This window comes from Scomber scombrus, chromosome 23 (assembly GCF_963691925.1).
Source record: "Scomber scombrus chromosome 23, fScoSco1.1, whole genome shotgun sequence".
Lineage (NCBI taxonomy): Eukaryota > Metazoa > Chordata > Actinopteri > Scombriformes > Scombridae > Scomber > Scomber scombrus.
In genome coordinates, this window is record NC_084992.1 from 18,247,989 (window position 1) to 18,317,507 (window position 69,519).

Sequence of the window (69,519 nt, forward strand, 5' to 3'; positions counted from 1 at the left end):
CAGGGATGAGGTAGCATATAGCAGATGTTAGGAGTGCAAAATAGAGATAGTGATGTTGCAGTGTGGCATCTCTCTCTCTCTTTCTTTCTCTCTCTCTGTCTCTCTCTCTGTGGTGATACAGTACACTCCTGCTAAGTCTCCTTTCCAAATAAACCTTCACATTTCCTCTTCAGCATGCTTCCTCCTCTCTTTTTTCAATTCCTTGCGACATCTGTGGTCACTTGACTGTCAGAGCACATTCTCTCCTCCTCCCTCTGTATGTGTCTGGGGTAAAGAGGGCAGCGATACCGGCCTGCCTACCTTCCTGTCTCCAAACCTGTTGACCCGCAGCTTGTTTGCAATGCTGTGGGTTTAACCATGGTGCACTAGCAAGGATGTGGCTACCCCTGACCTTGAGGTACTGTCGATACCATAACTCACTCAATTTCTCCATGTTCCCAATCAACGGCGAAAATGTTACATGCAGTGTTTACTTGTGTGTGAAAGATGTGTGTGATAGACATACAAGAGTGAAATGAATAACACGGGGGAACAAAAAAAATGATTTTTTTTTCATAGCACATTAATCTCCAAAGTTATGTTGTTGTGAGATTTGTGTATGAAATCCCTGGACTATGAAAAGGATTGCAGAGGGGTATTAAGGCCAAAAAAAAAAGAAGCGTACACAGGTAGAATTCCCATGGATGCACTAGTGAAATACAGGGAAGTCAACCAGTTCACCAGAGGGATGAGCTACACCGCTTAGAGCGACATGGATTCCAACTGTCAGTCAATCTGATTGGCCAGAAAGCAGGATGTATTTAATCCCAGCTGTTGCTGACTCCAGTTCTGTTGATTCCATCAAATCTGTTTCGTGCTTTTCTATTCAGGGCTCGACTCTGCAACACAGAGGCATGAAATCCCATTGTAGCCTTGCACCTCTATTATGAATGAAATTATCTGTTGGAGAAAAAAAAAACACTCAACAGTTGGTGGTTGGTTTTACACTTTCCAGGTTTTCTATTCTAAGAGGGGATGCGTGTCTACAGTATATCCAACCCTCTACCCCCTGCTCTGTCAAACTTGAGAGGGGAGCTAACAGTTCGATGGATGTTTCTCTCTGTCTCTTTGTCTTTCTTTGGCTTTTATCTCTTTAAAGAAAAGAAGAGTAAATGTTCATTGATCTCGGCTGGTGGTCAGCCTGGTTGTGGTTGGGAGGGGTGTTGATGCAAAGGTTGCTGCTGCTGCTGCTAGTGTTGGCTGAACACTTGGGAAGGGTTTTTTTTCAATCAAAATGTGTCAGTGTTCAACCTTGATCTAACCTTAATGAGCCCACCAGAGACACAACAGTGAGATGCTCGCCGCAGGTTGACGGATGACATGGGGGGGCTTCAAGACAAACAGACGGGAAGGAAGAAGACATGTTTGGAGAGAATGTGTGAGGGTAAGACAGGAGAGCCAGAAACAATAAGAAGGGACAAAAAACAGCAGCAAAAAATACTGCAATATAAAGAAAAAGAGGTAGACTGAGGCAGAGAGAAAGAGAGGTGAAGGATGGAGCTGAGACGAGTAATAGCTCTAACCCCTGTGTCTCCATCCTGCACCCCAAGAGATTCAACAGGCTCTGAAAAAAGGAGAGAGATTGGCCGACTGTGGAGGGACTGTGGGAGTCCTGCGAGAGAGAATTGCAACAAAACAGACACACTGACAGGCCGAGTGGGGAAGAAGACGGAGCTACTTGTCTTGGAAAACAATTCTCAAGAATATACTACAATCTTTTATCGTTACTTTTTCAATAACTCAAAGAAAATTGTGGGATCACCTCCACCTTCACTATTGGATTGTATATCACTAAATGAAGCAATGGACCTGCAACATATTCAAGGTCTTTCCATTCCCATCTGCAAAAAAACTAAAGTAAATAAGACACGCTCAGGCTTAGCTTTGCTCATTTTGAATATAATAAAATATTTGGTCAAAACGATTTAATGTCTGGCTTCTGAACAGCAGCAGAGAACATTGTTTATTGGGCTTTATCATAAATAGGGGAAAAAATGCACCCCCCAGCAATTTGGACATTGCAGCAGTCGATGTGTTGATGCCAGTTGTTTCTTGATTAATTTTGCAGCTTTAATATACACGGACACACACGCATTCACACACACACAGGCGGAAAAAAACAAAAACAAAACACAGGTTTCATGTTTTAAAACGCTGATCTTTGCGGGGCTTATCCTTCCAAAAAGATGCTGCCATGGCAACGACACACACTCCTCTCCCCAAAAAAAAAAAAAAAAAACACAGCCAGGCTCCCTTTGAACCAAATGAATGAGTCGGCCGCAAATGGATGGAGGGGGAGAAACAAATGAATACATGAATGAGGAATAAAGGCGATAAAGAAGCCGTGCTGAGTGTATACAGTCTTACAAAAGCATCCTGTCTTAGCAGAAGGAGGGGAAGTAGCCCTGAAAGTCTATTTAATTTCATTTGGGTAGAGAACGGCGTCCTGCACGTGACTGCAAACGCATGTAGGAGACTTGGGGATTACATGTGGAGACTCAAGAGAGAGGAGATGCATTATACCCATTGTGTACAGCATTAATTGGAGACATATTCCATTTAATGAGCTTTATTTACCACAAGAGAAGCTGTGAAGCATGTTTTTTTATGAGTAGTAGTGTCAGTAACCTTCAAAAGTCTATCCAGTGCTGGTGTAGTGTGGCAATGGACCAAGATAAGGTCACAGCAACACACACTTAAACTCACACTGACCAGTATTTCCATTGAGACACATTCTTTCACTGAATTATGTATCTGTCTTACATAGTGCACCCAAACAGATTTTTTCCATAATCTGTCAGTTATAAAGTCAATTCTACAACTGTACAGAAAACCTAGCCGAAGTTAGCTGAACTATAAGAGAGAAATTTATGCCATTGGGGACATATAAAAATCTGCAGGCAAGCCCTGAAAATACATTTATGCGTCTTCTAAACTGTCTGAAAGGAATACAGTAGTTCCCTTTTAACAGACGGGAGATACAAACAACAGCGCCTCCCTGAGGACTCCCTGTGTTCAGCCAGCCGTGGCTTTACTAATGCATTCCGACTTCGCTAAACAAACATTTAATTTCACCAGCGTTCATCAGATGATCCTCCGCTTCTCCAGTCAACCTGTCACTTGCCATAATCCTGAAGATTTTTTTTTTACTCACACACACACACACACACACACACATAGATGACATCTCTCTCCTAAAATTAGCAGCAACTGCTGTCGTTTTCCACACATCCTAACCCGCTCGGGGGACGTGCTGTCACTGATTTATCAACAGTAAAAAGATAAAGAGGGACGACATTAGCAGACTTCTAAGACTTCTAAGGATTTTGTAGAGGAGGATAGTTGTGATTTGTGATTGTGACGGCCATTCCAACCTGTACCCCGTCAAAATAAAAGCCTGCATCTGTTGACTGCTTAGTGACCCACGCTAGAAGCCATCAATCTATCAGGCGCCACGCTTTGAATGTCCCATCTGCCTCCAGCTTTGCAGCTCCTTGCCCAGGATGGATGGATGGATGGATGGATGGCATTGAGCAATGTTTTCTGGAGCCTTGCATGCACACACACACACACACAGATACAAAAACATTTACAAATCTACATTCAAGATGTTAACAAACATGAAGTGATGCACACACACATCCTTGTCAAAGCCACCTGTCTTTTGTATTTTTGTAATCAGAAGCTGACCCCGAATGAACAGTGAGAATAGGCTGTGTGGCATTGCTGCAGAAACACACACACAGTACAGTACCCCCCCCCCCCCCCCCCCCCCCCTCTCTCTCTCTTTCATTTTTTTCTCTCCCCTTCAGCGTGCACATATTTCTGCAATCACTCCTCACACCGCATTAGCAGGGGAGGGTGGTGGGTGTAAAGGTGGCACTTTATCCTCCTTTTAACATCTCCACAGGTCTTCAAAATTTCCAGCCGGCCGCCATCTAGATAAATAACAACTCCTCTGGGACAACATCTATTTAGCACAAGGATAGTCGCACAATTTTTTTTTCTCTCTTCCCCCCCCCCCCCCCCCCCCCCCCCCCCCTCGTCTCCATTAAAATGCTTTCTCCCCACAGGGTAGATGTCCCTATCTAGCTATATAGAGCAGGCTAGCTGCCTAAACCTGAGATGAGCCTTTCCCTTCTAGTCGTCGCTAGATAAGAACAGAGGTCTTCTTGTCCCTGCTGAATTCTATCATCTAGCAGGCCCTGCTGATCCGAATGCCCCACAACACCAGCCACAGCATATAAATGCGCCCCATTCTTCGTGCTGTGTGTGTGTGCATCTATTTGTGTGTGTGTGGAGAAGAGCGTTTAAGGGGAATATGTTCTCATGGCCATGGCGTTTCCTGGATCTTCCAGAGTATAAAGACCCACTGAAAAAGAAGCTCATATTAAGTTGAAGGATGATTTTGCTGCTGAAGGAGGACGTTTGTGTGTAGATGTGTGCGTGCATCATTTCAGTCGTCGGCCTGCAACACAAACTAGTTTACAAGCAGAAATTCCCCTCCGCTCATTCCCATGCTCTTGTATTCCACGCAACACACAATGAAAGATATGCGCAGTGACGGCCATATGTGCCACGAGCAGACTGGCATTGATTGGATCTCACCAAAGCACTTTGATTAACAAGAATCTACAAATTCGGCATGTTACGAAGACAAGACAGAGAGAGACGAGCTCAGCCCTGACTGAATAGCAGCCTCTGTTTTCTCTCATTCCAGCAGAGGAGCTGTGAGTCCAGGTTCTCATTAACGGTACAGAGGAACGCATCTCCACTGTTAGGAAAGAGCACTTCACCTGCATGAGGCACGAAGCATTCACAACAGTTTTGACACGACCACACAGCAAATACACACACATGCAACATACACAGATATGCTGCAAAATCCAGAAACTGTGCAAGATGAATATTCAACACATGTTATGGGCAACTGGAAACGCTTTCATCAGCATGCTGTTGACAACATACATATATATGATTTTTTTCTGCATTTTAGAGACTACATGCAGGCAACAGATAATTGAAAACATGACATATTTAAACAGAAAAGTCACACATTTAGTCACATTTTGCTGGTTTTAATCCCCTTTCACTCATTATAGGTGTCAAGAAATCCTTTGAACCCACACATACAATTAAACATGGAAATGTTATGCAAATTAGGATTAAAGTATGTTATATGCTAATAATTTGAGTCTATTTTGACATGTCTAAGTAGGATTTGGTATGTGAGAATCATCTCAGTAGAAATTAACAGTGACCATGTAAATCTCAGCCTACCTGTTAATTTGTGATCCACGGGTGCTGGTGGGCTGCCAGATTCCCACTGATGTTTTTTTTTTCTTTTCGTCCTCCTCCTCCTCCTCCTCCTCCTTGTCCTCTTCCCAAAACCTTCCTGGAGCAGTGGTAAATGTCAAGCAAGCAAAAAGTGCCCTTTTTTCTCTCTAAAAACAGAACATGAGCTGAATTTTTTTTTTAAAGATCTTTTTTTAGAAAAGGTAACACCTTTTAAAAAAAAATCCCCCCCCCTCCTGACACCTCTACCTCGTTCAATCCAACCGGGCCGGCAGGTGGGACTTCATGACTGGAGACAATCACATCGGAGGCTGAATCCCACAAATAAAGCTGCTCTACTGCATTATACACCGCATACAGCAGGATAGAGTATGATTCCCCATCCGAGCAGCCACAATCGGTTCGACTCGGCTCGGCTCAGTCTTCTCCAGCACGCCAATAAATTAATTTATTTCTTCTGCTGACAGTTCGGTTTGCCTCGGGAACAGTGTCCGTTTTTATCGAGGCCCCGAAACGACTAAATAACCCCCAAATAACCCGGACGTTTCTGCGGGAACTCGGCGGATTTGACAGCCGAGAAGTGTCACCTGTGTTGACCAATGGTCGCAATTATTCAGTTTTAAAGCGTTTTTCTTGGTGGTCGTCGGTAATTCCTCAATAAATCCTCTGAAGGAGAGCTCCGACACCGCCGAGCAGCGGGTGAAGTCACGGTGCAAGCCTCGGTTCGTCTCGTTAACGGCGGCAAAACACTGCGCGGTCCTCCGGTAGTCTTGTGGAGGATGCTGCTGCTGCTGCCGATGCTGCTGTGTGGATGCCGTGACTGCCTCGGCGTGCGCGTCCACGCAGGCACGCACGCTCGTCCTCGCCGTGTGACGCGCGCCGCAGTGTCCTCCCCAGCAAGCTGGTCGCCCCGGCAACGCTTTCCTCTGACCTCAATATGCTCGCTTTTCTTTTACTAAATGTATAGCGTTGACAGCATTCTCATGTTCACCCAGCGGTTAAAATATGCTTTAATGATTGTAAAGTTTCCCTCTGTGCTCTCAGAGAGATGGGAGACATTCGTGCTGAGGAGTTTCTTTTTTTTCGGCATCCCTCTTTCCTCTCCTCTCCTCCGCTCGCATCCAGCCGGGCAGATCTGCATCAGCATGACGTAAGAAGACGTTAAAGCGACACTAGCACATTTTTTCTTTTTTCTTTTTCTTTTTATTGGATTTCACAATCAAAAATGTAGGCTACACGATTGAAATAGGCTATAGTTGGTATAGCCTTTGCTGAAATAAGCAATGAAGTGCAAACACAGATAAAGTTCAAGCATTGATAAAGCACAAAGTTCAGTTATCTAAAGTGCTGTCAGATCATAAGTCTCCCCTCATCCCTCCCTCCACCATTAACCCAAACAATTTAAGAATCCCTCCATACATCCTTACTTCACTCTATCATGGTTTACCCAAATGCAACACATCTCTGCCTCACTAATCTCCATAGCAGACTAACCATGTTAATCATCAAGGGGGGGAAATATCACAGCAGTATTTTGAATGCCTATATGAGGTATTAAAGGAATGTCATCATAGGTGATACCACAGAAGATAAAAATGATATAATATACAATAAGATTAGGATATACACTCACTAATCAGCACTACAACTCCCTTTTGGAATATAACACTGATTTTTTTGGGGGGGTGAGTTGCTGACATCACCAGCTTGCACATTTATTTATTTTATGTTTTACTTTAAGGGATAATAAAAATCTAACATCCAGCATGGCTCAGTCCCTGATCTCATGAATGCAGATGGTAATGGCTGTGTGGTGGCAGCACCTGGTCCTCTGGAAGCAGCACAGCCACATGTCTATCTTATTACCAGGGTCATAACACAGTGTAACATCTGCCTCGCTCACTGGCCCCACTGCAGAGCCATGTATCCACAGTTGGTGGGCCGACACCTGCCCAGAATACCCAGATGATAGGATAAAAGCCCCTCGGAAAAAGAAAGAAAAAAAAAAGAAAGACTTCGAAATTTGTTTCATCTTTCTCGGTCTTATGCCACTACGTGCAGTCACTTTAGCTGAAGTATAATGAGAGCCATCCACAGCCATATCCAAATGACGCCTATGTGCTGCCAGGCAGCATCCAGATCTCATTTTAGAGAAGATTTACTGCTTTAACATCCATGTGCCAGTGTTCATTCACTTTCTCGTATAAACCTCGGGCAGGGAAACAGTGGACTTCTCCACTCATGTGGAGAGCCAGGCTGTCGTCGATCAACCAAAACATCATGTCAGCCCGTTCTGATTTTTACTGTCAGATAACTCCAGCTACCCCAGGGACAAAGAGGAGGGGAGGGAAAGAGGAGGGGAGAGATCGCGATGGGGCTACGATCCTAGCTATCAAGACAAATTGTCTTTGGTGGTGGATGTACATTCCCCCAGTGCTGTCCCATCAGGCCAAGGTGAGGAAGTGATAGAAGTGTGTGTGTGTGTGTGTATGTGTGTGCGTGCGTGTGTCTGCATGTGCAGGGGGGGCGTAGATGTCCTACACTTGATAGACCTAAGCCAAGCATCAGAGGTAATGGCCCACCAGGGATACTTGACAGCTGAGCCCACTCTGAGATACACACACACACACACACACACACACACACACACGCACGCACATACACACACATACACACACACACACACACACACACACACACACTACAATGCCTGTTGTTTCACACAACTCCTTGTCGTGTGTCACTGATGGACCACATCGATACATGGTACCAAACAAATGCACAAGACAAGACACACATGGTCCCCTTTGCTCTCCTTTAACACAGACAAAGTCACACTATCTCTCCCTACACACACACACACACACACACACGCATACACACACATACACACATGCACTCTCAGCTGTGATGTATGTTGTGTTAGAGGTCAGTTTGCCACTATAGAGCCTCAATGGGAGCTGCTGGTCAGCTGTGAATTCCTCTGTAGTGTATATGCTCGTATTCCTTCGGCGTATAGGAGGTTGTTCAAGATTATCACAGTCATATACGCACAAGTGGCCAGTCAACAGGCCATTTGATGTGGCCCCCGGGGTCAACAGCCCCTACAGACACCTGCCTCAGGCTCTTTTTCTGTCTGTTCCTTTCTAAGGCTGTGAAAGGAAAAGTGCTGCAGCAGAATGCCTGCAGGGGAAAGTAATGTGTTGAGATGTACACACACACACACACACACACACACACACACACACACACACACACACACACACACACACACACACACAATGAAATGAGCACACTGTCACATATGTAAATACTAACATAGCAAGTACAAAATACATGTCCACACAGCTGCAAGCAACTATCGCGTATACATGCCTGTGGATTTAATATTCCATTAACAACAGGCTGCAACAACTGCTACATTCTGCCATATTACAATCAAATAATTTGTTTGCTCTGAGGTGTTTGCAATTATATGTCATTGCAATCTCATAAAGCCATTAACCTTTCTGTCTGAGGCACCCAGAGCATACAGAAAGCCCATTTTCTCTCTGCTTAATTTACCTTCCTGCAACCTGACCTATTGAGCATGCCCACAAATCCCCTTCTGTGTTTGCACAATGTGAGAGCCTGGTCTGTCACGGAGACTAAAATAGCCCATCAAAGAGAGACAATTATTTGTTCGTTTATGACTCATTCAAAGGACTGTGGTGTTGGAATGTGAGTCTTTTGGTGCAGTTTAAGGGGAAAAACAGCATGTATTGATCATGCACACACTCACCTGTGCACGAATAATAAGCATCATTACAGAAATTATTCCTAAGTGAGAAAAAAGGTCTGCACAAATGTCATTCCAAAGTCCAGCTCTAGTGGATGCCAGGATCTTTTAATTCACAAAGCTGTTTCAGGGGGGAAAAGAGACTGCCAGGAGAGGGGGGAAAACCGCATAGCACAGACACAATTTCAATGAAATGTGCCCATCGGCCTCCTGTTCCTGCAGCAATGATTTCCCCTTTAAATGTTCACACTCGTATGACACTGGAACCTCACAGTCTCCCCCCTCTTTCATTCTGTGTCCTTATCTTGTCCTCTGTGTTTTTGTCCCTCCACCTTTAAACCTCTTACACATCACACCCTGTCTGATTTCCTTACACTGATTTCCCCTGCTTCACTTCTAACTCTATCACTGGTAATCTTTCTTGACTTCCATGTAGCTTCAGATTTGTTCTCCCTTCTCTTTCTCTCATCTCTCTTTCTACCTCTCTGCCTGCCATGAGGCATCTGCCCTCCAGGTCAGTAGCTGGTGCTCCTCCAACCTTATGCCCTCCTCCTGTCCAACTCTTTACCTCCTGGCGTCTTGTTCCGTTTCTCACATACACATTTATCACTGTAATGTTGGATTTACGTGTGGGCACAAGGTTATTTATTATGTTTGTGGGGTGAATTCACAAGCAGTGTGCAGAGCATGTGCCGTATGAATCAGGCGTGGGACAGAATGATAGTTAAAGCATTATGTTGTTCAATGGAGCGCTGATGGCACGTAGCGGTAAACATGGCTCTCAGTTTGACACCGCAAGCTGTGACCCTTGCCATACGGTGACCTTGTGATTTGCTTCACACTGATGAAGAGAAAAGATAAAACAACCATTAACAACAACTGGGAAGCAGTCAGAATCAAATCTTTTAATTTAATGGCAAACAACAGAATGCTCTTTTTGCTATCAGCAGGGAAAGTATACCTCTGGCTCATTGTGAAGTTTCTCATTATGTGCGCCATTCATAGAATGTATAAAGGTGGTGATGTCACCTGTTCAATCAACACCCACATGGTCCACATTAAAGCTGAGTTTGATAACCAGCACACTTAATAGAGGGCTTTAATTTAGCTTCTGTGACCATGACTCATTGACTACATGACTTACATTTCTAGTGTGAAGTTGATGCTTTTTGAATGGGTTTCAATTAGAACCAGCATCTAGTGGCTGTTGATGGCATAGCACTTGAAGGTACTTCAATGTTGGCTTCCGCCTCTTGGTACCATTTCACTGATCACACAATATATGTAATATATGTATAGTGTCATTGATATCCTTCTGTTTCTGTTGCCAGACAACTGCACAAGTAGTCATTTGATTAAGGTTCTTAAATGCTACTTCTTAACCAAGGCTGGCATAAGTTATAGTACACTGAAAAGGGAGCTGGAGGCCATGAAAAAACCTGGTGATAAGCAGAGTTACCTTATTTGTGAAGGGTTTGAGAAATGATGTCCATTTTTTCAAAAGGCTCTCTCTTCTACATTCACTCAAATGGGAAAGGCTGGCATTTTCCAATGTATCCACTTTAAAGCTGCACCAATCAATACTTTTATATAAAAATGGGTCATAATGACTATATGTAATGTGAAATGTGTTGCTAGTATAGTCTTTCAGCTCATTCGTTTGGTAACAACTGTTCTGTTTTGGTTCAGTCTCACTGCTCTAGTCAACCCCACTCTGGCAAAAAAGCTAGATGAACCCAAAGTAGACTTCTTGCCCAGCATTGCACAGATAAAGTTAGCAATGACCTGGTAACATAGAGGAGCATATTTGGCAGATAAACAGACAGATATGTCCCCGCGGGAGTTGGTGGACTACAAATCAGAGCTAAACAGAGAGTGAATATTGGACCTAACATTCATCAGGTGGACTCAAAATCCTCACCCATGTTACAAAACAAGACGGGCACAAAAGATACATAAAGGTTGAAAATATAATGCAGTGTTTTTGATGATTTAAAGTGATGAATTGAAAAGGTGTGGATACAGTTGGAGGGATGTAATATTTAGTGGACTGACACCTCAAGTGCTAATGTATCAATTCAAGATCAAGTGAGAGCTAAAGGAAAACTAATCTGCAGTATGCTTTAAACTAATGTAGAAAAATTAAACGGCCAAAAAAGAAGCAGTGATTGATTGTTCAGACCAATAACATCTCCTCAGCACATCAGTGCTTGTAGACCACAACTACTCGCTCCCTCCCTCCTCCACCCCCTGCTCATCTCTCAGCAAATCTCTCCTGGTGGATTCCCAGCAGTTTCCATCGACCTCTCCGCCTTCTTCTCCTATTTTACATCTGCTCCCTTGTTGCAATAAGCCTTCTTTCACCCTGTTCCTCTCTTCCTTCTTCTTCATTCTCACCTCCAGCCGATGACCTGGTGATGCTTTCATTCCCTGCCCTCACCTGTCTTCCATTTCCCAGGCTCAAAGCTTCTCTGCCTCGGATGGTTAACTATGTTAGTCTACTCTCCTCTGCCTCCCCCCCTTCCCTGTTTTCCTATATCTCTGCTCCTCAGCAAGCCTCCAGTCCCTTGGGGTCGGGGACCATATCCCTCTTTCTCTGATCTGTAGCAGCAGGGTGCCTGCAAGATTAGCGCTAGAGTAGCTCCACTTGCATTGGTTCTCATCGTATGCCACCCCCTCTCTTTGTCTATATAACTCAGCATCACCCTGCCACACACACATACACATACATACCCCATTAGCTGGAATGGCATCTGCTTTTAATTGTACCCATCTGAGCACTGGCATGGTCTCCACATCCAAGAATTGGCCAGCGCTAATTGCAGCACCACATGTCCCATCAATGCAGGCTGCCACGCTGAGGTATGAAAGAGAGAAAGAGACCTGCACAGTGTGACTTTGCATTTTTTATGACTTCCTATGCCCTGAAAACTTTGAGTTTATGGCCTTGTGATCATATATGCACATGTAGTCATGATTAACATTAATAGGTCCGTATGCTGTGTCTGTTCTTGTGCCTTTGCTTGTGTGGCGTGTGTGGCGTGTGTGTGTGTGTGTGTGTGTGTGTGTGTGTGTGTGTGTGTGTGTGTGTGTGTGTGTGTGTGTGTGTGTGTGTGTGTGTGTGTGAGTGGGAGCCTGCTGAGAGAGAAGAGCTCAGGACTGATGTATAATTCATAGTAAGGAGATAGTAAATTCACATAAAGAGAAAATGTGCTTATTTGATATGAAGCATGGAGGAGACCCCCTCTTCCTTTAGTGGTGATGGACGATGGCAAATGTCAGGCTTGCACACACACACACACACACACACACACACACACACACACACACACACACACACACACACACACACACACACACACACACACACACACATCCCATCTTGCAATTGATGTTGGACTAAAGCTTATCTTTCCATTTGTACACATTAACCTGCACTCTAACCTGACTCTCACTTTAACCCTTTATATTTAACAATAACAATTTTCCTCTTCAAGTATACAAACTAATTTGCTTTCTCATTAGCTTCTACTCTCATAAGACATTAGATCGTTGCAAAAACATCACACACTGACAAATAAAAGGATAAGCTTCCAAAATGACTTTTTGGATTAGTTCAGTTCATTACAACTTGGTTATGACGATGTTGTTCTCGCTATGAAGTTCTGAGAAAATGGGAACATTGCTAAATTGAAGCCAGCCATAAGAAATAAAAGTGGAAAGATCTGCAGGTTGTAAACAAGCCAATAGTTTTGCTGGATTATTGAAACTACTTCATTTGAAGGTGATACTGAAATTAAGCACAATGTTTGCTATAATTCCTTAATCTGCAGGAAATCTACAGTATGTATGGATATATACTGCAAGTACAGTCGTTGATGGACATTAACAATGGAAAATTTGGGTAATAATTTTAAGTTTGACATTTGTTTTTTCATCCAAATATATCTGGCTAACCTGGGATGTGTACAATCTGTTCATCTAATGGTGTTTCCTTCTTTTGATCAATGTCACTGTTTCCCATATATATAATATAGCAATGTGATTCTTTTCTCTAGTAAAGGGTACTGTGAGGCATTACAATTTGAAATTCCATTATTACAGTTATCTCATATATTTCATCATGTTTAGGGTTGGTTGGCTGTATTACCAGGAGTTGGAGGCAGCTTTGATATCTGCTTTGTCTACCTGCTTACAGCGGGGTGACTGATCTGTTAAGTCCTAGCTTGGTGTAGAGGTTAGAGGTCGAGGGAGGACTCTGCCAAAAAGGAGAAAGGGTCCAAATTTTTGTTATTTACATGTTAACCACTGGTAAATTGTAGGCTGGCTGCTGGTTAGACCTCAATATGTCATTTTCAAACATGTTGAATACAGAATGTGTCACTTAAAGGCACCTTTGATGGAGGTGAGCTGACAAACTCAAGTAATGAAATGAGTGAAAAAGTTTTTCAAAATTACCTTTGCTGTTGAATAATGAATAATTCTCAACAAGAATGAGTGATTGATTTCATTTTTCAAGTAACTTGCCACTGCTGATAGTATCATCATAACAATTAAACCCAAGTTATAATAAACCAGAATAATTTGAAAAGCAGACACATTGTATTATGCTCTGTCATTGTCTCACACACAAACACCAGTACAAACACTGGAGTGTGCGTGAGTTTCGGCTGTCCGACATGCTTAAGGGTCTGTGCGTGTGTAATTCTATGTCCACGTGCACACTCCATCATGAACAATAAACAGGATGAGACATAATTTTACAGTTTATTAGGCAAGGCTTATCCTTGTCTGACATTTTGCTGACAGTAATTTTTTTTGATATATTTAATTCATCCACTGTTCGCATTTCTTTTGCTGCCATTGCAGCTTGCTGCCTTATGAGCAAGACGCTTGTAAAAGGAGAGACAGCAGAAGGAGTGGAGCCAAATCAACATAATAAAAGCAGCTCCTCTGGGAGAGTGTATCCAAATGACAGACAACTCAAACAACTCTATCACCAGCAACATCATTGTTCCAGATGGATGACATTCACTTTAAAGCAATAGTTTGCTTACGATGTGCTGAACACTTGAATTTTTCAGCATTATTAGATGAGATGATTAGATGAGATCTTAATGGTCCCCATGGGGAGACTGGGCTTGTTGCAGTAGCAGAGAATTGGATCTAGATAAGGATTCAACAAATGGAAACTACTAAACATAATACTACATGTGCTTTGTACAAGAGAGCATAATGTCAATACTTAAGCGGATAATTAAAGATGAAGAGAAGTGAACTATTAGCTGCACTAATCACTAGTTTTATTAGAACAATAGCTAAATAACAGTGTAATGTTACAGGTTTTGCTCAGAGTTACAGACCCACCAACAGTTATCACTCACCTCTGTAGTTCTACAGCAGCTCTACAGGGATTTAACAATTTTTTTAGATCATTGTTTTGGTTTTCGAGCCCAGAACTCTCATTAACCCCATTACCAGCAGCAGTAGCAGCAGGAAGCTGGTTTAAGTGAAAAGTTTAGTGAACTTTACTTCACTCTTGGAAGCCGCCCCTCAGGAGACTTCTGTTGGCTCCGGAAACAATGTTAACAAACCATGAAGCAAACAGTAGTAGTTGGGTTTCTCTACTTTTTCTTGTTCTTTTCTCGAATGGTCGATTTCTTAAATGCATCCGTACATCGCCAAGCCAAAATCCAAGCCGAGCAAACGACAAATGAGAGAACCTTAGCAACCAAGGCTACTTAATGGAGCTCCATTTGTGGGCATACCCAACGAGCAGGTTGAAACCTGAGCTTTGGACCTCCAGAGACCATTTCTACTGTACATATGTTGACCTCAAGTTCTGGAAATTTGACAGTGTCTGGCTTAGATATCCTGCATCATAACGGCATATAAATAACAAAAAATCACAATAATGGCCAGAAACATAACTACAAATGAATGCTGATGTTGCTCACTGTTTGCTGAATATGTAAATAACCAACTCTGTGCTAATGTTTTCTCCATATCAATATTGTGTTTTTTACTTCTTCCACTGGTCACAAATAATGCAGTTTTAATGAATCTGTTTCATGTGGGATTAAAAATGGCTCGGATTGCTGGATAATCCACAAAATTAGAGTCACATATTCCAAAACCTGGACAAATGAAACCAAACCTATCTGCATGGCTACAGTAGATACTGCTGGGGCCAAGTAGCAAAATATTCCATTTGTAATTTGGTTTAACTCACCCTTTGAATTAGTTTAAGTGGCGAATGGGGTAGAAGGCTTCTACTTCCGAAAGGGGTCCAGGGAAGTTTGAGAACTATTGTGAATGTACCCATGTGAATGTATGTCGGCAGTTTTCAATTGTTTTGCCAAACATAGTGGTTCATAAAGTGCATATCAGTAAAATTGGATACAAATCTAAGAATTTAATTGATTTATCAACAATTTTAGCTTTACATTTTCCAAGCCTGCCTCTCCAGGTATTTATAGAAACTATTTTAATCAATTACCGTCAAAATGTACACTCCTGTGTCCTTAAATATGTCTGTCTTGGCAATTGTAGATACTGTATGTGTCTTTTTTTTCTTTCTTTTTTTTTTACAGCACTAAAAAAAATAGCCTTACTGTGAAAGCTGCATTCAGATTAAATCTATAGTTAAGGCAGATGGTGGGTGCACACATTTTAATGTAAGTGTTTTGAACATGTAGACAAATATACAAATATTGTGCCAGAGTGAAATATGTACAGCCATTAAAATGAACCATAGTGGATGGATGGGGGTATAGAAATGTAGTCTCCATTACAGTGGTTGAGCAGAGCAGCATTAAATAAGAGGCCTACTTGAAAAAGTAAAAATAAAATATCAAACATCTCCTCCACCAGCTGTGAAGCTGTCGCAATGATTTTCTTCTCTGTTCCTCTTTGCTCTCTTTTCCTCCAAACAGAAAATAGCTGATTGTAGAAGCCTTTACGCTGCCATCTAGATTCTTCTCTGTGATTTCTTCTTGCTTGTCCACAACAATGCCAGACAGAAAGGCTTGACCGCCAATAAATTGCACTCCTCCTTTCATATCAGATATCTCCAAATACCCTTTCCAAGCAACACTCCTCTGATGGATTTAGGGCTGGGATGGATCTACAGATCACCTCTAACCAACAAGTACCTAGTTCGAGTATTAAAAGTCTCATAATGTTGAACATACATAAACATCCATCCCTTCCTCCCTTTCTCCCAGCCTTAAATTGAGCTTCTGACGTCCACACATCCATCTCACTGCAGTGTTGTGGATATTCAGGTGTTTTAGAAAAACAAGCATTCAGTGGGGGACTCATTAGAGGTGTGAAAACAGGCCGACAGAGCTGGAAGACTAGGGAGGAATAACCAAGGTAAAGTGAATGAGATGGATGACCTGAGCTGCCGAAGCCCCGAGGATGATGCCACGATGTGACTGGTATACATGTTGTGTGACAGCTTTGATTAACATGCTCGCCGGCTAATCTACTGCCGCTCTGACTCTCACTTTCTGACTCTGACATGCAACTACACACCTGGTAGATGAAGTGATGGTGGAAAACACAGAGGACAGAGGGAGTCGATATGACATTTGCTCTAGGGAAGCCATGAACACAATTCCAGCAGCTCCACAGCTCACATGTAATACCCATTAAATTCTGTAGTGCAAAAATGTAAAAAATAAATAAATAAATAAAGTGTTGAGAGGCACACTAGCATAGCCTTGATTTGTGCTACGTCACATGCTAATGCCGAAATGCTATCGTACTCACAATGACAACATTAAAGGTGCTTGTGCAAATACATGTGGGTCTCTGATGCTCCTACTAACACACAAACTGTGAAATAAGACAGCCCAGACAGTTTTTTGTGTGTTTCCATTCCTTTTAGCACTGGCTAACTAGTTAGCGTTTTGCCGTTTAACACCAGCTAACACTAACAACAGGTTTGCAGATGTTTAGCAGATAATGTTCACTGTTAGTTTAGCATGTTAGCATTCTGACATTTCCTGGTAAGCACTGAACACAGTTAAGAGTTTTGGACACAAAACTACAGTGATCATACAGTGATGGACAATAATAAATAAAAAAACAAGGCAAACATTTAAAAGGCTTAAGTTTTCAACAATGTTACTCAACCACAGAGCAACAATGTAGGTTATATCAGGACTGTTTTCAGTTTCAACATTAATCTATATTATGCTAGTGAGTATTTACAGTTGTAGGATGGTGAAAGTGAGAATGACTCATAATAAACTACAATGTATTGGCTTGTTGATGCGATTTTAATAGTTTTTGGACAACAGTGGAGGTCTGTGTTGGATTTCCAAACAGTAAATAATATCATATTTATAATTATTTTGTCTGTTAGAGGAAAAGTTGGCCAAGTCTGGTTTTAAAAATGTAGATCCTGTGAATTACCTGCTGGGGGCTTTTGTGAAAAAATGTAAAAATGCTTTAATACATGAATCCATTGATGTCTGAGTTTGATTCCCTCATTTGAATATCACATTCCGTGCTTTGTTGTGATTTGTTCTATGACAGAATCTTCACCATTATGATGTTGTTGCGTTCGATGATGTCAGTCACTCCAGTGATGTCATTTCTACATTCTATATGCTCTTAACTGGCAGATTCTCATTTGGTATCTCATTTGGTATCTGATTGCTCAGCTGTCCAAACCAACATAGTTGCTCTGTGTTTAACAAACCTGTTTACTTGTTATTTTAGTGATTAATTAGTATTTTTGCTAGTATTATTGTATTTGTTGTTTTGTTTTTCCCTCTGTGGAAAATTTACATCTCTTAAAAATGGACATCATCTTCAAACGTATCCATGAAATGAGACCATCGTCTTTCTCAGAGAAAGAGCGAACTTGCTACCAAGCAGAAGTAAGTCACTGTCAAATGTGAAGGTGCACTGTTCAATTTAATGTTACATTTGAGTAAAATATGGAGTTTCTATGAGTTGATTGTATCTGAATCTGAATCTATCTTGCAGAAACTGATGCTGAGGCAGTTTATGCTCATGAAGCAGCAGGATCAAGTCGATTACTTATCTGTCAGGGACATGAAGACCTGGCTGCGCACAAGAAGAAACTTTATGGAGGAGTGAGTCAAAATGATAATTTAATTGACTTGTACAAAGATAGAAAACTCATATATTATATTACAGCTTTTTACAAATATGTACAACTTTTAGAAGATAAAAAGTTTTTATTTTTTACAGGTTTCAGGAAGTGATTGACAGAGATCAGATTAAACATCTCCTCATGGCTGAACTTGTGAGTAAAATATAGTGAATCTTCAGACTGTTCTGTGATATGTAAACCTGCATGTAACACTAGTCTACTTTCACCTTTATCATCTCACTATGTTGTTGACAGGGCTGGGCCACGGCGAGGAGATTTTGCCTTAATCTGATGGAGGAGGAGCTCCACCAGGAAATCACAGAAGAAGAGCGGCTGTCACAGCTATGGGGCAGGAAGGTCACACTGGAGGGCCTTCAAATGTTTGTGCAAGTCATCCACCCAAAGGCAGAGAAATTGGTGCAAACGTTCCTTCCATCCCTGCAGAGCAAGCTGCTAAGAATTTTTGGTGGCATCCAGCTTCCTCCAGACTCTGCAGGTGATGCAAAGTCAGCAGAGCTCTTGGAGCTTGAACACATCACTGCCCCAGTCATCCCAGAGGTGGTCAACATTACTGTAAAGTTCTTCCTGGAAGAACTAGAGATGGAAGAAAAAATTAAAGCTGCCAGCGCTGAGGTGGGGAGACTGCTAACTGGCACAGCAGCTCCCTTTCTCAGCCAGTATGGAGATATCTCCAGATATCTTCTGCTCGGGGTCTGCACCACAGCAGGGCGATACATGGTCCGAGCCATCTTCAAGGAGATGGAACTTCACTCAAAGACCTTTAAACAAATTGACAATGAAAGTGCTTTCTGTCTCAGAGAAGGCGTCATCTCAGCGATACAGGACATGGACCCTGAAGTTCAGACTCCAGCATCCAGCCAGAGCAGCTCAGAGTGGCTTAAAGAGGGACTTCTGGAGGAGAGAGGGGCTTCTCCTGAGGTTTCTGCTACTAATGTCTTTGTGGTTGTTGCTTCTGCTGAAAGCCTAAATGAGGCACTGCTGGAGGAGAGTGAGACTTCTCCAGAGGTTGCACTCAGAGAGAGCCTTCAAGAGGAACACCTGGAGGAGATGGTAGCTTCACCAGAGTTCAAAGTTCTGCAGGAGGAGGTGGAGGCTGAGAACGTCATTGTGAAGAAAAAGAAGAAGAAGGAGAGAATGCGTGCATTCTTCCGTGGCATTTGGAGGAAAATGTCATGCTGCTTCTGAAGCACAATTCACATCAATGTAAATAATTGTATATAATACTTAAAGCGATGGTTCGGCGTAATTTCGACCTAGCGTCATATGCACCATGAGGTCTATCTAACCACCCGCTCCGCGAGATCTCGCGCGAAATCCTGTGTGGTTTCACTGGAAGCAGTTTATGCTCATGAAGCAGCAGGATCAAGTCCCTGATTACTTATCTGTCAAAGACATGAAGACCTGGGTGCGCACAAGAAGAAACTTTATGGAGGAGTGAGTCAACATGATAATTTAATTGACTTGTACAAAGATAGAAAACTCATATATTATATTACAGCTTTTTACAAATATATAAAAGTTGTAGAAGATAACACAACCTTTTTTTTATTTTTACAGGTTTCAGGAAGTGATTGACAGAGATCAGATTAAACATCTCCTCATGGCTGAACTTGTGAGTAAAATATAGTGAATCTTCAGACTGTTCTGTGATATGTAAACCTGCATGTAACACTAGTCTACTTTCACCTTTATCATCTCACTATGTTGTTGACAGGGCTGGGCCACGGCGAGGAGATTTTGCCTTAATCTGATGGAGGAGGAGCTCCACCAGGAAATCACAGAAGAAGAGCGGCTGTCACAGCTATGGGGCAGGAAGGTCACACTGGAGGGCCTTCAAATGTTTGTGCAAGTCATCCACCCAAAGGCAGAGAAATTGGTGCAAACGTTCCTTCCATCCCTGCAGAGCAAGCTGCTAAGAATTTTTGGTGGCATCCAGCTTCCTCCAGACTCTGCAGGTGATGCAAAGTCAGCAGAGCTCTTGGAGCTTGAACACATCACTGCCCCAGTCATCCCAGAGGTGGTCAACATTACTGTAAAGTTCTTCCTGGAAGAACTAGAGATGGAAGAAAAAATTAAAGCTGCCAGCACTGAGGTGGGGAGACTGTTAACTGGCACAGCAGCTCCCTTTCTCAGCCAGTATGGAGATATCTCCAGATATCTTCTGCTCGGGGTCTGCACCACAGCAGGGCGATACATGGTCCGAGCCATCTTCAAGGAGATGGAACTTCACTCAAAGACCTTTAAACAAATTGACAATGAAAGTGCTTTCTGTCTCAGAGAAGGCGTCATCTCAGCGATACAGGACATGGACCCTGAAGTTCAGACTCCAGCATCCAGCCAGAGCAGCTCAGAGTGGCTTAAAGAGGGACTTCTGGAGGAGAGAGGGGCTTCTCCTGAGGTTTCTGCTACTAATGTCTTTGTGGTTGTTGCTTCTGCAGAAAGCCTAAATGAGGCACCTCTGGAGAAGAGGGAGACTTCTCCAGTGGTTGCACTCAGAGAGAGCCTTCAAAATGAACACCTGGAGGAGATGGTAGCTTCACCAGAGTTCAAAGTTCTGCAGGAGGAGGTGGAGGCTGAGAACGTCATTGTGAAGAAAAAGAAGAAGAAGGAGCGAATGCGTGCATTCTTCCGTGGCATTTGGAGGAAAATGTCATGCTGCTTCTGAAGCACAATTCACATCAATGTAAATAATTGTATATAATACTTAAAGCGATGGTTCGGCGTAATTTCGACCTAGCGTCATATGCACCATGAGGTCTATCTAACCACCCGCTCCACGAGATCTCGCGCGAAATCCTGTGTGGTCTCACTGGAAGCAGTTTATGCTCATGAAGCAGCAGGATCAAGTCCCTGATTACTTATCTGTCAGGGACATGAAGACCTGGCTGCGCACGAGAAGAAACTTTATGGAGGAGTGAGTCAAAATGATAATCCTGGTGTACTTACAAACTTTCCAATGCATCGATTTATATATAGGCCCATATCTAACCTCCCCTTTCTCTCTAAGATCCTTGAGAAAGCAGTTGCCAATCAGCTGTGTAACTTTCTAAATAATAACAGCTTATTTGAGGATTTTCAGTCTGGATTTAGAGCTCATCATAGTACAGAAACTGCACTGGTAAAAGTTACAAATGACCTCTTAACTTCATCAGACAATGGACTTCTCTCTGTCCTCGTCCTGTTAGATCTTAGGGCTGCCTTCGTTACTATTGATCATCAAATCCTGTTAAAAAGACTTATAGTTAGCCAGCTCCTAGTTTATGCTGCTATAGGCTTAGACTGCCGGGGACTCCTACCTCCATGATGCACTGAGCTCCTCTCTCCTCCTCTCTCTCTCTATCCATCCATCTATATCCAATAACATTCTGAGTTGTCTGTGCTTTCTCGTCTCACAGGTAATCTGGGCCTGTAGACGTCCGGATGACAGATTCCAGTCCCGGACCCTCTAGCTTCAATGTTTATTTTCTATGTGCTTCTCTCTCTCTCCTATTCTTGCTCCTTCTCTTCTCTACCCCAACCGGTCGAGGCAGATGGCCGCCCACTTTGAGCCTGGTTCTGCCTGAGGTTTCTTCCTGTTAAAAGGGAGTTTTTTCTTGCCATTGTCGCTAAGTGCTTGCTCATGTGGGAATGTTGGGTCTCTTTATAATTAAAACCTGAAGAGTACGGTTTAGAACCTGTGCTCTATGTGTAAAGTTCCTTGAGATAACTTTGTTGTGATTTGGCGCTATACAAATAAAGATTGATTTATTGATTGATTGATCGATTTATGAGTAAGGACCTTATTTGTACTACTGTAGAAGTTTGATAACAATCCAGGCATTATTAGTGGGGTAATTTACAAGATACTCTGGTGGGTACATTAGCACCTGTACTAAGCCATTCGGCTGATGGCTGTAATTCCACCAGTTTGCGACAAAATGAAAAAAAAAGCGGAACGGGTGGTTAGATAGACCTCATGGTGCATATGACGCTAGGTCGAAATTACACCGAACCATCGCTTTAAGTGCATGACATAAATGACACTCAAAAATTAAAAATGTTATTATTAATATATATACAACACTGGGTTTGGTGGGATACCAACCAATGAGAAAAATAAAGCCAGTGTCAACAAAACACAAAGGTTAATGGTTACATTCACAGTTTTCAAGTCGATCTGAATACATTAAACATTACTTCCTCCTTTCAATACTGAACATGAGATCACAAATATATAGTTTTGTTTTTGTTAAAGGCGCGGCCATTTCCTAAAACATCTGACACTGTAGTTTTTAACAAACTTCTACACAAACAGGAGTAAATGGTGCATCAATTGGGGACTATTTTCAGCTGTGGATTGATACACATTTGTGTTTTTGGACAACAACAGAGCTCTATGGCACGGATGAATAAGTGCAATTAAGCTTTGGATACACAGACAGTACTTAGTAGGATAAATAGTGTCATGTTTTCCCAGTGAAACTTCATTCTCCCTAAAAGCCAAGGATTATGTGATATACACGAGTGCTGGTATACAATGTGATTAAACATAACTTGATTTGACATGATATTAAATGAAAGCATTCGTTTTGAAATTGTATTATGCACCCGGTGCAGGGGCAGTAAATACATTTCTTTCCCACGATGAAACCGACTTTGCCTCACTGTAACCAAGTTTCTCCTGCTAGGATATTTTTTCGGCCTAATTGCTGCCAGTGGCTAAATCCTATCCATTTGCATCGATCTCCTTTGAAGAGAGATGCAGATGAGCTTAACGAGTGTGCTAATTATGCTCACTCGGCGTGGGGAGCCTGCTGTAACCGCAACTTTGTGTGTGTGTGTGTGTGTGTGCAAGTGTTGCGTGTATGCATATTTGGGATTTTATGCTTGTGTGTGCCTGAATGTGGTTTTTTTTCTACTCTCTTTTGCACATGCATCAATGCCGGGGACAAACAACCTTATATTAACAAGAGTGTGACTCTGTTTTTTTTCATTCAGCAGATTAATAAGTTTGAATGCCTTTTGATTGCATTGTTTGGTTGTTTGGAGCCTCACATATAATAATTTCAGTTCTTGGTATCACAAACAACCTGCCATGCAATCAACAAAAGAAAGAAAATTGAACTATATTGCAGAAAACAACCACAGAGCAATATTTTTCAGTGTTGACATGAGTATGGAGACAAATGTTATTGTGTGTGTGTGTGTGTGTGTGCACCTGAGGCTGTTTTGGTCCAGTGTATGTGTGTGTGCCGCTCTGCCAGCCAGTGTAATGGCAATGACTGGTGTTGTCTCCCTTGGCACACAATAGCCTGGACACCAAGACAAAATGTCACTCGACAGGCCTGTCTCTTCTATCTCTCTCAGCCTCCATTCCTCTCTTCCCTCAATTCTTTCCTCTTTGCTGAAAGGGATGTAATGACATAGACGAGTGACAGAGCTGGAGCATGAAGAGCTGTGACACTGGGGCACAATACGTACATTTGTGACTAAACATCTCAGAGACATGAAAGCGCCCTAACAGATAGATAATTGGCTGTGGTTGCAGCATCTCAAAGAGAGCCGAAGACATTGAAGGGCTGCAACCGTCAAAACACATCAAGGTTAATGGAGAATTTCAGAAATGGGGAGGGGTTCTTTTAAAATTTTGTTATCAGGGAGGGAGCACAGCAGGAAAAGCTTTTGGCACACAAAACACAGGATTTCATTGCTTGCATGGTGAAGCCATCCTGTCGGTTTTCTTGCTGTATTTTCACTCTCAAACACAAGAAAGTGAGAGCGTGACAGCGGAAGAGATGGATGACACTTCCAGATGACTTTGAGGTCTTGCCAGTGTTTCTGTCTTGTTACCTGTTGAAGAAAAACAAAGCCGAATCTTTATTTCTATGTTGACAAGACAGACTGTTTCCACTTTATGTGCCTTGCATTAAAGATGCAATGCCGCCAGATATACCTAATAATATAGCTAAGAAGGATGGGAAATTGGATTGCCCAAACAACCCACGGCAGTACATTAAGTTGAAAGAAAAAGGAGATATTCCAGGTGTGTGTACACTTTTTTAAAAATGTGAATATGGATACCTAAGCGGCGGCAGCAGGCTGAAGGACAGCGTTAGGCAACGGCAACTGTCATGTAAATGTGTAAGTTGCAAGACAAGCTACCAGTTTCCATTTGCAGGAAGTGCTCAGTCGGTTTCCACGTTTGAAGCGACTGGTGTTTTTCTTGTGAGTCGAATGTTTCCTCAGACGGCCGCTCGATCGCAACAAGACAGCCCGGGGGCAAACAATCTGACGCGATCAGACGCATACATACACACACGTCCACACAAACACGTTGAGAGTTTGAGCGGAGAAAAGGACAGGCAGGCGAGCTGCCTGAAGTGAGATGGATGTTGGCTCTTGGAGGAACCTCATAGCACACAGCTGCTGGGACTTAGAGATAATTTGCTGCTTGTCTGTGAAAACAAGATGTAAAGCCATACTTTATTGTTGTCCTTGCTGTCCCATCTGCCACAGGCCAGAATGAAAATGACCTGTGTGTGTGTGTATGTGTGTGTGTGAGTGGATTCTGGAGCGAGTAAGCAAGCATCCCTCTGCATACAACACATTCCTCACAAATCACGCCAAAGAAATGTCCACACATCCTCAAATACACACATGCCCGATGAAGACAGACCCATACAAGCTTTGACACAAATGCACCCACTCTCGCCACAGGTTAGGCTCACAGTCGACGAAGAAGGCTTGTGACTCACAAGGCTTATTTTTAATTAGTTACATGGTCATTAAAATGTGTTAATTGTATGCATTGTGTTAATGCTGTGTCAAAGTCAGCTAAGGACGAGGCTCGGCAGAAAATGTGGTTTAGCGACTCTCCAGTAATGCAGTGTGACCCTGTGTAATTTCAATATGATAATTGGAAGAAGTCCCCCTGCACACGCACACACGCACGCACGCACGCACGCACGCACGCACGCACGCACGCACGCACGCACGCACGCACACACACACACACACACACACACACACACACACACACATGAACACACACACCCTCTCTGGACACACTTTGGCAGGTGAGAAAGTAATACAGCACCCCCTTTTGGTGGGCCCTCAGCAGGGATTAGTGTATTTTTATCAGAGGGTAACACCAACATTAGTCCTCAACACCTCTACTGGCATGAAAACACATCAAACATTAGTCATTTGCTTAAAGCAGAGACATTTACCGTTTTTTCCCCAAATTGCAGTGATGGACAAATTGCAAAGTGCTGCACACTAATGCACCCTCTACACCACGAAGCCTATCATTCAGTGGTTTTGCGGCAATTTGGTGCATTGCTTACAGTGGTGCTGGAAAAAAAAGGGCAGCATGCACCCTTTTCAAAAGCAACCCCTCTGTGGAGAAAATTAATTATTCATACAAAAGCAGCACAATAGTAGGCCTATAATTCAGAGCTGCCATGAATAATGCATTTCACATGTGAGGTATTAAACAAAGCAGAGGTATAAAAATAAATACAGAGAAAAATAAAGGGTTTGATTTTCTTTCCCATTTATGAAATGAAGGTCAGTTATCAACAGTGATTTTGGGGCCTTTTCTATCCTCTGAGTTTAATTGTGCTGGCTCCAGATTTAACACACACATAAAAAAGAATGAAATGATAAAAGAAGACTTAAAGTGCTTTTTAACTTTTACCCTAGCACTGTGTCTTGTTTCACTTGAACTTTGAAGCATAATTAGTACTGACCAGACACAGGAAAATGCTTATATCTACATATACATGGTCTTAACACGTTGCCTAAGGATATAACAATGATGGCTGAAGTGTCACGTTAATGTCAAATATCTCTGTGGAGTTTGAAATCTGCCCTGTGGGATGAAACTGTAGCACGGCGGTCGCCATTTTGGTTCAAGCCTTCATGGCAGTGGCCCTGTGGTGCTGCTGCTTTCAAGGACTCAGTGGTATGTTGTAATTAGGGTAGTGGACAAGCCAAAACTGATGTGAGAAGCATGATGTCAGTGTGCAGTGGTAGGCAAATAGCGACCTGTGGGTCAAATCCGGACCTTCAGCAACATATTTGGCCCCCTGATGAAAGCTGACTTCACTCCTGTAACAAACTAATAGCCTACTAGACTCCAAGAGAGGCATTAAAAACATGGTTGGCCCATACTATTTTCACTAGATAAGCCATACATACTTGCACATGCCAGGGAAGAACACATCTGCCCCATCTTTAGCATATGTGACAGTAATAATAATAATAATAATAATAATAATAATAATAATAATAATAATAATAATAATAATAATAATAATAATAACAACAACTTTATCTATATAGCACCTTTTAAAAACAGAGTTTACAAAATGCTTTGACAGACAAAGCAAAAGCAGTACAATACAAATCAAGACACACAACACAGAGCAGTAAAAAGACCGACATTGACAAGATGAAGGTAGAGGACAATGAAATGCAGGAAGGAGATGATGAAAATATAATATAAAAATATATACATCAATTAAAATGAGATAAAGTAAAATAAAATGAAATAAAAGACAGCAACAATAAACAAACGATAAACATATGATAACCATAACAGATCTGTTTCTCACAAGCACTGGCTGCTGGTCAAATAGAAATACTGTTTGATTACATGTTTTCCCCCTCCAGATACAGTCCTTAACAGTGTTATAAATCAATTATTTCCTTGAATTAATTAAAAGAAATAAAACATATAAGCCTGCGTTTCCTCTGCATCAGGTAATGGACCAATGAGAATCCTTTAAAGAAAACTGGCCTAGGGTAAAATTTAATTGCTGGCACCTGTAGGCTAATTGTTTTGTATCCCTTTTGACCTTTGTGTACCAGTAATTACTCTAGCCCACGTTTCTAATATTTGTTAAAAATGTATTTGTAATGAAATAAACACTAAAAACTATAACTGTAAATGTCTGCAGAATAATAATATAATATTTCCCACATCTGATTGCTTTCCCGTTCCTTCTTCTCTATTATTTGTTATTTTTACATCACATGTTTATATTATTTGTAACAGTGCGTTACAATGTAGACTACATGGCTAGTTTGCCACTAATAGTACTCGAGCGCACCTTTCAAAAAACGGAGCTTACAAAAGGACATTGAAGGCACCATCCCCTTCACTCTTCCGGCTGTCTGTTAATCTAAACCACACGGAGTTAAAATGACCGCTGCTGCTGTTGTCCGGAGGCTAGCAGCCCTGTCCGGGGCTTCTGCTGTGGCAGCTGGGGCGTACGGGGCTCACGGTACAGACTGACATCAGTTAACTATCCATACATGGATTAGCCTGTTCATTAGGCTTCATAGTAAACAATACCAGGACGGACTGGCATGTCTACGCCAGCCTCCGTTCAAAAACATGCTAATTTAAGGGTTGCTTGTGTATCCTAACAACTGCTAAGCTGTAAAAGAAGAATGAAGAGCTTCTGCTAATGTGTAATATGCTAATGTTAAATTCGGCATCCAAAAGCAGTCAGCAAGCAGCCCGTTATGGGAGATAAATAAACAGTTTCATAATCAAGGTGACCCGCACCAAGAGGGTATCATGGTAGAAGATAGGGGCTCATTTAGGTTGGTGTTAAGTGGATGCTCTTTGCACCATTGCTGTTTGGTGCTATAACATTTGTATTTGGGTATATGATGGCTGCACTGATAATGCTTTGTATCCTGAGATAATATTTATATTGCGTTATGGCTGAGTGTATACAAAACTATGCCATTGGTCATAAGCATTGATTAAAGTCCACACCAAGATAAACATCATGACTATAGAGTGTGTGATGATCTCAAGGAAAACTTAGAAAGCTCCTTAAGTCTAATAATTGCTGTATGTGTCAAATGTAGATTATAACATGTCATGTCACACCCTGCATTATGTGTTTTTTCTGTCCTGTGTCTCTTATTTTAGGTTTCAAACACAGCGACCCTGACGATTACCAGAGAGTGGTATGTAAATAGTACTAATAGTATGGAAACACATGATTTTGTTGTTAAAATATTGAAAAGATGTAGTTTTGAGGTTTGTTTGTGCTCAATGTTGAGTGCCTTGCACCACTCGCGCTGCATCGACTGACACTAGCAATATAATCCATTTAAGAATAGATACTTTTTTCAGTGTGTGTGATTAGACATCTAGCCTGATTGATGAAAATGATGTATAACAGATCCAGGAAATTTTCCCCTTCAAACCAGTGTGTCATTAAATGTCCTCTTTTGATCCATTTACTCTCTGCGGTAGTAGCTCTTTTTCCAGGAAATCTTCGATTCACTAAAATGACTTGATTGGAGAGGAATTTTCCTGAAAGCTCTTTCTCTGTTTGTCTGCCTCTTCAGTTATTTGAAACTGCCAACAAGTACCATTTCTACCACAGCCTGGCCCTGCTGGGTGCTGCCCACTCTGGCAAACCTGCTGTGGTGAGTATGGATGCCTAATATCAGCTTGCAGGGCTGGATGCACTTCAGTGTCCTTAAAATCAAACTCTCATTTCCTGTCCGCCTTCACTGAGAACACCAGTATTCCTTTAGACCGTTATTACATAAGATGCTGTTTTTGAACAAACTGGTGCCTTAGCACTACAGGGGAATTATAGTTTAATATTTTTTGAGTGCATTTGAAACCTCCACGGTGGTTTTATACAGTTATGTATAAATGTATAAAACTTTTTAAAAATCAACTTTGCAGTGCAAAGTATTAGCAGTAGAAGGCCTATGCAAAGATGCATATTATATTATAAGTCGACAAAATGCTATTGTAAGGAGGTGTAAGAGAGATGATTTAGTAATAAAAACTGTTATAGAACAGGCTGCCAAAGACTAGCAGAAGCTGTACTTCAGTTATTCCCAACCAGGGAATTATATTATACATAATATTTTGGGACAGAGTGAAAACGCGTTGTCAAGGGAGCAGAAAAGCTGAAATGAAAAGGTGAAAAAAAGAAAGACAGAACATTAAAATGCTGAAATAGTTGTAAAATCCAGTTTCAGCCATTCAAAGTTGTGAATGAAAACTTGACCAAACCCATTGGAAAAAAAGAGACCAATTATTGTAATAATATATTGTAATATAATATTGTAATTAAATAAAAAGTTGGAAATAAATGAAATGTAATTTAAAACACATTTGAAACTAGAGCTGGGTGATATGGAAAAAAATCAAATATCACAATATTTTTGACCTCTATCAATATTGTGTCAATATTGTAGAGATGACTATTTGTGCTTTCATAAAATATTCACACAATGAGATTTTATGATAAATAATCATCAGTAATGTGGGTATAATGTCTCAGTGGGTAAAGACAGCTAGAACAGTCTGATAAGTTACATTACTCTCAGACTACAGACAACACTTATGTCATATTACAATATTACCAAAATCTAAGATGACATCTACTCTCATATCACAATGTTGACATCATTTTGATATATTGGCCAGATTTATTTGGAACATGACAGGTGGTGTTGATGAAGAGCTACTTGAGCAAACAAAATGAAATGTGTGTTTTCACAGGTAGGTGAAAGGTAGATAGGTAGGGGGTTAGGAACTAAAAATAAACAGTATATTTGGCCTTGGTTTTTAACTTGCTGTGTTGGTATTTGACACTCTTTATCATGTAAAACTTGATTTAGTCATCTTATATCTACAATCTGTTGGTGGAAACTGAATTCAAAATGATGCTCATGCTTCTCCTCTCTCCCCTCATATACAGGCTGGTACCCTCCTTCTGGCAGGTATGGGGATGTTCTGCGGCTCTCTGTACCACCAGGCCCTAACTGGAGACCCTGGTCTTCGCAAGATTGCTCCCATGGGAGGCATGGCTATGATCGCTGGCTGGCTCGCCATGGTTCTCTGAACTGTAACAGTTCAGGTCTCCTCCGCAGGGCCGCCGCGTGACACCAAACTGTCAGACTGCTAATGGACGAACTGGAGAGCTTTTGAGATTTGAGAGGTTAAAAGTGCTGAGTTATTTCACCCATCTAACCGCTCCCTGCTCTGGGCTGTGGGTGTCAGCAGGAGATAAGGTCACAACAGGATTATCACTCTTCTGCCATTGCTGTCTGTTTTCTGACTGGTGCCCTTTGAGTATTTTGTTTGAGTTTGAATGGAGAAGCATGTGATTGTGTCATGTATTTTTGTCACATTTAAAATAGATATATTTTAGATTTGGTGATCGTATATATTCAATGGCATTATAATTTTGTGCTGGGAATGGAAATGTCTAATTTAACCTCCCAATGCAGTTTTTTGACAGTAAACAATATGTTGTACTTCTTTGTTTTTACATCATTCACTACGTTTTTCTGACTAATCGATCAATTGTTTGGTCTTTAAAAAGTAAAATAATGAAAGCTGGCCTTGAGCTGAAGATGATGCTTTCAAATGCCTCTTTTTGTCAGACCAACAGTACAAAACCCAACGTTTGTTTATTATAACAGAAAACAAACGTGTAGCATTTTTGTTTAAGAAATAACTGAATCAATTAATCGATCATCAGCAAAAGTTGCGGTCAGTTGACTAATTGTTGCAGCTCTGTGGCTAATGGAGTAAAAATAAAGAAAACAATGTGAAGGATTTCAGGGAAATAAAAACTTTTTTTTCATACAGTTTGATGTCTCATTTTTACAAGTGAAGTGATCGCCAAGTCTGATCCATTGGGTATCGCATGCTAATAATGTGTTTTCTATTGTATTCTATATGTAGATATCTGCATACTGCTTATTTCATGAATAGATATTGACTGTGGTGAAAGATACATTTATGAAAGTACTGTTGTAGGATAGTCACTCTAGATTTGGATATTTTCAAATAAAAAATGATTCATTATTATAGATTAAACTGCATGAAGCAACTAAAATTAGCTCCACCTCGACCAGCTACAACATTCAGAAGCTAATTACACATATAAATACATGAATAATAGTAATCTACTAATATTAAACATATAATAATATCACTGAAAGGGGCCATGCTGCATAATGATTACTTACACTTATGAAACTTTAAGTACACTTCGCCTGACATACTTAAAATGCCATTAAATCAAATTCTGAATGTATGACTATTACATTGTGGTAATTAATTGAATGAAAAGTGATTTTCCCACCATTAAATTGTTTTTTTTTTTTTTTTTTGTATGAAGTGACCCCATAACAAAAAAAGAGTTTGTGCTACCCACATAGTACTTTGCAGATCATCTAGATTTGGCTTATGTGGTACATGTATCTAGAACAATGCATCCTAGGTGGATTTACAGTTGTCAATACCAATCACATACACATCAATGCCAGCCTAGTTGAACAGGGATGCTTCATGTGTAGTCTCCCTTAAATGGTGGATAAATCCATATGATTCACTACCTACGGCACCTGAAGAAACTCGCCCTCTTTCAGCTCTGAATGTCTTCACAGCCTCCAGCATTTGATCCTGTAAAGTGGCAGAACACAAAGGAGTTCATTACCCATGGCCTCCCTTTAGCCGGGGCCATGTTCCAACCACTCGGCATTCAAATTGAAAGTGAAATCCATTGACACACTAATTCGCCTTCCTGACTGTAGGCCCACGAATGGGGACCTTTAGAAAATTGCTGTATAAATCTCCGGGTCAATTTGCTGGGGTCGGCACATAAGCTGAGGCTCGGCTCAGAAGAGAAGGCGCTATTGACTGAACACGTCGCCAATGAGCTCTTGATCACGACTCATAAAACCCTCATTAGAATTAAGTAGCGATGGGGAAGCATTTTGCTATTCCAGGAATGAGCAGCCACACAGCACAGGAGGCTCAGACACCCTATCACACATCCCCGACTTACAACTTTAAAGTCGATGGGGAACACCTTACTGAAAGTCACGGGGTGTTCTGCACTGTTAGGTACATATCTGAGGCGCTGCAGCAAATTTTCAGCTACATGTTAAATACTTGAGGTGAAAATCATCGGATTCCGTGACGAGATGCAAGCTCCAAATTTCGACCAGTTTCACACAGCGGTCTTATTTTAGGGATATTTATTTCTCTCCTCTGCAGCTGACATTCAGATGTGTGGATCCCGTTGCTGCCAGCACAGCACCTCTGTGTTAAAATCCATTAACAGGATCAAGCTGTTCTGCTCTGGCAGGCCACATTTAATGTGTGGGTACATGGGAAAGGGAGAAATAGAAAGTGAGATAAAGGGAGACAATTGTGTCTGGGCCTTAATATCCTTTACAGTAACCTCACAGGGAATTCAAACAAAGCTATTCATTCCTCTCACTATGCATGAGAACTGTGCACATCTTCTTTATGTCACCTAGCTACAGCAAAGCAGGTGCCTTGAAGCATTCAGCAAACAGAAGATGACTATTTAATGCCAAAATGAAAACAACAAAGTGATTAAATTGATCTGAATACAAAATATTTGCATTTGCATATTCAGACTCCCCAAAGTCAGTATTTAGTAGATGCACCTTTGGAAGCAATTACAGCCTTCAATCTGTGTGGATACTTATTTTTCGGCTTTGCACATCTGGACATTTCATGGAGATCGTGAGTGATAAGCCTGTTTAAAGTCCAGACGCTAATTCTCAGTTGGATTTAGATCTGGATTTGACTCAACCACTCCACAGGACATTAGCAGTGTTGCTGTTAAGTTATTCATGTGTTGCGTTAGCTTTATGCTTGGGATCAAGAAGACATATCTCCCAAGGTGCAGCTTTCTTGGAGGCTGCAACAGGTTTCCCTCCAGAATTTATTTGTATTTTGTTGCATTCATTTTACCCTCTATCCAAACAGAGCCACATTAGTCTATTATGGGGCCCTGGGGAAAATATGTTCTGTTGGGCCCCCACTACCCAAAACTTAAAATATATAAAATACAATATAAACAAAAATATTATAGATTGAGAAAAAAAATGCCAGCTCATGGTCCTTTTACCAGTCTTTCCTGTGCTTTCAGCCCAATCACATTTTCTCTTCACTGGCGAACATGACATTGAATAATATGTTGAGAAACAGCTACCGAGTTTGCATTTCAGGCAATTCATCTCCATGTCAACAGAACAGATGTCATGTCCTGACTGTGTGATACCATTGAAACCTCTGGCAAAAACAAGGACCTGGAGCTTTTTCCATTTTCCCATTTCTGAAAATAATAGTTTGACATTTTGGGGAATGTGCTTATTCGCTTTCTTGCAGAGCATTAAATGAGAAGATCAATAACACTGCCATATCTATCACTTAAATGTAGCTGTTGCAGCCTGTTAACTAGACTGGAAACAGTGGGAGGCAGCTATACTGGTTCTGCCTGAAGGTAACAACATTCGCCTACCAAAACCTTCAAAGCTGGGTAATTAACATGTTATGTCTTGGCTGTTTAATTCAGACAAAAACAGCAGTGGAAACAACAATTTGCTGTTTTAAAGTGGATTATGCACTATACTATTTCTTGGCCAGGTATTGGACATTTTCTTTTATCCGTTTCCTCACTTGTGCTTTTCAATTACCTTTTGCAGAGTTTTTGTTGCAGTGTTCCTTTGTTTTCATGGTGAAAATCTTACCACAATACCAAAAGGTGAACCTTACAGATACAGGTCTACTACAATCCAATGAACTGCATGGACTATACATAGGTGAATTATGTGACTTCTGAAACCCAGGTCTTTTTCACAGCAGTTATTTTGTACATCAAAGGTGTTCCTAATAACAAACCTAATGGCTGTGTTTGAGTCAGGTATTGCAGTAATCCTTTAAAGTGTGACAGTGTGATAGCATGTATAATACCAGGGGGCCTCATATATAATACAGTGTGTGGAATCTGTACCAGGAGTGCACATGAACAAACGCTGAAAATGGTCTGTTTTCTGTTCCTATGGAGAATGTCTATTTTCCAGGTATTTTTTGAATCATCTACTGCATATAGACACATGCATGACTGATGAGACCACACACTCGATATCTAAAGTACAATAAACAATATATTAATTTATATTTACTATACAATCCAGCATACAGGTGTTTCCCTAATTTAGACAGTTCATATATGAGTGCAGGTGGTGAAGATGTGACGGTGAGGTGACTGGAGAAGGCAGAGTGTGTGTGGCAGCTGTCGTAGAGTCTCCAGTGACATGTCATGTGTTCACTGCAGCAATTTTTACACACAAAAACTATATGAAAACTCAAGTCATGCCTGGTGATAAATGCACAATATTAAAAGATATTAGATTTCTACAACTGATGATATTTTAATCTTGGTTGAGGTGAAAAGGAATCAGTATATTCACCCTTTGAGCTCAATCTTTCAATAATACCTCAATAATAAATCACAGCTGTAACTGGTCAAGATTGACCTGGTTGAGATGGCTTAGATCTTTTATAATTGAGAGGTGCTTATGGAATAGTTATTGCTCACTATGAGCAGAAGCAGAAGTAACACTGCTGTCTTGAATGTTTACGTTAAAGTGGATCTATGATTAGCCTATCGTTTGATATGAAGTGGAATTAAATGTGTAGGAGGAATCATTACACAATCTGGCTTCAATTCACTATCTTGCCATCTGTGCTGCCAATTTCCCATCTCCAAAATGTTCATAGACGTGTCGGCATCTCTGTACAGGTGTGCACATTCACCTGTCGAGTTTGCTTTTAAAAACCCCATCTTGTTTTTGGAAAGCAGCACAAATATCAGCTATTATTAATTTCACCATCTACTGCAGAATATCTTCAGTGGAAAAAAAGCACCAGTAATGATTTCGGCGTACAGGTAAATACTTTGAGCTACATTAAATCCTAGTTGATTCCATTTTTTAAGGCAAACTGAATACTTTTAAGGCACTGTATGATGGGGTTTAATCCACAGACTACAAAGCAGGAAGGTCTACACAGAAGCAAACCCCCTGGCAGCAAGTCTGTCTGGGTTTCGCCTCAGTCTGTACAGTTGTGAGCGTCAGAGAAAGTAGAGGCACAGATACTAATGTTAGATATTGTTAATTATACCTCCAGGGACTTCCCCCTGCACTTCACAAGCTTTCCTCTCCTTTCTTTCACCACTCGAGAACATATTATTTAGTCAAAAATGTTCCCCCCCTTTCCCTCTCCTGCCCTTTTCTTTTCTTACCCTGCAGACAGATTTAATTACATCAGCTTCTCAGGGAACGGGCCCTTGTTCCATTGATTTCTTGGTCTGAGTCTATTTTGGTCAAAGATGAAGAGAGTGGTTGTTTGGAAGTCATCAGTCATGAGTGAGTAAGGTGATGGAAAGCTTATAGGAGCTGATGGGTTGACTTTGCTATTCCAGATCCTCTCCTGAAGACCTGTGATGAAACGCTTTGCCCGGGCCATCGTACACCATTAACCAGAGCTTCCTCGTTTTCATTCACACGGACCAGGAGACACACAAATACCAACCTGCAGACGCACACAGGCAATATATTAAAGTGCATGCTGTATAATACACACCACAGCAGCGCCAAATCCTTTCTTGGAGGCATCAATCAGGCTGCTGCGGCTTGCACATCGAAGCGGAATGAATGTAATGGCCGTCCAGATCACTCCCGCATCCCGGTCGCCCCGCTGACCTTTTCAAACCACTTAAATGATGGCCAGCACTATCACATCGCGAGATAGATTATTCCCTCACTTCAATGGACACTGAGGCCCCATCACTGCAGACCCCTTTTCACGGCTTTATACCCAATCATTTCACTTCAATCTGCGGCACAGTGATGATGGCCATGCATCAGATGAGCTAAGGGGGATGACACCAAGGGGGAGCTGCCATTGTTACCATATCACCATAACCACTATCAGCAGCAGTCATCTCAGTGAGTAATGTAATGTCTGGGAGTTGTTATTAGCCGGCTGGGAGGTGGTAGCTGGTGGTAATGACTGGTGGTTATGCTGCGTGATCTAAATTTTATTACACAAACTTTCTATAATGGAACTATGAAGATTTACAGCTAAGGATAAAGTTGAAAGTAATTAAAGGTCGCCTCCAGACATATACTAAGACATATAAAAATACTCGGCTTGGAACAATGATGTGTGTCTGATACGGTTTTTCAACCAAAAAAAAGTTAATTATCTCGTTAAACTTCTTAAAATTACATCAACTCCTTCTCCCTCATTAAATTACCCAGAATCTATGAATATGTAAATTTATTTCATTTCAGAAGTTTAACTGCTGGACACAAGATGTCTCTTACTTCATCATTATCATTATTTGTGCACTAGAGGTTTCCACATAACATTTGTGTAAGTTGAGTTTTGGATCAAGATCAGCTTCTTAAAGTTATGATGTCACAAATCCTGCTCTTAAAATCAGATGTTCAATGAGCACAGACAAACTTTCCACTTTCAGGAGATGAATGTGAAAACAAACTCTGCACAGGGAAGCTCCAACATACAAAATAACAAGAACAACAAGATGAAAAATATATTTTTGAGTGAGGGGGACTTTAATTACCTTTTCTCCTTGTGATCAAAACACAGTAACATTTTAGTGCTTACTCTACAGAGCTAATTATATAATAATTTGTTTAACTTCTAGCTCTCAGTAACACCCTCATGTCTAGAAGGTTAAAAATTAAGCTGGAGCCATGGGATTTTGTTAGCGTAGCTTAGCATAAAGACTGAAAACAGGAAGAAAGAGTGAGCGTGGTTCAGTCTACATGTAAAAGGGAAAATCCATTTATCAGAATCTCAAAAACTAACTTATTTGTACATATATCTTGTTTGTTTAATCTACACAAAAACCAAATATTGCAGGAAGTCACTGCACCCAGTCAAGAAACAAAACCACTAACTGCCATGTTCAAACTTCAGCTTTTCTACTGATTAAACAAACAAGGCATACCTTGCTATTAGCTTTGGAGGTGCTATTGTGTGGACTTTAAAAAAAACTTTTGGACTGAGGCTGGCTAGTGGTTTCTTCCTGTTTCTAGTCTTAATGCTAAGCTAGCAGTCTCCTGATTTTAGCTTCATATTAAGCTACAGACATGTAAGCTGTATTAGCTTTCTCATCTAACTCTTAGAAAGAAAAGGAATGAGCACATTTTCTAAAACCATTTCTTTGAGTTGGGGGTGATCAGAAGTCATATTGCTTCTAAGAAGTCATATTGCTTCTAAGAAGTAAGAAGCAGCAAATGCTCAACACAACTGAGAAGCTGGAATTAGGTCAGGTTTTGAAAGTCTTATTAAATGTGATGAATTGATTGTCAAAATAGATTTACTGTCAACCAACTATTCAGTTCATCAATTAATGTTAAATCTTCATCAGCCTGATGTCTGCGGGTGTTTATGGAAGAGGTGGGGACTTAAATGAGGGTCGATTACACCTGTCAAAAAACTTGTTATTATAATGTTTTGAAAATAAAGGCAGTACTTGCTATTTTATATTGGAAATATGAAGATTCAACCTGTTGGGGTGACATGTAATACTGTATTTTGTAGGAAAAAATCAATAAATAAATAAATAAATAAATAAATAAATAAATAAATAAATAAATAAATAAATAAATATATATAATAGGTTGGTTGTAATATTGTATCTTCAATTTTCTTGTTAACTTTCTAGTAAGGTAAATTAGAGGAAATATTGTATTTTGTAAAAACATATTTTAATTTATTAACAAGATGCACATCTTGAAATTCATGTCTTGCTTCACGTTTCTGCATATGGCAAAAAAATATACATATTTTAACCTTATTTTTGTCCTTCTGCTCTTCCATCCTCCCTTTCTTATTTTCATGTCATTAATCACCTGCATAAGTAACCATCGCTCTGTCTTTCATAATTTCATCACTTTTTCTTCACCAATTTTGCTGAGCAAGCATGTGACGTGATGCCAAAGGCTGAATCTTGAACCTGAAATGTTGCGACCACATGCCTGAAATTTCAGCGTGATCTGGCTTGCAAAGAGGAACATTTTTTTTGGTTGCACTATTGCAGACAGTTGTGATATATGGAGGATTGTCAAGAGACATAGCAATGTTTTCCACTTCCAAGAAAGTGAGGAAAAGCTAAAAGCAGTGAGTTTCAGAGACATTGCACTCAAGTGTCTCATTCTGTCTGCTGAAGGCCGAGATTGTCTCCCACTCCTTGCTCATTAAGTGCTGTTTGGTACACCATTATCTTGATAAATGTTCCACTTATGCCACTGAATAGGCTGATGAACCAGACACTGTATGGCACTATACAGACAGTTCTCCTCACAGCACAGTGTGATTGCCGTCTGTTAGGTAACAATGATCCATCGACAGGCTAAGAGAGAGGTCTGACAGGTTATTCCAGACACTATTAATCCACAGGAGTTTAGCAGTGATGCAGAAAATGAATAACTTGAAATGTAATCAATGAGGTTTACGCATGTATATTAAACTGCAAGTGGTTCCCAGATCACTGAGAAAGGGATACCAGGAGAATAATGAAAGGATTCTCTACACCAGAGGATATTTCACCTTCACTCCATTCAGTATAATGACAGGAAAATGTACAAGAACAATACTTTATATAGATTTAACTCTTTATTTACTTTTAACAAAATCAAATACTATATCATAAAAAAGACTAACCAAGTAGTGTCACACCTTAGGGATTATTAAAAATGCAGTCTCTTCCTTTAAATAAACAGGATTAAAGTATATTTATCCCCACAAAAAGAGTGTGGGCAATTTAAGAATAATTTTACTCATCAAAATCACTTTACATATCATGATGGTAGCTTCTCAGTCTATGAAAAAAGTTTCAAAAAACAAACAAACATACAAAAAAACACTTCCTAGTTGTCATTGAGTTGATTGAGCCTGAGATACCAGATCACATTTTTAACAACAAGCATTACAACTAATATCTCAGAATCTGAAAGATGCAAGCATTTACCCGTCAAAGAGGGTTGGATGAAAGAGGCTATTGTGGGAAATGTAGGATCCAGTTTTACTTCTCCTTTAAAAGTGAGACATTTTGCATTTCTAAATTGGGAGCTGCTGTGAGAGTGTTAAATGAGGAACTAGATTAAAGCAGTTTTAGTTTAGTGGATTACATTTACAATGTTTTTTGTTAAGAATATCACTTTCACATAAAGGGATGTGTTAAGGTCTGCTTTAGATTTACATAATATAAATAAGTTAGTTACTTTTTGTAAGTGTTAAGATACGAAAGAGATTAAAGTAGGTGATTGACATTTTGGAAAATGAGTTTGAAAGAATATAGAATGTGCTAAAAAAAACTAGCTATACTATATATTATACTCAAATAAACAGTGATGAGTTAAGATCAAATACTGTATTTTGTTTAAATATATTTTCTGAACAGATGGTTGTGATGATGTCTTGCATTTTTTTTGCATTTACTGTAATATATTTGTCACATGACATGACTTTATGCTACTTGATGGATTGTATTCTCAACTAAAACACAGTAGTCATCCAATATCATGAGGTTGTAACTGTTGTCCAGGGTGTCTAATAATATCCCTATTTGATATGGTAAGCAGCATTATAAGCAGCCAGCTCTTTCAGCAGACATTATTAACATAAAGAGGACCAGGGGAGAGCTGCTTTCTCACTCCCACATGCAGCAGCCTGCCCCTCTGCTGCAGGGACACCGCTGCTATGCTGCACTTCTAGCATGACTGCTTCCGTGCATCAAAACACCAACTGCCCTGCCCTGCCTTTGCCTAAAAACCTCAGCAGGACACGCAGGCACAATTTTCAATCATAAACCTGACCTCACAAATCCGTTTGTAGTTTTGTAATGTGGAGGCGTGACTACTAATCCCCGCATCCTCAGAGAGTAGGACCGTGATTTCTGGGACGGTGTTGCCAGGGGGAAGGTGGCGCCTGGGACCTGTTGGAAATGACAGCTGAAGAAGGCGGATTGAAGCACAGGGATCAAAATAACAGTAAACGTAGAAGATAGCGAAGAAACTCACCGTGTAAAGGGTGTGTGTGTGCATGTGTCTGTTCGTGGTATTTGACGGACTTAGCCTGATAGCTAAAGATTTGACTCGCAATGCTAAAGAGAGCCGAGCTGAGTGCCTGTGGTGTGTGTGTGTGTGTGTGTGTGTGTGCGTGCGTGCGTGTGTATGTGTATGTAAGTATGCTTGTGTGTATTTTGTCGCTTTCGGTGTTTGTGTGTGTGTCGCTGCACATGTCTTCACTGTCCCCCAACTGTCACGTTAGCGAGCATGCTAATTTGATGAAGCTAGCCGGCTAATATTGGCTAATAAAAGAAATGAGCCGACTGTGGGCGAGGCACCGCACACCGAGCTTACCACTGCAAGTCAAATGGTCTGCAACTTCAATAGTGGAGCCGACATACAACCCTATCTAACGCAGCTCGGGCTCATTTATTCTCTTTTTTTACTCATTATTTAATTAGCCCGTGTCAACTGCCAGCCAGCTGGCGTTGCTAATTTGCTTTGCTATTAGCTTAGCCGCTAATTGACCTACATTGGTGGGGCAGAGGCCGTGTTGTCATAACACTCGACTGAGCTTTGTTTACATTGTAACTTTTTTGCATGTTATAACATTTTATACAGTTATTTAAACGTGTAAATAGACAGCTATACCATTTACGCCATGTTAGTAACCCTGTCACTGAAATAATGTTTATGCTCCTCCCTGTAAATTCTCTAAACTCTTACGCTGTTAACGTTGAGTACAATGTAAAGTCTATTTGAACCTATCTGATAAGGCTCAACCAACACAATATACAACACAGCAAAGAGGATAGAATATAATTATGTTCAAATGTTTTAGAAATACTCTTAAAACAGCAAAGATTTAAGTTTTGTTCAACTTAATCCTACTCACTGGGGTACCTGCAGACCTCAGAGGTGCAGCATATTATAATCTCACAGGTGTTTATTGTCATTCCATTTTTTCATGACTTTGTCAATCAGATTCTTCCTAAAGATTTAATATAATTGCTTTCTGTGTCTGTTTTAATTAGTGCTTTTTCAAAAATATCAATGTACTGGGCTCCTGGGGGACAACAGTGGCAAGCTGTGATAATGGCTGCAATTTATACTCAATTGAAGTATATATTTTTGTTTAACACGATATGCAAATCAGCTACAACTTTCGTAAAATAATAATAATCTGTTTTTTCTTCATGACATTTATTATAACTAATGATTTGAGATGAAATCTCATTTTGCTATGGTATTTTTGGGTTCCCTGGGGACCTCAGTCGGCACTATGTTAAATATGCTGGTAGGATGAATTTTAAACAACCTATGAGGTGTCAGATATGTTTAGGAGACAGACAGTGGGAGTTCAAATATAAGAATTAATGCAAAAACAGATTAAATGAGACTCTGCAATATACTGCACACTATTGGTAATTTGTGTTAGATTAGGTTATTAATATTTCAGTTCAATATTTCATATTCAATGTTTAACATGAGGTTATACTTAGTAACAGTATGGAGGCATAATTAGTTAATCAAATTGTATTTTTTGTACTTGTGTTACCACATCACATTTTCTGCTGTTTAAATGCTAATTTTGGTTGTTCTCTGATGTCATATGTTTGTCTAGAAGCGCGTATCAAAGTCTCATGATTCACACGAGGCTTTTGAAAACAAGGCAGGCATTATACAGCAAAGAAAACACACGCAGCCTCAACAGCACTAAATCACACTAAACACAGGCTGTGAGACGCATCTTGAAAACAGGTTCAAATATAGCCTTGTGTTTTGTTCCAGCGTGAAACAATAAAACCCTCAAAAACAACAGAGATTATTGGCGCTCTGACAACATAATTCATCGCTCAAGGGACCCATTTCGATTGTGTTAGTTGTAGGAATGAGGTTGTTGTGATGTTAAAACCCTGAATGTGTTGGAGAACAAACCTAAAACAATTTCTCATCCTTCGTCCTCACCTCACAGGGTTGTAGAGATGGACTCGCTGATGAGTGCGGTGGCGCCGCGCTCCCCAGCCCCCGCCAAGAAGCTGTCCGAGGTGGACTTCCGGTCCGGAGCCACCCTGGAGCAGCTGTCGGCCCAGGTGTCTGAGCTGGTTCTACTTGAGCAGGGGGAGTTTGGTGACCAGACCGCCTTAGAGGTCCACACCGCCAAGGACTTCATCTTCAACATGCTGGGTACGTCTGCAAACAAAAACACTGATTTATTTTACTCAACATTTTCATTTCTTCAACCCCCAAATGGCTATAAATGAGATCATGGACTTCTGTTTTGATTGGAGTATTTGTTAACTCTGAACCTCAGCTGTGATGGCTTTTGTTGAAAGCTTTAAATTAAAGTGCCTGTGATGATTAAAAGCTGGGAAGACAATGAAGAACAAAAAGAATTCTCCTCTTTTACTCACACTGAACCACTTACACACTTGTCCTCGTTATTTTAATGGAATGTGATCTTAATGCACTACAAGCCTCATCCTAGTAATTATTTATTGCTTTGAGTTAAAGTTACTGTCAATGAACTATTAATATACTTTACTGTGGTTGTGAAGGCAGGATTGCATGGTGGAAGTTACAAGCCTATCGCACCGCACCTCTGTCTAGCAATTAAAGTAAACGATCTTCTGACTAATAACGTAGTTTATCTCACCAGTATTTTGTGCATTACAGGGAAAGCATAAGCTCACCTTTATTTACCCAAGGTAGTGTCATAGAGGAACCATCAGCAATCTTTTTAGGGAACGCCTTGCACTCTTGCAACCAGTTTTGTCTGGGAGCTGCACAGTACAGTCTGTGTACTAGTGTTTTCCACTGACTGTGCCCTGACATGCTGCTCTGGCACTCTCATTAAAACCCATTCTAAACATGTAGCTTATATTTCAATGATGTGCCATTTATACTGGTTATACTGCTGTTTGTTGATACAGGAGAAATAAGTTTCCAGTGGTAGCTTTAGTGAATAATGAAGCTTCTACAGTACAGTATACTGAAAAAGAATTAAATAATGATGCTTTATGCAAATTGGTGCCAGAGATATTTCACTCTTAAAGCGATAGTGTGGATTTTTCTTTCAGCTCGACACATTTCAAATCTAAATCAACCACAGCTGTGTGTGTGTGTGTGTGTGTGTGTGTGTGTGTGTGTGTGTGTGTGTGTGTGTGTGTGTGTGTGTGTGTGTGTGTGTGTGTGTGTGTGTGTGTGCACTCCCAGACTGAATTCAGGCACAAAAAAAGCAGCAAGCTATCATTTAAATGGGATGGGATACGCTTCTTCTTCTTTTTTTAAGTCTCATTTTATGACTCAGGTTGTGACACAGCGCGCGTAACAAACATGATTAACACTATAGACTCAGCCTGCATCCAAAATGTTGGATCAGGTACAATATCTCCAATTTAATCCTCTGATAGACACATTTTCACACGCTTGTTATTAAAAGAAAAATTAAAAAAAGTCTCAAATGCAAAATTAGAGGCTTATAATTCGTGGCAGTGTGAATGTAATGATTTAAAACTTGCACATTTGGGAGTCTTTTTAATGGAGATTAGATTCTAAAGACACATTGGGATTCAAGCACACTCACTATAATGATTCATTTTTCACTGTGAGGCGGTGGGAAGTGAGACTTGCAAGTGTTTCAAATGAATTGTTTTTTTTTCAGTATTGACAGTTGTGAGTTGAAAAGTGAAGTGTGTTTGTTTGTCCAATAGGTGGCACTCTCCCCCCTCCCTGCTTCTGTCATCCCAGTTCTCTCATGTCACTGTCAGCCTGGGAAACAAAGCATGTTTGGCAAGCGTCCGGAGAGCTGCGTCCATTTCTTTTACAGCTTTTCTTTCGGCTCGCTTTTGTGTCTTCATTTTCCAATTTTTACATTTTTGCCAGTTCTCTCTCTCTTTCTCTCTCTCTTTGTCATCCTGTGTCACGCCTGTAAGAATAGAGACTTGCATTATTGGCTCCTCGCATCCTGTGCCTTCAGAATATCACAACACACTGTTTTACTCCTCCTGTCAAGTTCTTTGTGTCGGATTAGTTGACAGACAGCTGCAGATTTCACCCAGCGAGAAATCACACATAGATCTAAATGCTATCCAGACCTGCTTTTCTCATTTTACTACATCACCACATTCAGACACTTTCCTCATAAACTTTTAACCTCAAGTTTTTGTTTTGTTTCCGATTTCATTATTATTATTCTTTTATGATTCTATTGCAAAAGCCCTTGAGTTTCCTTTTAATCTGCTGTCACTCCATCTTGGTGGAGAATCTTCTGGTAAAGTTTAGAGGCTGCTTTCTGCTTTTTGGCATAATCACCAATGGTTTGCTTGTATTTTCATACTCTGCGCATCACCGCCTGCTGTGACAGCTCTGACTGTAAGAAAAGAAGAAGAAATAAAGAAAAAGTTTGGCACTTTGAACAGAGGAAGGCGGCTGGTGTTGGATTCTAGGAATATAAAGTAAAGTACATGGTGGTAGCTGCATTAGTAGCTCTACGCCTCTGTGGGCCCTGCTGTGGATAAAAGGCAGCTCTAAAAAGCAAATATCATCCGCCTGATGGAGGTGCCTTGTTACAGCATGCAGGCCTGCTGGAGGAGGTGCCTTATAGCTGCATAGGTGTTTGTGTGTGTGTGTGGATACTGAACACTGGATCCTGGGTGGTTGTGGCTGCTGTTTTATTTATTTATTTATTTATTTTTGCCAGGCTTTTATAAAGTTTGAGCTGCAGTGGGATCCCACTGGGCTTTGCGCACTGCCAGGGAAAAAGGAAAGAGAAAAGAGATTAAACTCACTCTCACACACATACACGCATGCAAGTGCACCCGGTGAATTTCTTCTTCATAGCCTGACAGATCCAAGAAGGGGCTCTTATTTACCCTGCGTTTGAGTAAACACTGTGGTTTGCCTTCAGGCGAGCCCGGTGGGGGCTAGTGTATATACATTTCTGAAAACCAAAAGTCTGATAAAGGCAGAAATAGACACACGCTGCCAGTGAAGCAGAAGATCTGGCGGTCTTAGATACAACCCCCCCCACCCCACCCAACCCAACTTTTCAGATCTTAAAGTTTGTTAGCCGGCTTGGGAGTGCAGTTCAGAGTTCATTGTCTCCCTGAAGTTGCCCTGAAACGGTTACTTTTCATGCAAGTTAAAAAAGATAAGTCATGAGCGCTGGTCTGTCTTGGCTTGGATTTTGACATTTTTATCGACGAAACAAGAAAAATAACCTGTTGCGTCAAATTCTGAAGAAGTTATGAGAAGAGATGCATCCGTTTAAATGGAGAAATACTCCTTTATCATCTCCTGTTACACCAGATGTTCAGTTTGTCCCACGTCGACCTACGCCTCTTGCCTTTTCTTCGAAGCATCTTACATCAGCTCCTTTTTGTTTTCCCGCTACTCTTCACACCACTTGACTGTACTAACATTTAGTCGTGAGCAGCGATAAGCGGAGGAGGTTAGACAGCTCCTGAGTTCACCCAATTTAGAAGAGGCTCGACTCAAAAGTTCACCTTGAAGCAAACGAAGCAGAAGACGTCTGTGTTTGTGTATGAGCGTTGTTGCGTGAAGTGAAGGCCTGAATATTTAGCGGTACCACTCGAGGCTGCTGTGATCACCGCAGATCTGAATTCACTTGTTTTACTGCAACAGAAAAAAGGAGGTACAGTCGACAAACATGTTTCTGTTGTTTGTTGTCATGTTACAGTCACATTTGAAATGACAAGTCAGTGGGGAAACAGAAATAATTTAAAGAGCTTGTCATTTATCATTTATAACTACCAATAGTAAACCAGTTATATGATGTTATTTTTCCCAAAATGAGACATTCTTATAATTGAGCCATTTTTCACTGCTATATTGTTGGGAGAAGACACAGCAGTACACACAATTACTGCAGAGTCTGATTTATTGTTGTGTGTTATTGTCCTTTTTTTTTAAAGGCGTGCAGCTGCCTGAAAAGATCAACAGGGTCACACAGAGTTGAACATCCAGAGTTTTGCATCAGACTTGAATATTTGGGTGCGTTTATCTGCTGCTGAACTTCTCCTCCCAGACATTTGAACCTCTCTATGGCTGCGCTAACTTCAATGTGATGGCATGCATATTTTAGTTCGGCGGGGAAAAAAAGAAATCCCTCTTGGTTAAATTTTTACCATCAGAGTGGCAACTTTACCCCGTGTGGGAAAGCAGCTCACTTAGCCAGGCTAGCGGCTGGCCCCTGCTAGGAGTGATCGGGCGTCTGGCCAGTCTCTCTCTTCTCTTTCTCCCTCTCCCTCTCTCTCTTTGCAACCTATTAACGCTGGTGGTCTGATGTGTGAACAACTCACAGCTGGATGCTGTTTCCTCGAGCTGAGAAAGGATGCAGGCCTGGCTTTTGGGGCCGGGGGGGGGGCCTGCTCCGGCTCAGTAATTCTCCATTAATGCCATTTTGGATTGGAGAGTCTTCATCTGGCAGCCGGGGCAGATCTGTGGCACTGCAACAGTAGATGACTGAAATATTTGTAACTGATCATTTCGGCTTTGTTTGTGCTCAGTTTTCATCAGCGGGGACGCAGCAGTGCCAGGCAGCACAGATGAGCAGCATCTTGCCGGCCATAAACTAACGGCCATTGTTGCTCACTGTCCACTTCTTTTTTTTTTGGCACTTAGCAGCATTAAATCTTAATAGTTTGAAAGCTGGCACATCAGCCAAAACGACCGCAATACACAATTTGCTTGATGTTAATTTACGTGAGTTCGCAACCTCTGTTAGCCGAAGCTGTACGACAAATTAACCAACAGCTGTCTGAACTGCTTCACACTAACGCACACACTCATGCAACCACACACAGGCTTCACATCACATCATTCATTTACCGTCTTTCGCGGTATATAATTTAATATGACTTTCAGAATTTGGCTCTTTCAGCAACAAGTGTTTTGACATCGCATGACATGTTATCTGCAGTCGTGCTCATTTTTAATAACCGGGGCTGACATTTAGATTTTTGCTCCTTCATAATCACACTTAAAGTATTCCTGGGGCGAAGAAGGAAAGAGTCATTTGGGTAGAAGCTGTCAACTGATAACAGTATCACATATGCAGGCTGTGGCTGTCTGAGCTGCTGGGAATAAGAAATCTTTAAAAATGTGTTTGTTTGCCAGACACCTCTTCACTCACAGACATTCAGCAGTCCTGTTAATTATTTTACATAGTCACCATCTGCTTTTTTAAATGATGCATTTTATTGCAACACAACTTAAAAATAAAACATTCAAATAACATTTCCAACAACAGGGTGGACTAACTCAATCTGGACCTGCTCACCCAGTGTGATGCCTATGTTAAAATATGTCTTTGCAACACGTGTGAATATCATCTAATCATCAGAGTATGAACTTTTATGACGGGAAAAGTAAAGTGTAGTCGTTTTTTTTCATTGTTAGCATAGCCGTGGCGCGCTGTGTGCAGTCAATAGACTGTATAAAAATAAGGTAAAGCTGTGGTGTCCACTGCGTACATGGCATGCGCTCTTAACCACTCGACCACCTGTGCGATAAGAGATAAGTGATTATTAAAATTTAGATCCTATGTTCCCACAGCCCTCCGTCCCACAGACATGTGGGGTGTCCTGGTACCTCTGTGAGGCTACGAGTGAAAGTCCCTCTTGAGCAATAATTTACAAATTAAGCACTGGGGCAGGCACAACGCCGTCCTGATTGGGCCTTAGAAATTTGGGAACATAGAGCTGTGGGAACATAGGGCCTAAATTTAAATAATTTCTTAGAAATGTGGGAACAGAAATGTGGGAACATAGGGCTGTGGGAACATAGGGCCTAAATTTAAACAATTTCTTAGAAACGTGGGAACATAGGGCTGTGGGAACATAAAGCTGTGGGAACATACTAAAATAGTTGCAGAGACAACAGAAAATTGCAGATGAACATTTAATATCCAGTAATTCATATTATAGACACTACCACAGACTATCTCTGTAACAAATTAGCAACAATTTTTCATATTGATCATTAAAAGTCCAGCCACATACTATCTTTTGACCCAGTCTTGTTGAACTCCCATTGTGATCTTCAAGCTTTCTAGCTGCTCACCGATAGTACTCCACATTGGCTACTAGGGCAAATATAAGGTCACGAGTTAATTACCTCATAATTAGTTATTATGACACCTAATTGATCTCTTTAGATGATTTTTCACTTATCTTTCCCCCTGCTTAATGGGTATATCAAAGGTCAGGATCAGTTGTAAGATGATTTCTTGAAAGTCTGGGCCACCCCACTGCCCAAAAAAAAGGTGAAACCGCCACGTCCTTCCTCTTTCAATGATAATTACCTGTCATTTAGCAGGGCATGGTATCAAAGCAGCGGTGAGGAGCTTCCTGCATCCTCTCTCTACCAATCAGATCAAATTGGAACTCCTCCATTCCTCTTTGTTTATTCTATTTCGGAGCTAATCTCCTGCCTTTGATATGAATTCATAAACAGCAAGGAGGCGGAATGGCTCACCTTTCGATAGCGGGGGTTGTCTGGGATTAATCCTGCTATTAGACGGCGAGGTGAGGCTGCCAGAGCCGGTTGAATAGTGGTGATAACATCCAGTTGGGACTATAGTCAAGAGAGAGATTTGTAACAGATTGAATTGCTGCTTTTGGAATGAGGCTGCCTTTAAGATTATTGTTACGGCATGCTCTGCTGTTGTAGTAGAGTTTTCTTGTCTATAACAGAGAGGTCACACAGAGTTCGAGATATCGTGATCACAATTGACTGGATATTGAGCAACTGAAACCGTAATGGCTCTAAAAGATAATTGAGTCTCTCTCTCTCTCTCTCTCTCTCTCTCTCTCTCTCTCTCTCTCTCTCTCTCTCTCTCTCTCTCTCTCTCTCTCTCTCTCTCTCTCTCCCTCCCTCCCTCCCAGCAGGCCGTTCCAGCAACAACACATAGAAGTCATCGGCTTATTTAGAGGAATCCCATTTTCCAGAGAGATTTACAGAGCTATTTTTGGAGTCTATCAGTTTAGAGTTGTGTGTGTGTGTGTGTGTGTGTGAGTGTGTGCGTCAGAATATTCTCACTTTGCTCCAGCTGCCATGAGAATGGACGTCTTTCTCATGACGATGCTGCTCTGATTTAGGGGATTTCACAGCAGCGTCACTTTGTAGCCTGATTTTTAAGCATGTCTGAATGAGTGTATAGTATAGATTAAGTGTATTCAGTGTAGAAGAGTGTAAGTATATAAACTGTCAAACCATAATTTAGGGCAGGGCTAGAGGAGAATACACGATTCTGAGCATTAGCAATAGCATCAAAATGTCACTATTGATTTTTGTTTTCTTGTCTTCAATTTGGGTTATAAGCTCGCTCGGTTTTAGAACTACAGTTACCATAATGGCGTGGGGGTCGTAAACAGGAAGTGCAACATTTCCATTAGCTAATTCACTGGGATAACAGTGGGCTTGTATTTTTGGAAAACTGACACTAAATGTATGCAGAATTAGTTGTTATGGCTATATGATTGCAACATGCCCATCAATATAAAGACAACTATCACTGGATTACTTGGATACTGAAAAACCTAAAAATCATGCTTTATCTCAGGCAATTTCTGGAGTTGTGCAGGGAGCTTCTTCTTTTTAATGATTTTGAAACAGATTTATGGTGCAATTTGCAGCTTTTTAAAACCTCTGATTTGTGGTCATGATACAATTGAATGAGCAGTGCAGAGTTTATCACTGGGCCCCATGATTTCTTTTTAAAGAAATGGGGCCTTTTAGTTGAGTATGTGAGACCATGCTGTTATTGATGCAGTTTAATTCATCAGTGTGTAATATCACACACTGATGAATTGAACTGTTAACAAACTCTGAAGACAGATGACAAAATGAGCCTGTGGTGCAAATTCATTTTCCATTGATTTTAGAGTCACAGTAAATTAGTTTATAAATAATGATGTTTTCATTATACGTTATGATTCATTTTCATACACTGCTATATATACAGTAAATGTGTTCTTTCTCAAATCTTGGACCACATTTCCCACAAACCTCATTTATCTCTGTTAGAAAAGAACGTTGATGCGTGTCGTCTTTCCCTTTTCAATTTAAATCTCAAGTAGAGTTTGTACAGTAGTTTTTCTGTGTAGTATTTCATATGTGGATGATGAAAGCAGGAGCTCAAACTGAGAAACTAGATTATTAAGGCTGAAATAAAATGCTGCATTATTTAGTAAGCAAAATAAATACCTCTTTTTAAAGCAACCTTGATCATTTCTAAATTTAAAGTAAAATGTATTGTAGAGGTTGCCAGTGGCTGCAGATCTTACCGGTGATGACTGTCTATGGTTATTACAACCATAGCTATCTCTTAGGATTAATGTTGTGATTGATGATCAAATCAGATATTGAACCCCCCCCCCCAGGCCTCATCTGCTGGGAGATTCTAGCAACAGCATCACGGTTGCTCCTTGATCATATGTGACTTTAAACCTCTAAGGCTCGGTTCATTATTTCAGTGTTGGTAGATGTGCAGGTATAAAACCTTTAATACATTATCATGATGCATGAATGTGCCCACCTGTCAACATATATTACAATTAAAACATCAGTACATGCACACACCCATCATGTAATGCCATACATGCATGTTTAACTTCAACAATGAATGACAACAATCAAATGTTAACTTCTTTAACAGCTGTTTTAACTCATACTACTACTACTACTACTACTACTACTACTACTACTAATAATAATAATAATGATAATAATACACTCAATTGGTTAAAAATTTTACAGTATTGATAACATAGAACATAAAGAAAATAGTAATGAGAGTTAAGATGGGAAAAAAAGCCTTCTTGAATAGAAAATCAAGAGAGAATTCTATAGCCATCAAATAGTGCAATAGGGTCGAGTCTGAAAATAGTTCATAGAAAAACTTCCTTCAAATGGAAAATCTGCAATCAAAGACATTTCTTACAGGATTAGGTTTAATCTGTGGCTGTGAAACCAGCCTAGACTGTCTCCATTCCAGCACTCATTCTCAGACTGTGTGTGTCTGCAGACATACATGTCAGAGCGTGTTCATGTGTGCATCTGTGCATCTGTGCGTGCTCACTGGCAGACACCCAGTAGAGTAGCGTGCGACTGTCATTTTAAGAGTTTGGATTTTAAAAGTTGATAATGTTCCTTAGAACAACCTCAAACTTGCTGCAGCCAGCGTGGAGATTGTAGAAGCTTCTCTAATTGAGACAGTTTTTCCCTCTCCGCTCTCCTCTCTTTCCAACTGAAGCCCCTACTGGAGAGATAAGATGCTCTTTATTCTCTTTCTTCATCACTGTTTTTCCTCCTCCTCGCCTATTTGACCCAATTTATCAGCTGCAGATAAAAACCGAATGAATCAGAGGAGTCGCAGTTTCAAACTCGTCGCCCTTTGGCTCCGTTCTTCGTTCTTCCCTCTGACGCGTCTTTTCCACTTTCTTCTCCTCTCTGGTCTGCACATCTGCCGTTTCTCCTCTCTTTTCTCCTTTCACTCCGGCTGAAATTTCAAGTTCAGATAATCGATTGGTCGCAATATGTATCGCGAGTTGCATGCACAAACCCTCACCTCAGATAGACGGGAGATGAGTTAAGAAGGTTGCATTTATTGCAACTACTAAGGTCATTTTCTTGTTTTATGACTTGAATGCTGGTGAAGCAGAAATAAAGAGGAGACCCAACTCTATTCTGTTACTGGAGTCAACTTTAATTATAACTTATTTATTATGAAGGCCAGCTGGGAGATGGATCTCTTGAGCAGTCTGAATCTAAGACTGTACTACTGACTTCTGCATTTTTATGAGAGAGACTCACATTTATTGAAGTAGGTTATATATAGTTCCATCATAAAGACATATTTTAAGCTCAGTCAAAGCTATTATAATAGTATGTATCTTATTGGAAAAGTTTCTTTTGGCTTTTAATTGACAGATTTTTGCTATGTACTACCTGACAAGGTAGAGTATATACTGGATTTCCAAGTCAATGCCCCTCCATAAATCCTACATTCATTTAGGTTATAATTCTTCGTTTTTGTACGGCTGTTTTTAGATAGATGATTATATTTTAGATATTATAATTTTTGTCAAACCCATTGAAATCAACAAGGGTAGACTAAATATTAGAAAGACCAACGCTCGAACAATGGTGAGTGTCAAACCTATCTTTGGTATTTCTGTACTGTAATGTGTTTTTCCTTATCGGCCAACAATGTCTGGCTACATTTGGTCATCCCATCCTCTGACCTCTACAGAGGTCTGTCTATTTTACCTAATATCAGAGGTATGAGCTTGAAGAAAGTTTCGGAAAGTTAAGTACTTTCTGCAGACTTGATGTCGACACTACCTGGAACTATCTTAACCACAGGGGGCTTCAGAGAGGCTGAGGATCTCGAGAAACTGCAGCGCTCTGGATAAAGTGCAATGGGAGCTCCCAGCCGAAGACTGAGCCGCATTCGTCTAGTCAGCGGATGAATGGAGCTCGCAGAGCGGAGATGAGCTGATTCTGCCGAGGAATAAAAAGATTCAAAGACTCACTGTCACATACTTCCTCTATTCTGTTCTTCTTTTTCGGTTGCTCCCCCTGTGGTGGCATCAAATGAGGCACTTTCATTTTGCTCCCCTTCAAAGCGAAGCACTAGGGAGATCCGCGTTAGCACATTTGACTTTGACTCCCGCTTTAGTCAGTGTTGCTCGCTTGTTTTTAGGTCTCAGGATGTTTTCCTTCAAACTGATCTACCTTTCTGATGTAAAGTAGCAGAAGATTGTGTGGTATTCCCAGGGATGAAAGTGTGAATTCTCCTTTTATTTGCTTGACACAAATGCTGTATTGAAAGTATTGGTGAATTATCATAAGGATTGTCCTAAGTCAACCACCTTAAATTATGTTAATTCATTTAAACTTCCAAAAGTGGAAGTATTGGCAGCATTTTTCACATCCAAACACACATTTAAGTACACAGACATAAACCTCTCCATGAAAACATCACATGGCACCCTTCCACCAAGGTTGTGTGGCCATGTAATTGGATGAGAGGAATCATGTTAGGAGCTTTGTGCCCCCAGCCTTGGCCTGCCAGCTCGGTCTGATGCCCCCGTTTCAGCTTCCCGAAGCCACTTAACTGCCCCAGAGGGATAAAACACACAAGCTCAAGCTCAAGCTCGTACAATCTCCCACCTGAGAGAGCGTTAAAGGTTTTAAAGCGTCCGTGTTTTTACCTTTTGACCCGCAGTTAACTAGCAGTTCGCTTCAGACCAGCACAGGTTTGGCTGGAGGATCAAACCTTTTCTCAGTTGCTCTTTTAAGCTGGCAAAACATAATTTACTTGACTCCAGCACTGTGGATCCCACGGGGGCCAGATCCTGGGTAGTTTACAACACAGCTAAGTAGCCATAAAGGGATTTGGAGTCTCAAAGTTTCCTCATGTGAACTGTTGAGATGAGGGCGGGGAATGCTTTTTTAGCACCCTTAAAAATGATGTTGCAGCCCAGTCTAAAATGTAATAAGAAAATATGAGACTTACTTTAACTTTAACCACAAACTTTTGTTTTGTGTTGATTGTAGTGGCCCCCTGTGGACAATAGCAATGATGTCTTCCCAGAATGAAGATTACATTACCAATGAGCATCACCATCTTGTGTATTAAAATCATGGATAGGCTTTGTGTTTATTTTGGAAGCGAGATTATTTGTAATTGTGTTTTTCTTTTTCTAAATGCAGCTGTGTATGTTTGTGGCTGTGTAACATTAATATCTGGATGGTGTGAAAAGTTCCTTATAGTTACTTTTACAATTAACTTACCAAACTCCAAAAAATGTGACCCAGGTTATATTCTTTAAATCATAACATGCAGGCTTCCTGTTGATGTATACTGTAAATCACAGTATAGCATCATTGTGTGAGTAGAGAGTACAGAGTACATGGAGCCACAGAAATGTGTCTAGCCCAGCGGTCACTGGGGGGGTTGTTAATTTCACACAAGTTCATGTGTCAATATTACTGTGGCTCGGTCTCATAAATATATGCAACACCTTTCAAAACAAACTAAGCTATGCTTCCAGAAATTTCCCTGCCTCACTCGCTCATCTGCAAGACCTGCAGTTTTTTCTGTCCTAGAGAGTCAGTGTGTGTACGGCGAGCTTGTCCGTGCATCTGAATATGAAATGCATTTTAATGTGTGTGTGTGTGTCTGAGAGAGGGAGTTAGAACCTTTCCGATCATTGCTCCTTGCATCAGTTCTGCTGCTGGAAACACATTTCTGCACATATAAAGGGCCTCTGAATATGAATATTGCTTTGTGTGATTTATTTCCTCACTCCTCCAACTCTTCCAGGCTTAGTCCAGAAGGTGGACCAGCGCCTCCCGGTGGCCAACGAGTACCTTCTGCTGTCAGGCGGCGCCCGCGAAGGCGTCTTGGACCTCAACCCCGAAGACTTGGGCGACTACGCCAAAGGGGCCGACTTCGACCTGGACTTCACCCTTCTGGTTCCCGCCTTGAAGCTCCACGACCGTAACCAGCCCGTCACCCTGGACATGAGACACTCCCCGCCGTGCCACTCGTGGCTCAGCCTCCGCCTCTGCGACTCGGCCATCCTGTCCCGCTGGGACGTCTGCTGCCAGGAGGAGAATGGTCTTCCCACTGAGGAAGACGACGAAGAAGAGGAGGGAGAAATGGGTAAGTAGCAGAGACCGAGACTAAAGTAGGATGATGATGATTGTAAGGGCAAAGGAAGGAAGGAACAGTGACTATAGAAAGTAAGAAAACGGTGAAAGAAGTAGGGAGAAGAGTAAGCAACAATGTGAAATAGAAAGATGAAAGGAGAGGAAGAAGGGAGTGGAACAGACAAGGATGAAAGCCACAGTGGCAGTGCAGAGTGGAAGTAATGGAAGCTGATACAATTTTGTCCATGTTTCACTGAGATAATTTGATGCATGATGTTATGATGCAATTTTACCCAGCGAGCTGCAGCGGACTCCCCGTGTCCCATAAACTTCCTCAGACAGGTGAACCGAGAAACGCTACCCCAGTAAATAAGCACTGAAACATTTATGAGGATAAGTTAACAATAGAAAGTTCAAAAGTACACAGCAGCTTTTCAACATCACACAGCAACATCGTTCTACCACACTCTCACCACTGTGAAACATCCTATATGAGAAGAAGTCATGACTATAAATCCTTTTAATTGGTTTGAGATTTGGAAAATACATTACACATATTTACTGGTCATTTCATAACATTTCCTACAAGGATTTCATTTTATTGTGTCGGTGGTGGCAGGATGCTGTAATTTAGTCAGGGCTTCTCTTCACTTTTAAAATCAGTTGATTAACTGTTTGGTCTATAAAATGTCAGAAAACAGTGACAAATAATCATCTAATTGCTTGTTTTGTCTAAACTTAACATTCTAAAATTCAAAGAGATTAATTTTACAATGATAGAAAACAGAGAAAATCAACAAATACTCACATTTTAGGAGCTGGAACCTCAATTTTGCTTGATAAATGACTTAAAACAATGAATCACTAATTGAAATAGTTTTTAATTTTCAGGCATTCAACTATGCAATTAATAGAGAATTTGTGGCTAACATATACCTGCGAAACTGCACTCATTTACAACAGCTGGGCTCTACAGTAACAGCATTTCACTGCACATAATGTTCAGTTTGTCTGAAAATTGGGAGTGCAGTACCAGTGACTCTGAGTTCTGACTGCAAGATTGGTAAAATAAATGTATCTGCTCAACACAGACTGGCAAAGAGAAGTACACAAACATTCAGTGAACAGCTGAATAATGTTTTACTAACATACCGCAGTTCACACAGGAATCAGTTCCCTATTGTTTCACATAAAACATACTGAAATTCTGTTTAGAATTAGTACCTACTGTTTCTTAAGTAGTTTTTTTCTTCCCGTTTAAACACCACAGTTGAATTGTAGTTGGTTATTATCTGCTGTATCCATTGAATAGAGATGTACCATAAAAACAGTAAATAATCAATAATTTGTTTTTGTTTTAATCATAGGACTTTACAGACATGTGGTACTAATGTGTGCAAAAAGTACAGAAACGAAGAACTTTGCTCCCTAAATGTTGGAGAGATCCAGTATTCAGCCGTCCTCTTCCTCCTCTCCTCTCTCCCTGCTCAGGTCCAGGCTCCATCCCCACGCTGTGCTCTCCTCAGTCTCTGGATGGATGCTACTTCTCTCCCAGCCTGGTGACGGACTGGTTCTGGGGGGTGGTGAGCGAGGCCGTGGAGGAGCTGAGGAGAAGCCCGCAGAGAGGCATCCCAACACCTGACCGCCTGGAGAGGAACGGGCCGCTTACCACCATCATCCTCCAGGTACCGATCAGGCTGTAGTCACGACACGGATATTTTTGCAGAGTGAAATCAACATCGGAGCAAATTGTAGTCAAGTGTTAAAATGATTTTCCAGAAATCACCTTCCAACAATATTTGACAGAGGAATAAAAATGCAGGACATGGCGATCTTGTTATATTCCTCCACTCTCCTCCCTGCAGGCAGGCTCTAGCCGGGTGCTGTACGACCTGCTACCTGTGGTGTCGTTTCGGGGCTGGCCTGCTGTGGCTCAAGGCTGGCTGACAGCCAACCACTTCTGGGACGGTAAAATCACAGAGGAGGAGGCCATATCTGGCTTCTATCTGCTGCCCTGCTGCTCCCCGCTGGGTGGCCGGCCTGACAGGGAGTGGAGACTCGCTTTCTCCCGCAGCGAAGTGAGGAGATTCTTAATGTTACTACCAAACATCAGCACTTTATCATCTTCTTGTTTTTTGTTTGTTTCTTTGCCATTTTTGTCTGCTTTTTCCCCCATTTCCCCTCTCTGTTTCTCTCCATTATTCCTTACCAATGTTCCCGTTTTTAATGAATTCCTCTCTTATTACCAGGTTCAATTGAAGAAGTGCATCCCCTTCCCCATGGCTCAGGCTTTCCAAGCAGCTAAAGCCGTGCTGGCTCGTATCCTGGCCCGTCCTCGCACAGGTCTCAGCCTCTACCACCTCCGTACTCTGCTATTCTGGGCCTGTGACCGACTCCCCTCTGCCTACCTGTCCAGCTCCGACCCCGACACCCCTGGCCGCCTCCTGTTGGGCCTCCTGGACGACCTCGCCCACTGCATCTTGGGTAAAAACTGCCCCAACTACTTCCTGCCCCAGTGCAACATGCTCGAGCACCTGTCCGACAGCCAGGCGCTGCTCGTCGCCAGGAAACTCGCCCACGTGCGCTCGGATCCCAGCGAGCACCTCCGGGCGGCTCTGGACCAAGCTCAGCAGGCGGGCCAGCTGAAGAAGGAGCTAGCGGCGAGCACCAACGGACACGGATCCCCCGGGCACCACCCGGCCAACGGCATCATCTCGCCTTCGGAGGACAAGCTGGCACAGCGGCTACAGCAGCTGGTCACGGAGAATCCCGGAAAATCTATATCCGTCTTCCTCAACCCCGATGATGTCACCAGGCCGCACTTCCGCATCGACGACAAGTTCTACTGAAGCAGAGACGCTGCAGAGAAGAAATGCGGGAATGTGTGTTTAGCTTACACACACACACTCTGATAATGCCGCCTGACGTGACTGATCTGTCACATCAGAGGAGACGGAGACTAAAAAAACCAGGCGGGTGTTTCTCTTTAAAACCACTGCAGGCCTGAAACTGAACACACTCCTGCTTACCATCCTGAGGCTGAACCATAACAGCAACAAAGCCCACTCGCTGCTTAACTGACTCTATAAACCAAAAAAAAAAAAACACTTCCATGTCCTACTACTGACACAATGACATGACGTCCAAGTTTTGACAGCACAACAGACAAGATGTCACCGAGCTGTTGCCACGGAGATGGCCCATTCCTAACGAGCTGGCCTTAACTAGACTTACGAGCCGACGCTACAAAGACAAAGGAGCCGGCTTTGAGTCATGTAAAAGAAGTCGAGTGAATTTGAATTTCACACAAAGAGCGCGTGTATGTGTGTATATGTACGCCTAAGTCTTTTCACATATTACTTACACTTCTAAAGACAGATGGAGAAAAGCTTCTTGATCGCTGCTTTTCTCCCCTTTTTACTTTTTGGCCCCTGATATCAGAGTGGGCGATGGCTGAGCTACTGTAAAAAGGAAAAACAAGGTGTGGCTGATGTAACTGAATGTAATGTTGTGAGAACTGCCGAGTCCTTGAACAAAGAGTCTGTTTTCTCTTTCAACTCCATTTTTTTTTTTTCCTTTCTTTTTTGACCCCCACGCCTCTCACGATGGCACTTCTTTTCACTTTTTTTAATCTTTCTCAGGTATTCACGACGCTCCTCCTTTTCATTTTAAACGTAAACAATTCCCTTTGAAGGTCTTTTATCATATTTCAATGGCGCTTACATTTCATCGGGTAATGGAGATGTACCAAAGAGTTAGGTTTGACTGAGCTGGTGTTGCAAAGAGAATCATACATCTTACATATCTAGAAGTCTTTGGTCTAACTTGATGAAATCTACCTGAAGTCATGTTCAGTATATCAATTTTCCTTTTTTATCCTCTGAAGGTCACACAGCATGTAAAATGGCAAAAATGTAGCGGTGAAATCAATTAATTCCAATGGAATGTGCAAAACTATCTAAATATCTAAAATATTATCATTATATCTTCTCAAATTTTGATAATTTGATGATTTTCTTTATCATAAAGGATTAGAAATTGCACATCTGTTGGGTTTATCCTGTTGAGTGGATGAAACAGGCAATTTAAAGATGTCACCTTGGGCTCTGGGACACTCTAATAATGGGTATTTATCACTGTTTTCTGACACTTTACAGACAAAATGATTAATAAAGATTATAATTAGCAGATTAATCAACTACGTTACCAAACTTCTACAACAAAATATTTCACGTAGACACACAGATTACTTTTATTAGAGCCACTTTGTGCTGTGACCAGGCCTTACAGACGAGAAAAGGTTACGATTATTAGAATGGGGATGTTACATTGATTAAACTGGTCAATTATATGATAAAATAGTGTTTTACTGGTACTGCACAGTGACTTATGATTTCTTAAAGCATTTATGACTTTTTTTGTCCAACTTGAGCAAACATTTTGGAGTATTATCTTAGGCCCTTTATAAGGGATTTAGAGAATTAGCAGCGTTGTATTGTCAGCCAGGCAGAGAATAGCTGTAGAGTGAGAATGTGGGTTATTCATATATAGTAGTGAGGACTATGTCATGGTACTTCACTGTCAAAATACCCTCGGAGGGGCCCAGTGTGTCAAACATTTTGTTGCACATGGTGTGAGCGTGTCTGCTAACTTTCAGCTGGAGATACTTACAGTTCAGTTTGTCTCTGATTCGATTTTTTCTTTTTTTTGTCGAGAGTGGTTCTGACTTGACTGATTCTGATAATTGTCCCCTGTCTCCTCTGCTTGGTTGGTCTTTTTTAATGAGCTTTGTGCGTGTGTGTGCGTATATATATGTGTGTGTAGGAGAACAAGAGAGAGAGAGAGAGAGACGACCACAAACCACGCAGCAGGATGCAGACAGACACCCAGATGCTACCCACTGAATTATCCCCTCAGTGGGTGTGTGTTAGTTGCTGGGCCCTATCGTTTCTCACCAGACGTGAGTTATCCACGGGGGGATGGAGGGCTTGGATTGAGGATGGATGGGTGGAGGGAGACAGGCCTTCCTCTTCCCCTTTGAAGAGATTTGAAGAGGGAAGATGGGCCTTGCGGGGCCTGGACAGCTTCCTCTCTCCGGGACTTGTTCTGTCTCTCTCTGCCTATTTCTTTTTGTCTTTTTTTTTTTTTTTTTTTTAACTCTCATGGCTCAAACACTCATTTCACTTCTTTCTCCTCCTTCCTACCAACTAAGCACAGAGTGGGCTTTCTCCTCAGAGGGTTTGCATCTTTCTGTCTCGGCTCCAGAACCAAACAAAATCTCCTGAATCTTGGTATTCCTCCAATCTTCTGTTTACACTGTTAGTAACCACACCGCTCCAACGCCACTCAGCTGATTTGATTAGGAGCTGTTCCAATAGTAAATGTAGTGGCAAGTCTAACCAGACAAGCATTTAATCTCTCTTTCTCACTTCCACTAGTTAAATGATACATGCTTGTTTTATCTTAATGATTTGGAGGACTAGAACTAGATGGGGGTTACTTAGCACTATAATGCTGCTTCCACTTCTGTGTATGCAGGGTACAGAAAGATACAAGCACATGACTGGTGATAACAGCCAAGTTTACATGCTGAAGAACTAAAAACAAGTGGTGGTGGTGGTGGTGGTAAATTCTGCTGATTATTTATAAAAAGCTGCTGGTGGAATGTCTTTATAGGGTGTTTTTTTCCCCTCTCTAAACACTGCTAAATCTCATGTTACAGTATCAGTGCGCACTACTGAATGACTTTTTTTATTACAATGTCTGTACTGCTGGTGTGTGTGTGTGTGTGTAATAGCTGAACCTGAGAAGAAAAAAAACAACCAAAGTGTGTTTTTTTTTTTGTGTCTGTCTTTGAGGTGGCACAGAATGTCGGCTCCTCCCGCACAGAGGAAGCAGGGTGTGCATTCAGCTGCCAGGTGTCACGTGAGGTGAGGGTCATGCGCATTTTCAGCACTTTTTCAAGATGGTGCCAGTTTTCGAGAAGTTCTAAAGAAAAATCACAGCATTTATTTATTGGAAAATATAGTTTATGTTAAGGTACTTTCCCATTGCCGCTCCTTTCCGCCCCCATTTCACGTCTGACTGAGTGTTTTGAAGCTTAAAAACGTATCAGGCGTGCGTCTCACTTTGTACCTTAATGGGCCTAGTTAGAGATTACTAGACACTGGAAACAATCAATGTGTGTTTTTCCTGAATTGTACACATAAAAATCTTTGCGGAGAATATCAAAATCCTGTATTTTACGATAGCGTCAGTTTCTAGATATGCAATCGAGCCCCCTATTGGAAAGGCCTGTCGTTTACAACGCCAACTCTAATTGTACTTAAGTGTAGATTTAGTGGTGAACAGGAGGGGGGGATAATTAATCTGCTGTTCCAGGGATTGCATGAAACACAGATGATACTCCCAAAACATCAGTCGTCGCTCCGCGCTACTTAATCTATAATCTACTCTTTTTTTCGTGCTTGAACTTCTGATTATTTCTATTTAAGATTCAGTCAACTGCTGCGGATAAATAACTAACTAAATACAATGAATGTATCCTCCTTATTTCTAAAAAAACATTAAAAAATCTAACTTCCTGCTGTTTAAAAGTGCTGAGATAAAAATCTGTACTGAACTCCACAGTTTGACAAATTGAATATTTCATATCTCTTTTATTACTTGACTTCTTCCTTCTTTTTTTAAAGTGCAAATTATTTTCTCTGTATCATAACTGATTTACTGTATTTATTACTGTTTGTTTGCGGGGTTTATATTGATCAGTCTTCAAGCTTTAGCATGAAATAAATCACTACATTTCAAATCACATGGTGTGGAAATCCTTTGATGATGCATGCAGCCTCTTTTTCAATATCAATATCAATATTGTAGTAAGATGTCAGGAAATGTAAAGATGATAAAAAGAAGACAACCCCTCTTTCCTCTTTCTGGAAATCTTGTTCACAGTCAGTAGCAAGACAGGGAGGATTTAAAATGAGCTGCAACACAGGTTTAGGCCAACAGAGGGCGCCCCAAGACTGTTTGTGCTGAGGATGCTTCACCTGAGTGTGTTCTGCACCGTCACACTGAGCTGGGTAAGAGGTTTTCTAGGCAGATGTTGCACACATGCAGTTATACAGGACATTATGTATTCGTATACTGTAGGTAGTTTGTCTTTACACTAAGTGTCATTTCTCCAAGTCACAGGTTCACTGTACAGCATGATGTCAGTTATATAGAGTCATTATGTGTTTTTTTTTATCGGTTTACTTAGTCAGGGACTTTTCTTTTCTCAAGGGTCAGAGATCAAAGTCAGGATTGAAACAGACAGTACAGATTCTTGCTGACAGGCCAGATGAACGCTTCACTCACATATTGCGCATGTTGTCTGTCTCGCCTCTCGGGTGTCTCTGAACATCAATGCTGCTGCAACAGTCACTCCCAAATACAGAAACAGCACCTCACAGGACACCATACATTATTCAAGTGTTATTTTGAACTTTATCAATTGAAAATGCCATCATATCAGTTAATATCAACTAACCTACTATTACAACAATTTTGACATTGTGGCATTGGGGATTTTTATGACTTCCTACTATAAATTGTCTACAATATTCTGCTGTTTTTGCTAGAATGTCTCTTTAACTACCAATGTTAACGTTCCTAAAGTAAGCTATGACTATTTTTCATACTTGACCTTTCGTGACCTGTCACAGTGATATTTTGGAGGGTTACTTGGTATTTGGGGATTTGGGAACCTTTCCTCTGATTTTCATACATTTCCCAAGTGGAGGCTGCAACACAAGGCAACCAGACAGTACATTAAGAACAAGCGTAAATAATATAGTCAAAGTAAAAATGTACATATGATTGAATACATGCGTTGGTTATTGTCTGCAGCCACAACCCACCCGAACCGATAAACAATCCCCACAACTATCCCATAGGTCCTCACCATAGACTGTATATAAAGGTCCTCACCAATATACATCATCACTCCCCTCCAATAGAAAAAAAGGAAATCTTATGAAATTTGTCACACACAACTCCATACACAATTACAGAAAGTTTAGAATAAGACACATATAAACTGAGTCATATATAAAAACCCATATTTGAACATTTTAAAAGTACTTCAAGCACCTTGAAGGAATCTGCACACTGCGACCATTGAGAAGCCCTTGAAAAAACGTATGAGCTGGTAATTAAACACTCTCCATGCAGACGATACATACTCTAAATGAGACAAAAAGGAGTAACTATGAATAATGTGCTTGTGTCCCCAGGCGATCTCTGACTTTAGAAATATTTGGCTATTATCTATCATTAGTTATGTGATGATGGCACAGATGTTTTTGGTACCAACACACAGCCTATCATTTTCCATTAATACCCCGAACCACATGCCCACACTGACAGCAGCAATCTGTTGACCTATTAAGGAGATTATGAAGCGAAAAATTTGCTGGATTGTGTGATTTACAGATGTGACCTCATGAATGACTAACTACCGTTCTGGGATATATAACGTCTTGCTCAAATCTCTCCAAGAAATATAAGGTCATAGTAAGAAACTGGTTAGCTTAGCCTAGCACAACAAACCTGAAGCACATGACCAAGAAAAAAGCACAACTAGCTTACACATGATTAAACAAACCAGACCTAACACTCAATATATTTTGTGACCTTTTTTTAAAACTTTTTTCCCACACATTCTTCTTCCTTGTCAAAACCTGATGCCTACACTGGTGCCAAATCGACCGCCAGGAGTTTCGTCAGTTGGGTTATGCTGGTAGTGGCCAATTTTTACATTTTCAAACTTTTAGTCTTTAGACCCAATTGATGTTGACACCAGTGACACCACTTGAGGCACTTGGTCAGATTTTTCACAGCCCTCTCTGGAGCCACAAGTTGCAGCAGACCTGTAGTTTTCTGGAAGTTTGTTCCAGATATGTGGAGCATAGAAACTGAACACTGCTTCTTAATGTTTAGTTTGACTTTGGTGGGAGAAAGTAGACCCCATAACAGCAGATCACAAATGTATTTTGACTTGAAGCCATTCAGTGATTTATAAACCAACATTAGCATTTTAAAATCGATTCTCTAACAGACAGGAAGCCATTGTAAAGATCTGGATCAGTGACAGCTTTCTGATTAACTTTTTAGGGACACCTGTGAAGACACCAAAATTCAGGTCTGAGTTCTGGCTTGGTTTCTGTTTTTTAAGATTATCGATTGAAGGTGAACGTTGACTTTTATTTGTTCTTCTTTGGCTCCAGAAAGTCTCTGAACCAAGTGAACCAAGTTTTGTGCTACATCTGGTATCAGCCTCCAAATACATATTCAAATTGTTAGAGGAATTTATACATTGGAGAAATATTTAGTAATTGCCAATGTTTTAGATTATTTAGTTAGCTATGGATAAGCAGCTTGATAGTTTAAGTGTAGAATACTTAATAAGGACCAATAATAAGTTAGCTACTGAAGCTATGGAGCCTGGAGACCAGTCTAGTCTTTGACCGTGCTGAGCATATTTTTCATTTGATTTTAATACACCAGCCTGGTATTCATAGCAACACTGATCTTATTAAATAGAACTGGTATTCAGATCTACTCTAATCTATGACAGATCTACTCTAAGTACATATTCTTAAGTACTGTGATTAAATAATTCACAGTTTCTACTATCACTTTCACTTATTCAAGTCTGAGTTCTGGCTTGGTTTCTGGTTTAAGATTATCGATTGAAGACGAGCGCTTTATTACTCCAAAAAGAATTACTTCAGTTTTATCTTTGTTTAATTGATGAAAAATCTGGTACCTCCAATTGCTGATTTGTTCAATGCAGTTACTCAGCACTTATATGAGATCATAGTCCCATTGTGATATAGTTATGTAAATGTGTGTGTCATCTGCCAAGTAGTGGTAACATTTTGTCGTTTTCCATTATCTGAGCTTGTGGGCGCATGTAGATGTTAAACAAAATAGGTCCCAGAATGGAGCCTTGGGGAACTCCACAGGTCATTGTTTTATCTGCTCAGATGTGTAATTACCTATAGACACAAATTAGTCCCTGTCCTTTAGATAGGATTCAAACCAGTTTAGTAGCTGCTGTGCCAGGAAGTCCCACCATTTATTTTAAGTGGATTCAGGGACAATTCATAGCCTGTACCTGATATGGAGGCACTGGCTGCTTGTCTAATTTTCTGTATGACTCTGTGAGACTTTTGACACAGGAGTGTTTGTTAGCCTCTCGACAGTAGAAAACAAGGCACATTCATTATTAGCACTCCCTAGACCTGTAAACAGACTTTGATGTGTACATTTTGTGGAATTCCCCTTTATGTCCAGTCTTTAAACCTGTCCGTCTTCTTGGTTCAGGCTCACATTTTGGGTATTGTTTTTCTAAAAAAAAAACTTTTATATCATTGTTTTTGGATGAATTCGGGTGTAAATTGTGTCTAGGAATGAATGAAATCAGATGGTTTTATAAATGTATTCTTTATAAACAAAAATATGTCAATTTTTTCTTGGTTTTATGTGTCACATAAACAAACTCAGCTCAAAAATAGATTTATATATACATCAATATAGTACTCATTTTGTTAATGTGTCCCTGTCCTCTACCTGCATGTTTATTGTGTCCTCACCACCCAATAGTGACCTAATCTGCCTTGTAAATAGGCCACTGTAACCTCAGCCCTCAGGCAGGCTGTTTGTGTGTGTGTTTGCAGGTATAAAAGTGTGTGTGTGTTGTGTGAACGAGGCCAGGCTGTAACTCCATAGCACTTGGCTGTCTGTCACTGAGAAACTGGGGCTGAACGATGACATGTGTTCATCTGACACACACACACACACACACACACACACACACACACACACACACACACACACACACACACACACACACATACACACACACACACACACACACACACACACACACACACACACACACACACTCACTCACACGACAGTAACAGTAGTCAGTGCTTGTGTAAACTCATCCTGTCATCCTGGTTACATCCTGCATAAATGAAGAGGTTTTGTATTTGTTGGTGTCCATCTGCTGATGTGTGTATGCATGTATGTGTGTGTGTGTGTGTGTGTGTGTGTGTGTGTGTGTGTGTGTGTGTGTGTGTGTGTGTGTGTGTGTGTGTGTGTGTGTGTGTGTGTGTGTGTGTGTGTGTGTGTGTGTGAGCGCGTATGCATGTGCATCCCACAATGCTCAGTGGAGCTATCATAAATCCATAACCTTGACCTAAAAGCGTTTAGGTAGTCAGACTGGATGTTGCAACCTCTTTACCGCCTCACTTACCTGATGGAGTTCACACACAATCTGTGGGTGTGTGTGTGTGCACGTGTGTGTGAAAGACTCCGTTGTGTAACCCTTTGTTTGTTGCTCGTTGGGCTGGTCAGTGCTGCACTTTCCTGTTTCTGAATCCAATCTATCTTTCATCTCTGCCCTCGTTTCTTTCCGCCCAGGACACCCCTCAACACACACTTTATTGCTTTATATTCACACTCTGCCTTCCTCTCCATCACACCCTCAGTCTGTGTGTGTGTGTGTGTGTGTGTGTGTTGAACTTGTTCCTGTGCCAGTGTGCATTAATCTCCATTACTGAATCACGTGTATTAAGAGTTTGCGGAGAGAGAGAACAGGAGGACAACCAGGAGAGAACCCTGCATCTATTGCTGCATGGTTTTCATGCAGATCACACATGGAGGGTGTCTCCCCACCTTTACCTTTGTACACTTTCAGCTGGTCCATTCTGGCACAGCTGCAAAAACACACCCAATCGGAGCTAATCGTAAATCTCACATCCTGAAGGCGATAGCTCTTAGTTCTGATTGGATGAGCAACATTAGAGCTGTTGTAAAATTTCTGATTTGACAGTCATTTGACCGGCAATTAGTTAATTCAAATATTAATCAGTATATCAAAATCACCACTACTTACTTCATCAAGTACTAGCCTGTGCATTATTTAGCAGTCATTAGCTTTTAAGCTGTTCTTAAATGAAGAAAAACATCAGAGGAAATACTCTTATTCACTTTCTTGCAGAGAGTTAGATGAAAATATTTCTACCGCTCTCATATTTGAACAGAAAAATACGAAGCTAAAGCTTAGCAGGTGGTTAGTTTATCTTAGCACAAAGACTGGGAACAGAGGTATTTGCTTATACTTGGTGACAATAGTCGCCTACCAGCATCTCTAAAGCTCACTAACTAACATGTTATATCTCTTTTTTTTCATCCAAACAAAGGCGAAGCATAAAAATGACACATTTTGCCTGCTAATGCTTTTATGGACCCCAGGAGAAGCTGGGAAAGGACTACATTAACGTCCTTCCCCTACGACCTGGACTCAGGTAAGTGGCAGTAGATAGTTAGATAGATGGAGGTTACAACCACATTGCAGACATAGTCCACATATTGTAATAACAATGCACAGATACAGGTGGGAACATCATCAAAAAAGGAACCATTTAGTTTGCTATGGATAAGTAGCTTGATAGTATCATTGTAGAATACTTAACAAGGACCAATATGTTAGATATTGAAGCTATGGAGTTTGGAGACCAGTCTAGTCTTTGACGTGCTGAGCATGTTTTTTTGATTTTAATACACCAGCTTGGTATTCATGGCAACACTGGTCTTATTGAATGGAACTAATATCTGCCATGAAATGACAGATCTACTTTAAGCACATATTCTTAAGTACTATAATTAAATAATTCAGTGTTTCCACTATCACTTTCACTTATTCAGCCATGGTTTTTAGTGCAGTAACTCCTCATACCTTACAGAAAATGATTCCAATATTTAATGAGTGCAGATAACCTGAATTGAGATCTGAGAATAGGATCGGGAGAAAAAGACTTTGTTTGCTTTGCTACCAGTTCTGCATTTTTAAACAACAAAGACCAAAGTATGAGGTGACAAAGTGGGTGAGACCTCACCATTTGTACCCATTACTCTTGCCATGCTGGCCATTTGTTTGTTTAGGCAGTAGAACATCTTTCTGTAGCCTTGCTTTCACATAGTATCCCAGGTTTTCTTTGTGTTTCACATTGTTTTGTTACATTTACATTCATGATATAATCAAGACAGGCAAGTATAGATTAAGTTCAGTTATTTATTGATTTAAGTCCTGAGTTTCTCTAGTTATATATTAGCTTGCTTTGTGACTCACCATACTCAACCACTTTTAAGCTTAAGGCTAGGCCAAGTATGAGGGGATGTATTGTATTGGGTTAAGTGTTTGGTTTAGTATTGATGTGATTTGTTCTTACTTTGGCTCATGGTAAGGATTATGCTGTGGATGCTGTGTGTTTTAGACTCTCAGGTCACTAAATGCTTTACTCATAGAGACTGAAGACAACCTCCCAGGCTTCATTGTTAAAATTGGGTGGAAACAATCAGAGAGTTTGAAAAAACAACATTGCATTGCAGTACCAATTCAAAGTCTTTAGGCCCTTCATATTGGGACGGTGACCACAACTACCATGCATTTAGAAATCCCCAGATTTCAGTAGATGGAGATGTCCGATTGTCTGGTATCATGAGACTATGTGTGTGTAAACAGTTGAATGAATGAATAGTCTTTATGGTCATTATACAATTTATAACGACACTTTCAAAGGCATCTCTGCAGTACACTTGATTAAAAAAAAAGAAAGAATGAAAGAATAAATAGCAGATAAAAGAATAAATAGCAGCAATTCAATAAAAGGAGTGCAATGTTTTAACTGATACAAGTGGCATTGTCACATACCAGTTGTTGGTAGAAGAGAAGACTGATATATGGTACTGCTTAGAAAGATTGCCCAGACTCTATAGCTTAAGTGGTCACTGTAAATAAAACAGACTTCCTGTCACCTTCATGAACACAGCAGAGCTAATGCAGATGATCAACACATTGGGTCAGTAATTATGACCAGAAAGCTACACAGCCCCAGGTTGTACCAAAGGTCAGCTCTGCTTTAAATTATTTGGGACACCTGGGGCCTCAGTCAATGTTGTGACACATCCGAGTCACAGCTCTGATTTAATGGTGTGATCAGCCACAGTCACATTTTCACCGATTGTGTATGTTCAGCTAGAACTAATCTCTATTCATTGTGTACTGTATGCATGCCTTATACAAATGAGGACCCACATGTTTGGCTCTAACCTGAAGCAGAGATGCCAAAATGATTTTTTTTCGTCATTGATTGTTGACACTGTAGTCGATACTGTTGACTTTGTGGCTTGGCCAGAAAGTGTAAACCCTCCAGCTTCAAGTTTTCTCATCTCCAGACTCAGGAGAAAAGAAAAAAAAACCCCACAGTGTCTTCGGCTAAGTACGACCTCCTCACGCTGAGTGTTTCCCCTGCTGTACTTCACATAAGCACTTTTTCTGTTGGGGTTGTCGTTAGTTTTCGGCTGTCATCAAGTTTGCTGCGATGGGAAGATTTGCTGCATCTTTGTGTGTGTGTGTGTGTGTGTGTGTGTGTGTGTGTGTGTGTGTGTGTGTGTGTGTGTGTGTGTGTGCGCAAGCATTTGGTTGGAATGAGTGTTTGTAGAATTAATCATTGTCACGTCTCTGTTGCTTAATTATAATGTACAAGCATCTTCCTCTCTGTTTCTGCCTATCGTTCTGTATGCTTGCATAGGAGTGTGTGTACGT

At 40.9% G+C, this 69,519-nt stretch overlaps 2 protein-coding genes across 2 annotated transcripts; both read left to right on the forward strand.

The window, feature by feature from the left end:
• Positions 1 to 27,398: 27,398 nt before the first annotated feature.
• On the forward strand, positions 27,399 to 30,889 carry tmem256 (transmembrane protein 256). The gene is made up of 4 exons (XM_062444821.1): positions 27,399 to 27,535; positions 28,198 to 28,235; positions 28,623 to 28,703; positions 29,999 to 30,889. The coding sequence occupies exons 1-4, from the start codon at positions 27,454 to 27,456 to the stop codon at positions 30,140 to 30,142; spliced, it is 345 nt and encodes a 114-aa protein (XP_062300805.1). The 5' UTR covers positions 27,399 to 27,453; the 3' UTR covers positions 30,143 to 30,889.
• A 9,201-nt stretch (positions 30,890 to 40,090) lies between these two features.
• tmem102 (transmembrane protein 102) lies at positions 40,091 to 58,700 on the forward strand. The gene is made up of 6 exons (XM_062445129.1): positions 40,091 to 40,197; positions 42,151 to 42,362; positions 54,532 to 54,873; positions 56,352 to 56,545; positions 56,726 to 56,938; positions 57,110 to 58,700. The coding sequence occupies exons 2-6, from the start codon at positions 42,161 to 42,163 to the stop codon at positions 57,707 to 57,709; spliced, it is 1,551 nt and encodes a 516-aa protein (XP_062301113.1). The 5' UTR covers positions 40,091 to 40,197; positions 42,151 to 42,160; the 3' UTR covers positions 57,710 to 58,700.
• The last annotated feature ends 10,819 nt before the right edge of the window (positions 58,701 to 69,519 follow it).

What these genes read in the sequence shown, in the direction of transcription:
- tmem256 (XM_062444821.1), top strand. Translation starts at nt 27,454, where the DNA reads ATGACCGCTGCTGCTGTTGTCCGGAGGCTAGCAGCCCTGTCCGGGGCT. An exon ending in CTGACGATTACCAGAGAGTG is followed by an intron (nt 28,236 to 28,622) that starts GTATGTAAATAG and finishes CTGCCTCTTCAG; the next exon opens with TTATTTGAAACTGCCAACAA. An exon ending in ACTCTGGCAAACCTGCTGTG is followed by an intron (nt 28,704 to 29,998) that starts GTGAGTATGGAT and finishes CCTCATATACAG; the next exon opens with GCTGGTACCCTCCTTCTGGC.
- tmem102 (XM_062445129.1), top strand. Translation starts at nt 42,161, where the DNA reads ATGGACTCGCTGATGAGTGCGGTGGCGCCGCGCTCCCCAGCCCCCGCC. An exon ending in CTTCATCTTCAACATGCTGG is followed by an intron (nt 42,363 to 54,531) that starts GTACGTCTGCAA and finishes CAACTCTTCCAG; the next exon opens with GCTTAGTCCAGAAGGTGGAC. An exon ending in TCGCTTTCTCCCGCAGCGAA is followed by an intron (nt 56,939 to 57,109) that starts GTGAGGAGATTC and finishes TCTTATTACCAG; the next exon opens with GTTCAATTGAAGAAGTGCAT.